Source organism: Pogoniulus pusillus, chromosome 27 (genome assembly GCF_015220805.1).
Source record: "Pogoniulus pusillus isolate bPogPus1 chromosome 27, bPogPus1.pri, whole genome shotgun sequence".
NCBI classification, from domain to species: domain Eukaryota; kingdom Metazoa; phylum Chordata; class Aves; order Piciformes; family Lybiidae; genus Pogoniulus; species Pogoniulus pusillus.
Window position 1 is genome coordinate 2,661,003 of NC_087290.1, and position 70,112 is coordinate 2,731,114.

A 70,112-nucleotide genomic window follows, 5' to 3' on the forward strand; every position below is an offset into this window, starting at 1 on the left:
TTTTTTAGTATTTTGTTTCATTTTGCTTTGTATTTGGGTTTTTTTTTTTTGGGTGGTTATTATTTAGTTGCTCTTTTTTAGTGCTGTTTTGTTTTGCTTTGTATTTGGGGATTTGTTTGGGGTTTCTTTTGGGTGCTTTTTATTTAGTTGCTCTTTTTTAGTGCTGTTTTGTTCTGCTTTGCATTTGGAGATTTATTTGGGTTAATTTTGTGTGTTTTTTATTTAGTTGCTCTTTTTTAGTGTTTTGTTTCATTTTGCTTTGTGTTTGGGTTTTTTTTTGGGTGCTTTTTATTTGGTTGTTCTTTTTGAGTGCTGTTTTGTTCTGCTTTGTATTTGGGGGGTTTGTTTGGGAGTTTTTTGGGGGGTGGTTTTTATTTGGTTGTTCTTTTTCAGTGTTTTGTTCTGCTTTGTAATTGGGGATTTATTTGGGTTAATTTTGGGTGGCTTTTATTTGGTTGCTCTTTTTTAGTGTTTTGTTTCACTTTGCTTTGTATTTGGGTTTTTTTTTTTTGGGTGGTTTTTATTTCGTTGCTCTTTTTTAGTGTTTTGCTTTGCTCTGCTTTGTATTTGGGGGTTTGTTTGGGGTGGTTTTTGGGTGGCTTTTATTTGCTTGCTCTTTTTTAGTGCTGTTTTGTTTCATTTTGCTTTGTATTTGGGGTTTTTTTGGGGGTGGCTTTTATTTGGTTGCTCTTTTTTAGTGTTTTGTTTTGTTTTGCTTTATATTTGGGGATTTGTTTGGGGTTTTTTTGGGTGCTTTTTGTTTGGTTGTTCCTTTTTAGTGCTGTTTTGTTCTGCTTTGCATTTGGGGATTTATTTGGGTTAATTTTGGGTGGCTTTTATTTGGTTGCTCTATTTTAGTGTTTTGCTTTGCTCTGCTTTGTATTTGGGGGTTTGTTTGGGGTGTTTTTGGGGTGGCTTTTATTTGGTTGCTCTTTTTTAGTGTTTTGTTTCACTTTGCTTTGTATTTGGGGTTTTTTTTTTGGTGGTTTTTATTTGGTTGTTCTTTTTCAGTGTTTTGCTTGGTTCTGCTTTGTATTTGGGGGGTTGTTTGGGTTAATTTTGGGTGGATTTTATTTGGTTGCTCTTTTTGAGTGTTTTGTTTCATTTTGCTTTGTATTTGGGGTTTTTTTGGGTGCTTTTTATTTAGTTGCTCTTTTTTAGTGCTGTTTTGTTCTGCTTTGCATTTGGGGATTTATTTGGGTTAATTTTGGGTGTTTTTTATTTGGTTGCTCTCTTTTAGTGTTTTGCTTTGCTCTGCTTTGTATTTGGGGGTTTGTTTGGGGGGTTTTTGGGGTGGCTTTTATTTGGTTGCTCTTTTTCAGTGTTTTGTTTTGTTCTGCTTTGTATTTGGGGATTTATTTGGGTTAATTTTGGGTGGCTTTTATTTGGTTACTCTTTTTTAGTATTTTGTTTCATTTTGCTTTGTATTTGGGGGTTTGTTTGGGGTGTTTTTGGGGTGGCTTTTATTTGGTTGCTCTTTTTTAGTGTTTTGTTTCATTTTGCTTTTTATTTGGGGTTTTTTGGGGGTGTGTTTTATTTGGTTGCTCTTTTTTAGTGTTATACTTTGTTCTGCTTTGTAATTGGGGATTTATTTGGGTTAATTTTGGGTGGCTTTTATTTGGTTGCTCTTTTTTAGTGTTTTGTTTCATTTTGCTTTGTATTTGGGGTTTTTTTGGGTGCTTTTTATTTGGTTGCTCTTTTTTAGTGTTTTGCTTTGCTCTGCTTTGTATTTGGGGGTTTGTTTGGGGTGGTTTTTGGGTGGCTTTTATTTGCTTGCTCTTTTTTAGTGCTGTTTTGTTTCATTTTGCTTTGTATTTGGGGTTTTTTTGGGGTGTTTTTTATTTGGTTGCTCTTTTTTAGTGTTTTGTTTTGTTTTGCTTTATATTTGGGGATTTGTTTGGGTTTTTTTTGGGTGCTTTTTGTTTGGTTGCTCTTTTTTAGTGCTGTTTTGTTCTGCTTTGCATTTGGGGATTTATTTGGTTTAATTTTGGGTGGCTTTTATTTGGTTGCTCTATTTTAGTGTTTTGCTTTGCTCTGCTTTGTATTTGGGGGTTTGTTTGGGTTTTTTTTTGGGTGGCTTTTATTTGGTTGCTCTTTTTGAGTGTTTTGTTTCATTTTGCTTTGTATTTGGGTTTTTTTTTGGGTGGTTTTTATTTAGTTGCTCTTTTTTAGTGCTGTTTTGTTCTGCTTTGCATTTGGGGATTTATTTGGGTTAATTTTGGGTGGCTTTTATTTGGTTGCTCTATTTTAGTGTTTTGCTTTGCTCTGCTTTGTATTTGGGGGTTTGTTTGGGGGGTTTTTGGGGTGGCTTTTATTTGGTTGCTCTTTTTTAGTGTTTTGTTTCATTTTGCTTTGTATTTGGGGATTTGTTTGGGGTTTTTTTGGGTGCTTTTTGTTTGGTTGTTCTTTTTGAGTGCTGTTTTGTTCTGCTTTGTATTTGGGGGTTTGTTTGGGTTAATTTTGGGTGGTTTTGATTTGGTTGCTCTTTTTTAGTGTTTTGCTTTGTTTTGCTTTGTATTTGGTGCTTTCTTTGGGGTTTTTTTTGGTGCTTTTTATATAGTTGCTCTTTTTAAGTGTTTTGTTTTGTTCTGCTTTGTATTTGGGGATTTATTTGGGTTAATTTTGGGTGGCTTTTATTTGGTTGCTCTATTTTAGTGTTTTGCTTTGCTCTGCTTTGTATTTGGGGGTTTGTTTGGGGTGGTTTTTGGGTGGCTTTTATTTGGTTGCTCTTTTTTAGTGTTTTGTTTCACTTTGCTTTGTATTTGGGGTTTTTTTTTTGGGTGGTTTTTATTTGGTTGTTCTTTTTCAGTGTTTTGCTTTGCTCTGCTTTGTATTTGGGGGTTTGTTTGGGTTAATTTTGGGTGGATTTTATTTGGTTGCTCTTTTTGAGTGTTTTGTTTCATTTTGCTTTGTATTTGGGGGTTTGTTTGGGTTTTTTTGGGGTGCTTTTTATTTAGTTGCTCTTTTTTAGTGCTGTTTTGTTCTGCTTTGTATTTGGGGGTTTATTTGGGTTAATTTTGGGTGGCTTTTATTTGGTTGCTCTTTTTTAGTGTTTTGTTTCATTTTGCTTTGTATTTGGGTTTTTTTTGGGGGTGTTTTATTTGATTGCTCTTTTTTAGTGTTTTGTTTTATTCTGCTTTGTATTTGGTGCTTTCTTTGGGGTTTTTTTTTTGGGTGGTTTTTATTTGGTTGCTCTTTTTCAGTGTGATGTTTTGTTCTGCTTTGTATTTGGGGGGTTGTTTGGGTTAATTTTGGGTGGCTTTTGTTTGGTTGTTCCTTTTTAGTGTTTTGCTTTGCTCTGCTTTGTATTTGGGGGGTTATTTGGGTTAATTTTGGGTGGCTTTTATTGGGTTGTTCCTTTTTAGTGCTGTTTTGTTCTGCTTTGCATTTGGTGCTTTGGTTTTTTTTTGGGGTGCTTTTTATTTGGTTGCTGTTTTTTAGTGTTTTGCTTTGCTCTGCTTTGCATTTGGGGGTTTGTTTGGAGGTTTTTTTTGGGTGGTTATTATTTGGTTGCTCTTTTTTAGTGTTTTGCTTTGTCCTGTTTTGTATTTGGTGTTTTGTTTGGCTTTTTTTTGGGTGCTTTTTATTTGGTTGCTCTTTTTTAGTGTTTTGTCTTGCTCTGCCTTGTATTTGGGAGTTTGTTTGGGGTTGGTTTTTTGGGTGGTTTTTTGTCAAGGGCCCCGCAGGGACTTTGTGAACATAATTGTGTTGAGCAAATCTGAAATCTTTGAAAGCTTTTAAGTGCCTGTTACATATCCATCCAAGGTTTGTCTTGGAACATGTGAGGTTGCAGTAGTCATTTTCCAATTAAGAGGAACAGCAGTGAGGATAATGGGTTTATGGAAATGGAAGAGCCAGGCTGGAGGGAGATGGGAAGCCAAAAAGCATTCATCTTAATAGGATCCTTTTCCTTGCTTGCCTTCTTTTTATTTTAGGGTGGGTTATTTTGTTTTCAAGCTTTGTTTTTCCTTTAAACTTTTGAACAATGCAGGCATCCTGGGTGTTGCGGAGGGCAGAAATTCGTGGCCGAGTCGAGAATTTATCAAAAATAGATATTTTTTATTTTTACAAAACCCGCCCCCACAACTATATATACAAAGATTAATTTCGTTTAATAAACAGGTTAAGTTGCATGAGAATTCTACGAGGATACCATTAATAATCTGATTATATATATTTGGAAGTCAGTTTTTGGAAAAGGACTCTGCTATTAATTAATAGCGGTTTCTTACTAAATTAAGCTAAGCCAAATAACTCACTCAGGCTGGCTCGTGCGGTCTGTCTTCCTCCTCCAGCGGCTACAGGAGTCGTTAAGAGTCGTTAAGGGTCGTTAGGCAGACAAAGGTGTGCCTAACACCAAGGCAAGTCCTTTGGTCTCTCTGCAGTCCAGGCACAGGAGAGTGAGCGAACTCGTCCAGGCACAGGCAAAATCCAAAGCGGGAACCCCAAAGGCGGGAAGACCCCCAATATTTATACCCTTCGCTAGACAAAGGGCAGAGTTACCACACTTTAGGCGTGAAAGCGCACGGCCAATCCCAGCCTGGCTCCAGCGCGGGAACTCACGGGGCAGTCGCCGCCCCCTTCTCGGCTGCAGGGCAGGCAAGGGGGGGGGAAACCAGGCGGCTTTTCCCCTTTCCCCCCGAAGTCCGGGCAGGAGAGGAATTTAGGGGTATAGGACTCCAGGACACTGGGCTGGCTCAGGAGCAGTGTGGCCAGTAGGACAAGGGAGGTTCTTCTTCCCCTGTGCTCAGCACTGCTCAGGCCACACCTTGAGTGCTGTGTCCAGTTCTGGGCTCCTCAATTCAAGAAAGATGTTGAGGTGCTGGAAGGTGTCCAGAGAAGGGCAACAAAGCTGGTGAGGGGCCTGGAGCACAAATCCTATGAGGAGAGGCTGAGGGAGCTGGGGGTGTTTAGCCTGGAGAAGAGGAGGCTCAGAGGTGATCTTATTACTGTCTACAACTACCTGCAGGGACATTGTAGCCAGGTGGAGGTTGGCCTCTTCTCCCAGCAACAGAACAAGGGGACACAGTCTCAAGCTGTGCCAGGGCAGGTCTAGGCTGGATGTTGTTAGGAAGTTCCTGGCAGAGAGAGTGATTGGCATTGGAATGGGCTGCCCAGGGAGGTGGTGGAGGCACCGTGGCTGGAGGTCTTCAAGCAAAGACTGGATAAGGCACTTAGTGCCATGGTCTGGTTGGTTGGGCAGGGCTGGGTGCTAGGTTGGACTGGATGATCTTGGAGGTCTCTTCCAACCTGCTTGATTCTATGATTCTATGATTCTTGGCATGGCCCTGGGTCTTCAATGGCACCGTCGGTGGCTTCTGCGCCTGCCAATGGTGAGACCTCACCACAGGCATTGTAGGCAGCTCTGGGCCCCTCAGTTCAAGGATATCAGCTGGGGTTGGGCTCCTTAGGCTGCAGAAGAGGAGGCTCAGGGCAGAGCTCTTTGCTGTCTACAGCTACCTGAAGGGGGGTTGTATCCAGGTGGTTTGGGCTCCTTAGCTTGGAGAAGAGGAGGCTCAGGGCAGAGCTCTTTGCTGTCTACAGCTACCTGAAGGGAGGTTGTATTCAGTTGGGGGTCAGGTTGTAGCCAGGTGGGGTTGATCTCCTTAGCTGGGAGAAGAGGAAGATCAGACCAGACCTCATTGCTGTTCTCAGCTACCTGAAAGGAGGTTGTAGCCAGGTGGGGGTCAGCTTGTAGCCAGCTGGGGTTGGGCTCTTCTGCCAGGCAACTGGCAAAGAATAAGGGGACACAGCCTGGAGCTGTGCCAGGGCAGGTCTAGGCTGGATGTTGATAGGAAGTTGTTGTCAGAGAGAGTGATTGGCATTGGAATGGGCTGCCCAGGGAGGTGGTGGAGTCTCCATGCCTGGAGGCCTTTAAGCAAAGCTCAGATGTGGCACTTGGTGGCATGGGTTAGCTGATGTCATGGTGTTGCTTACAGGCTGGACTTGGTGATCTCAGAGGCCTTTTCCAGCCTTGGTGATTCTGTGGAGAATCTTCCTTTCTTTTTTTCCCCCTCTTTTACTTCAGCTTTCTCTCCATTTATTATTGTTTTAGCTTCTCCTTTCTCCTCAGGGAATGATCCCCACGGTGGAGGCTCCTGCACACACTCATCTGTCACTTTAACTCAGCCTGCAGGGTGGGGAATGGGGAATCCACAGCCTTCTGCTCTGGAAGGCAGAGCAACCCTCCAAAGAGCAAACCCTCCCTTCCTCTGCCTCTGCTGTAGAGGAAAACCTCTGGGAGAGGTCTGGGCTCTGGTCCAGCCCTGCAGCCCAGTCACCTTGGGCCAGGCTCCTCCCTTCTGCATGGTAAGTACCTTTGCCAAGAGGCTTCCCAGGACACAGGGTGGGATCAGTGCCGGGGAATGGCATCATTTTCTGCTCCAGGCATTTCCCTGCTGTGCCTTGCTGGGGCAGTGCTTGGCTGGGAAGCAGCAGGTGGGTGTGGGTAGGAAGGCAGCAGTGAGCTCTGCTCTTCGGGAGGATGCTCTTTGGGCTGCAGGCATCCTCAAAGGGGGAGTTTGGTAACTTGCAGCCAGAAATGGGGATTCTGAAGCCTTAGCCAAATTCCTGGGAGCAACTGGAGCTTGAAGAGAGTCGGGCACTTGCAGGCTGCACATGAGACATCATGCAGAGAGAGCACTGTGCCATCTCCCAGGACACTGGGCTTAACCCACTGCTTCCCTCTGCTCTAAAGTGACCTCTGAAGCATTCCCCACGCCCAGCTCTCTCTCCTGCTGCACCTCGATTGCCTGATTTAGGGGCATGGATTCCTGCAGGGTGCTTAGCTGGGCTCCATCTCTCCAGGAAAGGTCACCTTGAGTCTGGGCATGGATGTGTGTTGTGGCTGCCCTGCCCCTGGCTGTGCTCCTGGCAGTGTTTCTTTAAGTTCCCTCTCCCCTTTCCAGTTGCTGTCTTCCAGGAAACAGTGCTTAGACCTCTAATCTGAAAACAAAAGAGCTCAGACTCCACCAACTCTATTTATCTTTGCCCAGATCAGAAGGGTTGGAGGCTGAGACACCAGAGATGCCTCCCTGGAGGTAGGTGCATTTCAATAGCATATGAAGGGATATATATAAAAGCACTCTGCTTGGCTGGGCTTTTGCATGGCAAGGGCCCCAAAGGTACCACATAATTCCACTCTATTGAGGTTCTAATACTGCACCTGCCAGCCTGGTGTCAGTGTGAGAGTGGAGCATGCCACTGGGGAGAGCATATTGATCCCTGCTGTGTACAGTGTGCAGCATCCTCTGCATCCTTTATGTTCAGTGCATCAGCCCTCGCCCAGCTTCCCCCCACGCCCCCTCCCCACCATCTCCAACAGCAAAAAATCTTTCATCCATGAGCCAAAGCAAAATGGCTTCAGCAGTTGTGATGTCCTCAGGAAATGTGTTGGGCCTCTGCCAGGAGTGCTGAGACCACTTCCACACCCAACAGCTTTCAAGCAGTGAGCAGGATTAAGGACACAGCCCTGGGCTCTGCTGTGACCTTTGGGTATTTACCAGCCTTGGCCTGGCTTCATTATCATGAGCAGGCTCCTGTCTGCTTTTCCAGTGCTTGCCCTGCATGGGAACACTTGGGAGTAGTGCCTGGGACCACGTTTTGCTGCTGGAAGAGTAGGAAATAGCAGTGCAAGTGCTAATCAGCCTTTCTGCCTTTATTTCCCCTCTCAGATTTTATGTGCTGCTTCCCTCTGTGCTCCAGCTCCTCCGTTTCTGCCTCTTGCATCTTTTTATGCCCTCTAAAATCCTGCCGTTGTGTCTCTCTCTCTCTCTGTAAGGCTTTCAACAGCTTTCCCCAAGCTCTTCTCCCGCTAGAGGGTACTCCTGCCCCGTCGGAAGGAGATGCTCAGGGCTGGATGCGCTTCGCAATGCGTCCGTCCCTCTTCCGAGCAGGCTGCTCGCTGGCAGCGCAGCCTGGGTCTGTTCCCTCCTGCTGCCTCCCTGCTCCAGCAGCAGCTGCCCAGCTGCTCCTTGCTGCTTATTCCGGGCCCCAGAAACGCTGCGATGCCATTTTGGCCTCTCTCCTGTTTCTCTGTCAGCAGGGAGAGTTGTTCCGAGCCCAGGGAACAGGAGCCGAGGTCAGAGCCAGCTGCGGGCAGCGTGCGGAGACCACACCGCTGGGCGCTCTGGTCGGAGAGCGCTCCGAAGGCTTGCACCGGAGCCCTGCTGAGCTGCGGGGTGCAGCTGGGGATGCTCTTGGCTTTGGGGCACGTTTTGGAGGTCAGCCAGCAGGGAGGATTCCCCGGGCAGCCTTTCGGAGGCAGGAGACCAGAGCCAGCAGTCCGCTCGGCTGTGTGCCGGCTGTGGACGGACGGGAGGCTCCTCCTAGAGCAGGCTGATTTGGCTTTCGTGCTGCGAGGCTGAGAAAGCAGCTTCGGGTATGGCTGGACCCCTCTTTTCTCCTCCGTGCCTGGCTGCCCCTCTGCACTGTGTTTATGGCAGGCAGGCTGCCCGCGGGCAGGAGCAGGATGCGGCAGGCGCTGTGCTTTATGCGGCTCCAGGGGCTGCTCCTGCGCTGCAGCCTGGCTGCAGCCTCGGCAACGGCACGGCTGGCAGAGGGGGCTTTAGCTCATCAGCTCTCATCCAAGGAGAAGCTGTGGGTTCCTTCCCTCTGGTCCCTCGTAGCCCTGTGTCCCACTCCTCTGCTAGCACCCCCACCACCACCTTCACACCTGCCTGCTCTGTGAAGCCTCTGGGGGGGTTTCCACTGCTGCCTTCTGAGCATGCTCCTGTCTGCTCCGGCTGATTAAATGAGGAGGCAGGAATTACAGTCAGCCATCCATCACTGGAGTCGGTGTTCTTTTGACCCAGTCTAGATGGAAGAGGTAAAAAAACCCCTGCCTTTCCTAGCAGCAAGATAGCCAGCTGCAGGTTTCTGGCAGTGCAGGTCCAGGAGCATGCCAGGAATCATAGAATCAGAGAATCAACCAGGTTGGAGGAGACCTCAAGCACATCCAATCCAATTTATCCCCCAGCCCTAGCCAATCAACTAGACCATGGCACTAAGTGCCTCATCCAGGCTTTTCTTCAACACCTCCAGAAGTGGTTCTCTGTCCCCAAAGAAGCCCTGGTGGGCTCTGGCACCAGCTACACAAAGTGGTACCTTCAGAGCAGCTCACTAGTGGTAGCTGTTTGAAAAGTCTTCCATTCCCAGGAGAATAAGACCTCATCCTTTGCAAAAGAGAGAGCCTGTGGCATGTGTTGGCATTTGGAGCAGTAAATCCCACTCGTGGGCCATGGGAATCCACTGTCCCATCAAGTCTACCTTAGTTCACACCAGAGCAGGTCTGGGGTATCTGCTGCCTCTTCGTGAGCCTCCTAAGTGTGTGCTGCCAAACACAGCTGGGGAGATAATCCAAGGCACTACATGCTCTGCTTGAGCATTTTGATCCTCTCTAGCTGTGTCCATAGGCAGTGGAATCCTGCATGAAGCCTCGTGGTGAGGGGGATGGTTTTGCTCCTGGAAGCATCAGTAGAACTGGCTCCTCTATTTAGATACCTGGCCAGCTGCTGGAGGAGGGGAAGGAATCACATCCATGAAGCTGGAGGGAAAGTCAGACCCCAAAACCAAGCAAAGCCCCAGGGCTGACAGCACTGAGGTAAGAGAAGCCACGGTGGGAGGCTGGACTGGCACTCTTTGCTCTCTGGGGGTGGAAAGGAAGCTGGGGTGACAATTAGGAAAGGGACAAATAGAAACCAGAGCCCTGCAAAGGGGAGTAAGTCATCACTGTGACTAACTGTTCCTCTTGGAAAGCCCAAAGAAAGTAATCTAGCAGCTCAGAATTACAGTAAATTACAGCCCTGGCTTAGCCTGGCTGCTGAGTGCTCTCAGCCTCTATTGATTGCACAAGCAGGCTCTGAATTGCTGCCAGGCAATGAGCTGCCTGGAGCCTGAACCCTTATGTGCTCCCCTGCACTCCACTCTTCTCTTTGTCCCCGCTGCCATCAGTGGCTGTGGATGCTGTCACTCAGGAGAGCGAGTGGGGACTCGACTCCTTTTTACCCTGTGTCACTCCAGAGGCATCTCACAAGGCTGTAGCAGCCCTTTCAAGCTTGCATCAGAGCCTCTTTTCTCTCCTGGTCGTTATCCACTGTGCTCCTGAAGGCAGCAGGTTGTCTTGAAGCTCTGCTGCAAGGAGGAGTCTCTCTTCCCTCCTGCCACCCCCATGCACACCACCCAGGGGCAGCCCTCTGAGCATCTCCTCACCCTGAGCCTCTGGCTCCTTCTCAGCTGAGAGCAGAGCATTCTAGGAGGTACCCTGCACCCCCTCGAGTGGCACTCTGGAGAGCTGCTGGGCAGACAAACCTCTGGCTGGCTGGATAGTTGACTGGATGATTGGTTGGTTGGTTGGTTAGTTGGTTGATTGGTTAATTGATTGGTTGGTTGGTTGCTTGCTTGCTTGGTTGATTGATTGATTAGTTGGTTGATTGGTTGGTTGACTGAGTGATTGATTGGTTGATTGATTGGTTGATTGATTGATTGGTTGATGGTTCGTTGATGGCTGGTTGATTGATGGTTGGTTGATTGGTTGGTTGATTGATTGGTTTGGTGATTGAGTGATTGATGGTTGCTTGATTGGTTGGTTGATTTATTGGTTGTTTGGTTGATTTATTGATTGATTGATTGGTTGAGTGATTGGTTGGTTGATTGATTGGTTTGGTGATTGAGTGATTGATGGTTGCTTGATTGGTTGGTTGATTTATTGGTTGATTGGTTGGTTTATTGGTTGATTGATTGGTTGAGTGATTGGTTGGTTGATTGGTTGATGGTTGGTTGATTGGTTGGTTGATTGATTAGTTGATTGATTAGTTGAGTGATTGAGTGATTGACGGTTGCATGATTGGTTGGTTGGTTGATTTATTGGTTGATTTATTGGTTGATTGGTTGATTTATTGGTTGATTGATGGTTGATTGATTAATTGGCTGATTGGTTGGTTGAGTGGTTGATTGGTTGATGGTTAGTTGATTGATTGGTTGGTTGATTGATGGTTGATTGGTTAATTGATTGATTAGTTGGTTGATTGGTTGGTTGAGTGATTGATTGGTTGGTTGATTTATTGTTTGATTGATTACTTGGTTGAGTGATTGGTTGTTTGACTGATTAGTTGACTGATTGATTGGTTGATTGTCAATTTCTTGGTTGGTTGATTGTTGATTGGTTGGTTGGTTGCTTGATTTATTGCTTGATTGATTTATTGGTTGATCAATTGATTGATTGAATGGTTGAGTGATTGGTTGGTTGATTAATTGGCTGTTGATTAATTGATTGGATGAGTGAGTGATTGGTTGGTTGGTTGATTGGTTGGTTGGTTAGCCCATGGCAATCAGGACCTGCTGCACTCAGTGGTTTTTGAAGCAGGGATTTGCTGCTCCTGAGGATGGAGGCTGCTGTCAAACAACCCCAGCCTGGGGACATGAGTCAGCTCCCTCCTCCTCTGCTGCTGCTGCTGACAGCTCTGTGACAAGCTGCTGCTTCTCCAACAAAAGGGAGTCTGTTGAGCTCCTAATGGAGAGGTTTGAGAGGGAGGATTAGACTTGCTGATCAGGAGGTGTCTGGTGCCCCGTGTTGGGACAGCTTCATCACAACAGTGAGTCAGGCCTGCTCAAGTTGGCAGCCCTGGGAGTGGGCAGGGTGTAAACAGAGAGAGGATTTTCCCTTAGTAAGAGCTGCAGCTCTAGAGTTGAGGCAGCTCCAGTCTGGGAGGTGTTCCCAGCCTCCAGCTGCACTTTGACCAGCTAAAAACCTGCTGCCTTTGCTCACTTCTCCAGCACCTTCCTTCTCTTATTCTCCCTTCACCTGCCTGCATCATGCTGTGGCATGCAGCCCTACCTCTCCCCTGCTTTGTGTGCCTTCACTTCAGCTGTGGTGCCTCTTTTGTGACTGTGGGGGGAGGTGATCTCTGTGCTGCCAACCTGATGATAGAACACACAGAGTGGCACGGAGCAAAAGTAGGAGGGAACCTTGGTGAGAGAGGTGATGAAATGGTGATGGATGGATTCAGGATGTGTTCTCCAGGGCTCAGAGAACCAGCAGTAGGTGGCAGGGCTTGGGTGGAGGTCTGTATGAGCTGCCTTGGAGGTGGGAATAAGGCTGACGTGGTGGCTGGGCAGTGGGGACAGCAAGGAGACATGGGAGAAGGGACAGAGGCATAATGAAGCCAAGCTGCCACTGGATTGAGGTTGGCCAGGAGGGACATCAAAGAGTAAGTCTATGGCTAGGGGAGAGGTGTGAAAGAGCAGTGATCTGGGGGCTTGGGCTAAGTCTCAGAGGATGGACCCCTGTGTGAGCACATCAATGAGGAACTCCTCAGCCCCAGCCTAGAGCACGGTGGGGAAGGGGCAGTGGGAGCTAATGAGGACAGATGTGGCACCTGGAGGGGTGTGAGCTCTGGTTTCCATGAGGTGCTTCATCAGTGGGTGGAAGCTGATTGAGGCTTAGGAAGTTCCATTTAAACATGAGGAGGGTGACAGAGCCCTGGCACAGGCTGCCCAGGGGGGTTGTGGAGTCTCCCTCTCTGGAGGTATTCAAACCCTACCTGGATGTGTTCCTGTGTGACCTGCTCTGGGTGCTCCTGCTGTGGCAGGAGGATTGGACTGGCTGAGTTTTGGAGGTCCCTTCCAGCCCCTGACATTCTATGGGACTATGATACTCAGACACAGGAGAAGAACAAAGAGCCTCCAGGACCTGGAGTCAGCCCAGAAGCTTTATCACCCCCTGCCCCTGTGGTTCCCTCTGGGTGGGCTGACACATGTGGGGTGGCTGCTGCTGCTCACCCCTCAATTACCACAAACCAGCTTCAAAACTGAGCACCTTAAAGAAACCAACCCCAAGCAAGCAGCTGTGTCAGATCCTGCCTGCAGCCTTGTGCTGCTGAGCTGTTTGCCTGCTGAAGAGGGGAATGCTGTGAAGCTGCAGAGGGAAGGAGGTTGAGAAAAGGGAGGGTTTTTTGGTGCAGGTTATTTCTTTTGCTGTCAGTCTCAGCCTTTCCAAACAGGTTCCAGTAGGTGCCAGTCTCACCTTGTGGAGCTGGGGAGAATGGAAAGGCAATTTCTCACAGAAAGAGGAGAAAAACACAGCACAGGGCAGGGTGGGAAGGAGAATGAAAGCCTAGAGGAAAGGCTTCTCTTCTCTGGGATGCTCACTTCATTCCTTTTGCCCTGCTCAGCAAAGTTGGGCTTGGCAGCACAGCCTTGGCTCCCTTCCCCCTGCTTATTAATTAGTGTGTAAAGGAGAGAAGAAGATGTAAGAGGAAGGAGAGGGAAACAGGAGATTGTGTTTTGGTGCCCCAATGGGTGGAAAACTGCAGAGTTTCCAAATATGATAGTCAAGGCTCAACCCTGCCAGGCTGCCTCTTATCAACAGGCTGTATGTGACACCCCATTAGGTGATAATGGAATCCTATGTGGAGGCCACAGGAGACCCAGTTCCATCCAATTAACTCCCAAAGCAGCAAACCTCTGAGAGCATCTTTGTCTTCTCTTTCTCTCTCCACCCCTCCCCTTTTCTTCTCCCCCCTCCCTCTATTTTTATTCCACCCTGAGAAAATGAGAGAGTGAAGCTTCCTATTTTGTTTTGCAGAGGATTAGACCCAGCTAATAGGATTAATATCCTGAGTTGTGTGGCAAATGGAACATGGTTAATAGGGTGATTATTAGGGAATTAGATGGAGGGGCAGAAAAAGAACAGCCCCAACCTGAAAGAGCTGAAAGAGAGGCTCTCATTTCCCAGCCAAATCCCAGCTGCTGGCCTGAGGCACACAATTTTTTACCTCTCAGGCTTGCTCTGCCTCTGGGATTGACTTCAGCATCTGCCTGTGGCAGGAAGAACTTTCAGAGTTTGGAAGTCCTGGAGGCAAAGAGCTGATATCTCCTTCAGGCTTAGCTGCCAGCATCCTGAATGAAGTGTGCCCAACAGGACAAGGGAAGTGATGCTCCACTCTGCTCTGCTCTGGGGAGACCTCCTCTGCAGCACTGTGTCCAGTTCTGCTGCCCCCCAGCACAAGAAGGACATGGAGCTGTAGGAGTGGGTCCAAGGAGGGCATGAAGATGATCAGAAGGCTGCAGAATCTGCCCTGTGGGGACAGGCTGGGGGAACTGGGGCTGCTCAGCCTGGAGAAGGCTCCAGGGAGACCTCAGAGAAGCCTTCCAGTACCTGAAGTGGCTACAAGAGAGCTGAGGAGGGACTTTGGACAAGGGCTGGGAGTGCCTGGATAAGGGACAATGGCTTTGAGCTGGGAGAAGGGAGAGGGAGAGTGGAGATGAGGAAGAAATTCTTTAGAGAGAGGGTGGAGAGACATTGGCACAGGTTGCCCAGGGAGGTTGTGGATGCCCCCTCCTTGTGGGTGTCCAGTGCCAGATTGGATGAGGCCTTGAGCAACTTGGGCTAGGGGGGGAGGTGTTGGGCTAGAGGGTTGGAACCTGGGCTAGAGGGTTGGAACCCTGGGCTAGAGGGATGGAAGTGACTGTGAAGATCATTCAATTCCAACCCTCCCGTGGCAGGGGAGGTTGGAACTGAATGATCTTCAAGGCCACTTCCAACCCAAAGCATTCTATGAGTCTAAGAAGGTAAGAGGAAGGTACCAGATAGTGACCATTCCACCTGGCATGCCAGGGGTGCCTTAGAGCCATGGGCAGGCTGCTGCTCGTGATGAACCTCATCTCTCCCTCTTGTCTCCTTCCTCTCTGACTGGTCTGCTGTGCCAGTGGGCTCCAGCTGCAGACAGGTAGCAGCAGTGGCTGTGTCCTCCAGGCCCTTGGATGCTGGCAGCTCCGTAGCACGTTGCTGGAGAACCTTGGTCTGTGTGAGCTCACAGGGCCAAATGCACCTGGCAAAAACCTTGTAGTGGGAGCATGCCACTGCTAGCAGGTGTCAAATGGGCACCTTCTGCATGGAAAGGGCTGGAGCTCTGCTTCATGGCCAGGAAAGCACACAGCTACGTTCTGCTCAGAGCTGGCACAGTCCTTGGCAAGTGGGAGGACACTTACTTGTTCCTCCACCCCTGTCTGCCTGTGTGGGTCACAATTCCCCTCAGAGAACGTGGGGAGTGTGAGGCCCTCAAGGAAAGACTCTTGGGTGAGAGATTTCAGCAGCAGTTGGTGCCTGGAGGTGGTTTCTGACAGGTCTGGGCCAGGCTCCTCATGCTCTGCAATGCCATCCTCAGCAGCGGGTGCTTGCTGGGCAGGGGCTTGGCACCAAGGCCTTGCTGCCTGAGAGGTCTCATCCCAGCCTCTGCATTTCCAGGTGCCTGGAGGGATTCAGGTGGCTTTGTCTGAGCAACTGTTAGGGGTTTGTTGCTGTGAACTGGATCCCATTACACCATGAGTCACTACTATTTATATCAGCTGCCCATCGCTGCCACTGGCAGCTATTTCTGGCTACCTGCAGAGATTTAGCACTTAACTTTTCCTTCCTTATTCATTTCAGTTGAACCTCCTTTTAATTATTCTCTCCTCCTCCTGCCCCATTTTTCATCTGAGTTTGTTTTTCAGCAGCTGAGCTGCTGAGTTACTTTCACCTGCTGCTTGTTGCTCTGCTGGGAAAGGGATCCCAGGGTAGAGTGTCCTTGCTCATGGCAGGGAGGTTGGAATTAGATGATCCTTGTGGTCCCTTCCAACCCTAACTGATTCTATGATCCTTGTGGTCCCTTCCAACCCTGACTGATTCTATGATCCTTGTGGTCCCTTCCAACCCTGACTGATTCTGTGATCCTTGTGGTCCCTTCCAACCTTGACTGATTCTATGATCCCCAGGGTCTCCTTGCAGCAGACTCAGCTGAGTGCTTTGCCACTTGTGCCACCTAGAAAAGAAAGGCTGCAACAAGAGGCAATGCTCTTTGCATCCAACAGGCATCTCAAACACTGTACAACTGCCTTCTGAAAGTGCATTTTGATACTCGCCTGTGGTACCCTAGGAGTCAATCATGGCAGAGGCCAAGGGGATGAGACTGAACAAGGCCAAGGGCAGGGTTCTACACTCTGGCCACAACAACCCCAAGCAGCACTGGGGCCAGAGTGGCTGAGAGCAGCCAGGCAGAGAGGGAGCTGGGGGTGCTGGTAGAGAGGAGCTGAAGAGGAGGCAGCAGTGCCCAGGTGGGCAGCAGAGCCAATGGCATCCTGGGCTGGCTCAGGAGCAGTGTGGGCAGCAGGACAAGGGAGGTTCTTGTGCCCCTGTGCTCAGCACTGCTCAGGCCACCCCTGGAGTGCTGTGTCCAGTTCTGGGCTGGTCAATTGCAGAGAGCTGTTGAGGTGCTGGAAGGTGTTTGGAGAAGGGCAGCAAGGCTGGGGAGGGGCCTGGAGCACAGCCCTGTGAGGAGAGGCTGAGGGAGCTGGGGGGGTGCAGCCTGCAGCAGAGGAGGCTCAGGGCAGAGCTCATTGCTGCCTGCAGCTGCCTGCAGGGAAGCTGTAGCCAGGTGGGGTTGGGCCCCATAGGCAGGGACACCTCCCACTAGAACAGGTCACTCAAGGACTCATCCAACTTGGTCCTGAACACCTCCAGGGAGGTTGTGGAGCACAGAAGCACCCAATGTGATCAAAGACACACGACCTCCCTGGGCAACCTGTGCCAGTCTCTCACCACCCTCACTGCAAACAACTTCTTCCTACCATCCACTTTCAATCTCCCCTCTGCCACTTCAAACCCATTCCTCCTCATCCTATCCTGACAAGACCTTTTCAATAGTCCCTCCACAGTGCTCCTGTAGCTGCCTTCAGATCCTGCAAGGCCACTCCAAGGTCTCCTCCAAGCCTTCTCTTCTCCAGGCTGCACAGCCCTAACTCTCTCAGCCTGTGCTCAGAGCAGAGCTGCTGCAGCCCTCTCAGCATCTTGGTGGCCTCCTCTGCACTGGCTCCAACACTTCCATGTCCTGCTTGTGCTGGGGGCTCCAGAACTGCCCCCAGGACCCCAGGTGGGATGTGAGGAGAGCAGAGCCAAGGGGCAGAATCCCCTCCCTTGCCCTGTGCTCACACTGCTCTTGCTGCAGCCCAGCACAGGGTTGTGTCTGGGCTGCTCTCACACTGCAGGCTCCTGTTGAGCTTTTCATCACCCCAGATCCTCTTCCTCAGAAGGAGGAGGTCCTTTAGGAAGTTTAGGAACTTCCAAGAGCTGCTTCTCTGTTACACAGTTGTTGTACCCCCTGGCCACAGCTGCAGACCCATTGTGAGTGGCGAGTTACCCATTTTACATCTGGGTTGGCTGAGGGCAGGTGAGGGCAAGACAGGCTTGGCCTGAGGGTCTCAGCCTGTTGGATCCTGCATGCTCCCCCTCTTGCAAAGAGGTCTGCTGGTGTATTGAAGCCAGCTGCTCTGAGGCAGGACCTTCAGGAACAGCAGGGAGTTGTTTTACCTCCGTGGAAGGTCGAAGTCGGTGCAGTTTAGAGATGAGTTTCCTTATGCCAGGCTGGAGGAAGAGTCTTCAGAACACCCCCAAGCTTTCCATTTAATTACCAATTGCAGCTGATTTCACAGAGCAGCTTCTGAGCCTGCAGCCAGGCCTGGTGGCAGTTCTTTCATCTCTCAGGCTTATTGGGAAAAGCTGTATTAAATGTCTTCTAATCCTGCCTCGGATGCACTGCCTTTGATCACCTCCAATTTGCTCCATCTGTGCTCGGGCTCACATCCCCACCTACGTGCTTCCCCCTCCAAAAGGCTTTCAACTCTGCCCAGTGATTCCAAAGGCTCCTGGCTGACAGAGGATCCTGAGAGCTGCTGATGGTCCAGAGGGTCTGGGTGACCCAACCCTAAGTTTAGTACTGCTGGATAGGGTGATGCTGGGTTTGAGCTAGATCAGCATCAGCAGTTCAGGTCAGGGCTGTCACTGCTCAGCTCAGTCTCTGGTCACTGAGGCACTCTCTGCAGTTCAGGGCAGGTTTGCTGAGCCAGAGGCTGCTGCTAGCAGGGAGAAGCTGATGGGGAGAGATCCTGCCAAGGGCTGGGCTGCAGACCGAGGGCACTGCTACATTCTGTGCCCTACGCTGGGGTGCAAGAAGCCAGAGGTGGTGCCTGCAGGAAGGAGGGGATGGGACAGGTGACCCTCAACTGCCCAACATTGCATCCCATGGAAGGCATCTTCAGGATCAAGCTGAGGGACCACCAGGGTCAGGCTTCTTCTTCAGTGGTTGCTGTCCCAGGAGGACTCATCCCTTCTGCCTTCCATCCCGATCTGTGTGTTTCTGAGTCTGGTTCCAGCAGCTGCTGAGTCCAGTCTGAGACTTCCCCAGTGCCTGTCCCCAGCACCACTGGTGCCAGGGCTTGGGTTCCATATTGATTTGTGTCTGTTTGTCTCTGTTCCATGGCATTGTTCCTCCTATGCCTCAACGTCCACTCATTGCCCCTTCTCCTGTCATCGGGCATCACCCAGCAGAGCCTGGCTCCAGCCTCTTGGCATTCACCCTTTCTATATTGATAACCATTGATGAGGTCACCTCTCAGTCTCCTCCAAGCTGCAGAGCCTCAGCTCCCTCGGGCTCTCCTCGAAAGGGAGATGCTCCATTCCCTTAATCATAGAATCATAGAATCAAGCAGGTTGGAAGAGAGCTCCAAACTCATCCAGCCCAACCTAGCACCCAGCCCTGCCCAACCAACCAGACCATGGCACTAAGTGCCCCAGCCAGGCTTGGCTGCAACACCTCCAGCCACACAGACTCCACCACCTCCCTGGGCAGCCCATTCCAGTGCCAATCACTCTCTCTGCCAGGAACTGCCTCCTAACATCCAGCCTAGACCTGCCCTGGCACAGCTCCAGGCTGTGTCCCCTTGCTCTGTCCCTGGCTGCCTGGCAGCAGAGCCCAACTCCACCTGGCTACAGCCTCCCTCCATGTCCCCAAGTGTCATGTCCACTTGTTCTTTGAACTGCTCTGGGGATGATGACTCCACCAGAGACTCTTTTAACATAAAAAGTGTCTGAGGCAAGCTCTGACTGAAGGTCTCTCCATGCAAGTCCATTTGCTGCTTGCTCTCCTCCTACAGAAACTTGTTCTCTCATGAAGCAAACCATGAAAGAGGAACTGACATCCATCACTTGTCAAGGCTCAAGGCAGGGGGGCAGCAGCCACTGAACAAGTGCTTAGATGCTTTTTTCCTGCCCCTAAACTCTCCAGAAGCATCATCCCTGCACACACTTGGTAACATTTCTTCTGCTCCTTTTCTGAGCTCTCAGCAGCCACAGCTCTGCCTTCCAAGGCTTGAATATCTTGGCCTAGATGACCTTTGGAGTTTGCTTCCAACCCAGACCATTCTACCATTCTCTGCCCTGCGTTTGCCTGTGCTTGAGGGACAGCTGTGAGATCCCTGCCCTGAGCCTGAAGGGATGAACTGGGCTCATTTCTCTGGCTCACTCAGAAGAGTGAATCCTAAAGGAGTCTGATCCAAGAGTCAGATGTGAGGCTGCAGCACTGGCACGCTTGCCAGCTCTGATACAAGCGCCATCCGACGTGTCAAAGGCATTTTAGGGTCTCAGCTATGTGACAGCTTGCTAATGACTCTGAGCTTCAGGAAGCTTTGACTGATCCCTCTGGGAGCTGGCAGGAAAAGAAAACCCTAGGAACAACTTATTTTATTTTCATGGGTTTTTTTTTGGGGGGGGGGGAAGGGGGAGAGAGAAACATTTTTGTCAAAATCAAAACATTGACTGGAAACGTGCCTCTGCCTGCAGCATTTCACACTGCAAGCTGTCACAACAAATGCCTCTGTTGGGGTTGGAGTGAGTGCTGCTCACCTCTCTACCTTGCAACCAGCAGGCAGTGTTTGCCATGGCTTTAGTGCTGCTCCTTGGGTAACCACCAGGACTCAGCACCGCTGCTGCCCCAGTGAATGCTTAGCATGGCTCTTCAGGGAGTTGGAAGCTCTTGTTCACAGTGACTGTGATGATCCATAGATTCATAGATCCATAGATTCATTGATGCATAGATTCACTGATGCATGGAGCCATAGATCTGTTGATTCATAGGTTCATAGATCCACCAATTAGCATATTAATAGATCCATAGATCCACTGATTCGTAGGTTCATAGCTCTGTAGATTCATTGGTTCATTGATTCATGGATGCATAGATCCACAGTTCATAGATTCATAGATCCATAGATTCATTGATGCATAGATTCATTGGTTCATAGATCCATAGATTCATAGATCCATAGGTTCATTGGTTCATAGATCCATAGATTCATAGATCCATAGGTTCATAGATCCATAGATTCATAGATCCATAGATTCATTGGTCCATAGATTCATAGATCCACAGATTCATTGGTTGATAGAGCCATAGATTCATTGATGCATAGATTCATAGATTCATTGGTTCATAGATCTATAGATTCATTGATGCATAGATTCATTGGTTCATAGATCCATAGATTCGTAGATCCACAGATTCATTGGTTCATAGATCTATAGATTCACTGATGCATGGAGCCATAGATCTGTTGATTCATAGGTTCATAGATCCACCAATTAGCATATTAATAGGTCCATAGATCCACTGATTCGTAGGTTCATAGCTCTGTAGATTCATTGGTTCATTGATTCATGGATGCATAGATCCACAGTTCATAGATTCATAGATCCATAGATTCGTTGGTTCATTGATCCATAGATTCATTGGTCCATAGATTCATAGATCCACAGATTCATTGGCTGATAGATCCATAGATTCATTGATGCATAGATTCACAGATTCATTGGTTCATAGATCTATAGATTCATTGATGCATAGATTCATTGGTTCATAGATCCATAGATTCATAGATCCACAGATTCATTGGTGGATAGAGCCATAGATTCATTGATGCATAGATTCACAGATTCATTGGTTCACAGATCTATAGATTCATTGATGCATAGATTCATTGGTTCATAGATCCATAGATTCATAGATCCACAAATTCATTGGTTCATAGATCCATAGATTCATAGATTCATTGGTTCATAGATCCATAGATTCATTGGTGCATAGAGCCATAGATCTGTTGATTCATAGGTTCATAGAGCCACCAATTCGTATATTCATAGATCCATTTATTTGTAGGTTCATGGCTTTGTAGATTCACTGGTTCATTGATTTATTGATGCACAGATCCACAGTTCATAGATCCATAGATTTGTAGATCCACAGATGCATTGGTTCATAAATCCATAGATTCATTCGTTCATGGATCCATAGATTCATAGATCCATTGACTCATTGGTTCATAGATCCATAGGTTCATTGACCCATAGATTCATTGGTTCATAGATCCATAGATTCATTGATCCATAGATTCATAGATCCATTGATTTGTTGGTTCATGGATCTGTAGATCCATAGATTCACTGGTTCATTGATGCATAGATTCATTGGTTCATAGATCCATAGATTCATAGACCCATTGATTCATTAGTTCATAGATCCGTAGATTCATTAGTTCATAGATCCATAGATTCATAGATCCACAGATTCATTCATGCACAGATTCGTAGATCCATAGATTAATTCATTCATAGATCCATAAATTTGTTGACACATAGATCCATAGATTCATAGATCCATAGATTCATTCATGCACAGATTCGTAGATCCATAGATTAATTCATTCATAGATCCATAGATTTGTTGACACATAGATCCATAGATTCATAGATCCACAGATTCATTCATGCACAGATTCGTAGATCCATAGATTAATTCATTCATAGATCCATAGATTTGTTGACACATAGATCCATAGATTCATAGATCCATAGATTCATTCATCCACAGATTCATAGATCCATAGATTCATTGGTTCATAGATCCATAGATTAATTCATTCATAGATCCATAGATTCATTCATGCACAGATTCATAGATCCATAGATTCATTGGTTCATAGATCCATAGATTAATTCATTCATAGATCCATAGATTCATTCATGCACAGATTCATAGATCCATAGATTAATTCATTCATAGATCCATAGATTTGTTGACACATAGATCCATAGATTCATCGATCCACAGATTCATTCATGCACAGATTCGTAGATCCATAGATTAATTCATTCATAGATCCATAGATTTGTTGACACATAGATCCATAGATTCATAGATCCATAGATTCATTCATCCACAGATTCATAGAACCATAGATTCATTGGTTCATAGATCCATAGATTAATTCATTCATAGATCCATAGATTCATTCATGCACAGATTCATAGATCCATAGATTAATTAATTCATAGATCCATAGATTCATTCATGCACAGGTTCATCGATCCATAGATTCATTCATGCACAGATTCATAGATCCATAGATTAATTAATTCATAGATCCATAGATTCATTCATGCACAGATTCATAGATCCATCAATTCGTAGATCGATCTATTCATAGAGCCTTAGGTTCATAGACCATAGATCCATCAACTCATAGATCAACCTATCCATAGATCCATAGAGTCATAGATCCATAGATTCATTCATCCACAGATTCATAGATCCATGCATGCAGCAATTCATATATTCATAGATCCATCAATCCTCAGATCCATAGATGCCTAGATCCATTGTTTCATAGATTTACAGATCCAATGATCCCTTGATTCCTAGATCCATAGAACACCTGTCAAGGATCCTGTAGGCCACCCTCCCAAGGGAAGACCAGTTGGAATGAGCTGGCCCAGCACTGTCAGGCTGGGCCTTGATGCTGTCTAGTGGAATGATGTGGATGTTCAGCCAGAGCTACCCACAGAGGGAACTGCAGCGCCTCACATCCTCACCTCTGGCCCTGATGGGTTCTTTTGCTGCAATCTCACTGTGCAGGCATTTGGAGGAGGCACTGACAGTCTTCTGCAGGCCCCTCTGGGTGGTTAGTGGCTGTGCAATTGAAAGCAAAAGCCAAACCCCACCTCTTTGGGAAGTGCAGTGTGTTTGGTAATATTTAAGTGTGTTCTTCATCACTATGAGAGTGGTCAGGGATTGGCACAGGCTGCCCAGGGAGGTGGTGGAGTTCCCATCCCCAGAGGTGTTCAAGAAACCTGTGGATGTGGCACTTGGAGACTTGGTTTAGTGGCCATGGTGGTATTGGGTTGATCATAGAATCCTAGAATCAGGCAGGGTTGGAAGGGAGCACCAGGAGCAGACAGTTCCAAGCCCCCTGCCATGCCCAGGGACACCCTACCCTAGAGCAGGCTGCACACAGCCTCAGCCAGCCTGGCCTCAAACACCTCCAGCCATGGGGCCTCAACCACCTCCCTGGGCAACCCATTCCAGCCTCTCACCACTCTCCTGCTCAACAACTTCCTCCTCACCTCCAGCCTCACTCTCCCCACCTCCAGCTTTGCTCCATTCCCCCCCACTCCTGCCACTCCCTCACAGCCTCAGAAGTCCCTCCCCAGCTCTTTTGGAGCCCCCTTCAGATGCTGGCAGGCCACAAGAAGGTCACCTGGGAGCCTCCTCTGCTGCAGCCTGCACAGCCCCAACTCTTTCAGTCTGTGCTCACAGCAGAGCTGCTGCAGCCTCTCAGCATCCTCCTGGCCCTGCTCTAGATACCTTCCAGTGAAGGTGTCCATATCCCATCCCTCTTGTCTGATGCTGGAGTGGATGACCTTAGAGGCCTTTTCCAACCCAGACAATTCAGTGGTTCTGTGATTCTGGATAGCCCAGCACTGAGCTGAAGCCAGAAGTGCTGGTCAAAATACAAGTTTTGCCTGAAGAATGGAGCCAAGCAGCAGCTCTGGCATCTTGGTGTGACAAATCAATCCTCTGGTTCCACCTTCAGCTTATCTCCTTGAGAGCTTTCCCTTCTCTTCTGCCTGCCAGCACTGCAAGGGCTGGGATGAGATGCAAGAGTCAAAGAGGGCTGCAGGATGCACTGCTAACCACAGCCACCACTGGTTTGATTTGTTTCCAGTCAGGCAGAGAGGCTGTTGAGAAAATACTGATGGATACTGGAGTGTGCTCTGAGATACTGGACCTTGCCACTGGTTTGCTAGCTGAGTCTGGGTGAGTTGTGGCTCTGCCTCAGTTTCCCTTTCTGTCATGCTCTGCTGTTGGCTCTGTCTAAAGTAGGTTCCAGTCTGTATGGTTTGGGAGCACAACTCCAGCACACACAGCATGGTTTAAAAAGCCCCAAGCCAGACCATGTCACTGGGGAGATATTGGTTGGCAGAGTGACTCTGTAGACATGGCCCTTTCCTCTGAAAGCAAACAGCAAGCATCTGAGTCACATTTGCTGTGCTGGAGCTAAAAAACAGAGGTGATTTTCTCTGTTTTTTTTCCCACTGTTATCCCTTCAGCATCAGCTCTGCTCTGGGAGAGCACAGGAGTCCCCTCTGCCCTCTAATGAGCTATCAGAGAATCAGTCAGGTTGGAAGAGAGCTCCAAGCTCAGCCAGCCCAACCTAGCACCCAGCCCTGCCCAACCAACCAGACCATGGCACTAAGTGCCCCAGCCAGGCTTGGCTGCAACACCTCCAGCCACACAGACTCCACCACCTCCCTGGGCAGCCCATTCCAATGGCAAGTTCACTTTCCTCCAAGTGAAGTCTGTCTCCATGTCCCCTTTGACTTTGTGCCTGTGCCTTGAGCTGCAGCTATGCCAAAGCTATGCAGGAAGAGGCTGTGGAAGTGTCCAACATGAGCAGCATTTGGCCTGGGGAGCCTTTTTGCTGCTAGAGATGATGACTGAGCCAAAGAGAAGATTGCTGCATGGCCCCAGATGAGTTTTGTGGCCATTTGGATGTGTGAACTGAGCAAGTTTGCTGCTGACCTGAGAAAATGGAGGTGGTGTCCCACAACACAGTGGTTGAAAACTCCACCCTTGTGTGGCAGCTCTGATTCTCCTCTGATGAGTCAACTTCATTTGCTAGAGACAACGGAGCAGCTGGCTGGGCACAGTTTCTCACCTCAACTAGAAGTGGTCAGGAGGGAAATAAATGCCTGGTGAGGGTCAGATTGCAGTGTGAGAGCAGCCAGGAACTCAGAGATCTTAATGCAAGCTGCACCAACACCCATGGAAGGAGCTGTTGTGCCAGCTCCTCATCACTGCAGGACCAAGAGGTCAGTGCTCACCTCCAGAGAGGAATGCTGGCAAGGTGTCAGTGTTCTTATCCTGGAGCACTGTGTCCAGTTCTGGTGCCCCCAGCACAAAAAGGACATGGGACTGTTGGAGAGGGTCTAGAGAAGGCCATGAAGGTGATCAGCAGGCTGGAGAACCTCCCCTGTGGGGACAGGATGAGAGAGCTGGTGAAGAGAAGGCTCCAGGGAGACCTTTGAGCAGCATTCCACTACCTGAGGGGTTTACAGGAGAGTACAAAAAGGACATGGGACTGTTGGAGAGGATCTAGAGAAGGCCATGAAGATGATCAGCAGGCTGGAGAACCTCCCCTGTGGGGACAGGATGAGAGAGCTGGTGAAGAGAAGGCTCCAGGGAGACCTTTGAGCAGCATTCCACTACCTGAGGGGTTTACAGGAGAGTACAAAAAGGACATGGGACTGTTGGAGAGGGTCTAGAGAAGGCCATGAAGGTGATCAGCAGGCTGGAGAACCTCCCCTGTGGGGACAGGATGAGAGAGCTGGTGAAGAGAAGGCTCCAGGGAGACCTTTGAGCAGCATTCCACTACCTGAGGGGTTTACAGGAGAGTACAAAAAGGACATGGGACTGTTGGAGAGGATCTAGAGAAGGCCATGAAGATGATCACTGGGATGGAGAACCTCTCCTGTGGGGACAGGATGAGAGAGCTGGTGAAGACAAGGCTCCAGGGAGACCTTGAGCAGCTTTTCAGTACCTGAGTGGGTTACAGGAGATCTGGGGAGGGACTTTTGACAAGGGTTTGGAGAGACAGGACAAGGGACAATGGCTTTGAGCTGGGAGAGGGGAGATTGAGAGTGGAGATCAGGAAGAAATTCTTGACAGTGAGAGTGGGGAGACAGTGAAATAAATTGCCCAGGGAGGTTGTGGCTGGCCCCTCCCTGGAGGTGTTCAAGGCCAAGCTGGATGAGACCTTGAGCAACCTGGGCTGGTGGGAGGTATCACAGCATCACAGTATCACCAAGGTTGGAAGAGACCTCACAGATCATCAAGTCCAACCCTTTACCACAGTGCTCAAGGCCAGACCATGACACCAAGTGCCACATCCAACCTTGCCTTGAACTGCCCCAGGGATGACGACTCCACCACCTCCCCAGGCAGCCCATTCCAGTGCCCAGGGTGTCCCTGCCCATAGCAGGGGGGTTGAAACTGGATGACCTTTCAGGTCCTTTCCAAACCCAACCCATTCCAGGATGCTGCGATTCCACTTCCCACACCTTCAGGCTTGCGGAGTGAGGTCGACAGCCTAGGCATGGCTCTGCTTGGCTCTGAACATATTTGAAGGTGTCTCTGGCCTCTGAGCTTCGAAGTGTTTCCATTTCTCTTCTGTGGTTACCTAAGAGGAACTTGCCTGCTCAACCTGGATGTGTCACAGCGATGTTCTGGGACTCCCCCCAAGGAAAGCTTTCGCGTCTTGGCGACATCGCTCTTTGTCAGAGAGAATTGAATCAGAGCTCTTCAGGTTTGTTGAGTTTGGGGCCTTGGTTGTCTTTTTTTTTTGGGGTTGGTTTTGGGTGGCTTTTGTGTGTGTGTCTCTGTGTGTCACAAGTGGTTTATCTCAGGCAGTGGCATTTTGATGAAATAGAAACTGCTGAGGAAGTCTGCTGTTTGTGGCAGTTGTGTTTGGAAGGGAGCTGCTGTCTACAGCTACCTGAGGGGAGGTTGTGGCCAGGAGGAGGTTGCTCTCTTCTCTCAGGTGGCCAGCACCAGAACAAGAGGACACAGCCTCAGGCTGTGCCAGGGGAGATTTAGGCTGGAGGTGAGGAGAAAGTTCTTCCCTGAGAGAGTCATTGGACACTGGAATGGGCTGCCCGGGGAGGTGGTGGAGTCGCCGTCCCTGGAGCTGTTCAAGGCAGGACTGGACGTGGCACTTGGTGCCATGGTCTGGCCTTGAGCTCTGTGCTAAAGGGTTGGACTTGATGATCTGTGAGGTCTCTTCCAACCCTGATGATACTGGGATACTGTGATACTGTGAGAGGAACTGCCTTGGAAGTGCTGGAGCTCCCAGGTGTGACATGTGCTGAATGGGAAGGAGGTTTTGATTTCTTTGTTTTCCTCCTGCCAAAGTGATGTTTCCCCCCCCAACCGTCCACCCCCATGTTCAAGAGGAACATGGAGATGCTTGAGAGAGCTCAGTGCAGAGCCACAAAGATGCTGAAGGGAACAGCTCTGCTAGGAGGAGAGCCTGAGGGAGCTGGGGCTGTGCTGCTGGGAGAGGAGCAGCCTGAGAGGTGACCTCAGCAATGGTTACAAAGATGTGCAGGGAGAGTGCCAGGAGGCTGGAGCCAGGCTCTGCTGGGTGATGCCCACTGACAGCACAAGGGGCAATGGTAGAAGTTTGGCATTGGAATGGGCTGCCCAGGGAGGTGATAGGAGAGCCCTGCAGAGGGACCTGGCCAGGCTGCATGGGTGGGCAGAGGCCAATGGGATGAGACTGAACAAGGCCAAGTGCAGGGTTCTGCCAATGGCATGCTGGGCTGGCTCAGGAGCAGCAGGACAAGGGAGGTTCTTGTGCCCATGTGCTCAGCACTGCTCAGGCCACCCCTGCAGTGCTGTGTCCAGTTCTGGGCTGGTCAATTGAAGAGAGATGTTGAGGTGCTGGAAGGTGTTTGGAGAAGGGCAGCAAGGCTGGGGAGGGGCCTGGAGCACAGCCCTGTGAGGAGAGGCTGAGGGAGCTGGGGGGGTGCAGCCTGCAGCAGAGGAGGCTCAGGGCAGAGCTGATTGCTGCCTGCAGCTGCCTGCAGGGAGGCTGTAGCCAGGTGGGGTTGGGCTCTGCTGCCAGGCAGCCAGCACCAGAAGAAGGGGACACAGCCTGGAGCTGTGCCAGGGCAGGTCTAGGCTGGATGTTAGGAGGCAGTTGTTGGCAGAGATTGATTTGCATTGGAATGAGCTGCCCAGGGAGGTGGTGGAGTCTGTGTGGCTGGAGGTGTTGAAGCCAAGCCTGGCTGGGGCACTTAGTGCCATGGTCTGGTTGGTTGGTTGGGGCTGGGTGCTAGGTTGGGCTGGCTGAGCTTGGAGCTCTCTTCCAACCTGCTTGATTCTGTGATTCTATGAAGAAGATGCCTGAAAAAGCCAAAGGGAATGGAAGCTTTTCCCTGACCCAAGCAGTTCATCAGGCTTTCATGTCACAGCTTCCTTGGCTTTTCGGACAACAGGTGCTCTAAAACCTATTGGCCGTTGAGCTGCGCTCTCCCTGCTCCGAGCTGCATCTCTAGGTTGAGCCAGCAATGTATGAACTGTGCAGGTGGTGATAAATTACCTGGTTTCATAGCTGAAAGAAAACTGTTTTAATCCATTAACTACAGAGAACACAATACCCCAAGCCTCCTGATCTCAAGGAACCACGCAAGGATCCTTCGCCGCATGAATTATTCAGCGGCGGCGGCGGCGAGGATGAAGTACCCATTACGTTTACAAATCTTCCACCATGAGTGCAAGGCTGAGCAGGACCAGATCAGGCAGCATTTATTGCAAAGCCTTGCTGAGCATTACTGAAGCTGTTAATTTCCTCTAGTAATTAACACAGGATCTGTGGCCGGGGCTTGGAAAAGGCCACCCAAGCCTCCGCCGCGCGTTGAGCAATCAGCGGCGTCATTACACGGCGCAGGTGACTCGGAGCACCAGGAGCCTTTGTGTAAGATTAGTCCTCGGTGTGGAGGCTGATTAAAGAGCCTTTGTGTAAGATTAGTCCTCAGTGTGGAGGCTGATTAAAGAGGGATTGTTCCTTCAGGCTGCTCAGGATTGATGTTTTCTATTACAGAAGGCATTGCTAAGGAGTTGTCGAGACGGAGCTGTTCTGGTCGCGCGGAACTTCCCGCGCAGCTCTGCCTAAGCTCCCCGGGTGGGTGACAAATGGTGGCCCTGACTTGGATGGGTGTAGCATGACCCCAGGGGAGGGGAGTTTAGTATTTTTCTTCCCCTCAAAGGGCTGGAGAGAGCCATTTGTCAAGTCACCCAAGTGAGGTGCCAGAGATCATACGTCAAAGGCTGTTCTGTCTGGAGTGGGCGCAGGAGCAGTTAATAATGTGGCACTTTCTCCGACCTCTTCATTTCTGCTAAATTTCCCTGCCCTTCTCCTTGCTTGTGAGCTGCACTTTTCTTCCAGCTTCTGGTGGTGTGACTGCCTCTAAGTGCTGCTTGCTGGGAAACCTGCCAGCACTACTGGAAAGCAGCAACAGAACCATCTAACGGTGCCTGAATGACCTTCTCTCTGCCACCTACCAAAGCAGAGCTGACAACAGCCGGGACCTAGGAGGCAAAGCAATCCCTTCATCTCCCGTTCCTCTCTCAACAGCCACTGCTTTGTTCTTGATCATCTCTCTTGCTCCTCTGTATCCTCAGCTCCTTTCCAACCTGAGGAAACAACCACTTCAAGGGACCTGCTTAAATAAAACCTGCTGGAGGCTGACTCTTGTCCCACCCTCAGCCTTCCGTTCCCACCTGCGTGCAGAGGTTGTGCTGTGATCCATGCAAGACCCATTCTCAGGGTGGAAGCCAGAGGCATGAGGGATGTAGAGCATGGAAAGAGCAATGTCCTACACGGGTCTCATGCTTGTGACACTGGCAGGCCACAAGAAGGTCCCCTGGGAGCCTCCTCTGCTCCAGCCTGCACAGCCCCAACTCTTTCAGGCTGTGCTCACAGCAGAGCTGCTGCAGCCTCTCAGCATCCTCCTGGCCCTGCTCTGGACACTCTCCAGCATCTCCACAGCTCTCTTGTCCCAGGGGCTCCAGAGCTGGATGCAGGACTCCAGGTGGGGTCTCAGCAGAGCAGAGCAGAGCAGAGGGGGAGAATCCCCTCCCTGGCCCTGCTGGCCACACTTCTGCTGCTGCAGCCCAGGCTCTGCTTGGCTTTCTGGGCTGCAAGTGCACACTGCTGGCTCCTGCTGAGCTTCTCCTCCAGCAGCACCCCCAAGTCCCTCTGCTCAGGGCTGCTCTCCAGCCACTCACTGCCCAGACTAGAGTTGTGCTTGGCATTGCCTCCACCCAGCTGCAGGACCTTGCCCTTGGTCTTGTTGAACCTCCTGAGCTTGGCTTGTGCTCACCTCTGCAGCCTGCCCAGGTCCCTCTGGATGGATCCTGCCCTGCAGCCTGGCTGCTGCACCCCACAGCTTGGTGTGGGCAGCAAACCTGCTGAGGCTGCACTCAATGCCTCTGTCCATGGCACCCACAAAGACGTTGAACAAGCCTTGCTCCAGGACTGATCCCTGAGGGACTCTGCTTGTCCCTGCCCTCCACAGTACATGGAGCCATTGGCAGCCACTCTTTGGGTGCAGCCATCAAGCCACTTCTTTATCCATCAGTACTCCACCCATCAAACCCCAATGTGATAGTTCTGCAAAACTCTCCCCCTCCTGCAGGAATCTCTTTGATGGGATGGGACTCTCCCTGTTGGAAAGGAAAAAAAAATCACACTTCAGTTCTTTCCCAGCTGCTTTAGGCTTTGAAAAAGGTTTCCTTCACTTCTTTTGTCGACTTCAAATCTCTTAAACCAGTTCTACAAAGCGGTTTAGCAGCATTCCCTCTGTCCTAGCATCCTGTACAGGAGACTATTTAGGTCTTTATTTTTCTTGCTGGCTAGACCCCTCTGCAGGATTTTACATCACAGGGCTTGCTGTCAAGCTGCATCATGTCTCCTCAAAGAGAGGATTAGAAGACCTAGGAGACATCTCTGTCATTGAGGCAAGGGATGTCTCTTACTCCAGATTTTTACAGCACCAAGTACAAGAGGACTGTGATCAAGGCCAGGGCACACAGATGCTGATATAAAACTCCCCCTACCCCCCTTTTTTTTTTAATGTCTGTGTGTTTTTCATCTACTCTTGGAATCACACTGGATGTTGGGATTTCATTTGGCTATCCCAGGAAACATTTCTTCTCCTAAACAGAATGCAAACAGCCCAGGAGGGTCTGGGGATTTGAACCAATTGTGCTGGATTGGAGGGGAAGCAGGAGATAATCCCCCAGCTTGTACAAAGCACCTTTCATCTCGTTGTATTAGTTCTGCAGACAGCAATCACCTCGCTTCAGGCTGAATTGGATGTGGCAGCATCCCCCTGTGCTTTGCTACCTACTCCAGCAAGGAGTGCAGCAGCTTTTTAATTACCGTAATCTGCCGTGCGTGATGCTGCTGGGGGGGAAGCGCCCTGGGAGAGGAGGCAGCAGCAGGCACAGATTCAGTGGCTCTGTGATTCTTACAATGAGAAGTTCAGATGCTGCCCACCCCCCCAGCCAGCACTGACTTCAGGAGCAACAAAGCTGGTGAAGCGCCTGGAACACAAACCCTATGAGGAGGGAGTTGGGGGGGGTGCAGCCTGCAGCAGAGGAGGCTCAGGGCAGAGCTCATTGCTGTCTACAACTACCTGAAGGGAGGCTGTAGCCAGGTGGGGTTGGGCTATTCTCCTGGGCAACCCGCAATAGAACAAGGGGACACAGGCTCAAGTGGTGCTGGGGTAGGTCTAGGCTGGATGTTGTTAGGAAGTTGTTGCCAGAGAGAGTGATTGGCATTGGAATGGGCTGCCCAGGGAGGCGGTGGAGGCACCGTGCCTGGAGGTGTTCAGGAAAAGCCTGGATGAGGCACTCGGTGCCATGGTCTGGTTGACTGGATGGGGCTGGGTGCTAGGTTGGACTGGCTGAGCTTGGAGCTCTCTTCCAACCTGCTTGATTCTATGATTCTAATTCTCACCTCCCTTTCTCAAAGGGTTTGCTTTGCTTTTGGGCTCTCTCCGGGGACATCATCTGCTTTCTGGAGCGTCAGCTGCTTCAGAGCTTCCCCTTGCTAATGCTGAGGGACAGGGGAGGCTTCGCTGCCAGGGCTGATCTAAATATCTAATCATGTCTTTGTAATCAGTATTAACAGTGCTGAGATTACCAAGTCAGCTCCTCTCCTAGCAGAGGGCCAGGGCTAACAGGAGGTGATCAGAGGCGCCTTGGTTGAGTCCCTCCTTTCCAGCCGAGCGCGGATCACGGATGCCAAAGCCAGGCGGCACGTGCAAGCTTCCTTGGGAAACTCCTGCTCCAACATCTTTGTCAACAGCAGGAGCCTAATTGTACACACCAGCCCAGAGAGCCCAGAAACTCATCTGTTTGCAAAGCTTGTGTCTGCTGCTAATTTGCTTTCATTAAAAGGGAGGGGGGGAAGAATAAAGCACCTAATGAGGAGAGCAGCGTATTGTGTTCTGAGCTCTGGCAGGCACCTCTCTGACTGCACAGGTAGGCTCAGGGATGCTGCCTGTCTCCTAATGGCTTTGATGAGTCTCCAAATCAGATCAAGACGGGCAGGAGTGCACAAAGATGCCTTCTGTGTTTGTCCTGCCTTCCCCACTTCAGGCTCAGCAGGCAGGTGTGGGTACTGCAGTGTAGGGAGGGCTACAGGAGCCTTGCTCCTGAGCATGAATTTCCTGCAGGGTTTCCAGTTCCTCCTCCAGATCCATATCTTTGGTCCCCAGCTTAGAATAACAGAATCAAGCAGGTTGGAAGAGAGCTCCAAGCTCAGCCAGCCTCAACATCTCTCTTGCATGGAGGAGCACAGAGCTGGACACAGCACTCCAGGGGTGGCCTGAGCAGTGCTGAGCACAGGGGCACAAGAACCTCCCTTGTCCTGCTGCCCACACTGCTCCTCAGCCAGCCCAGGATGCCATTGGCTCTGCTGCCCACCTGGGCACTGCTGCCTCCTCTGCAGCTCCTCTCTGCCCCCACCCCCAGCTCCCTCTCTGCCTGGCTGCTCTCAGCCACTCTGGCCCCAGCCTGCAGTGCTGCTTGGGGTTGTTGTGGCCAAAGTGCAGAACCCTGCACTTGGCCTTCTTCAATCTCATCCCCTTGGCCTCTGCCCACCCATGCAGCCTGTGCAGGTCCCTCTGCAGGGGTCTCCTACCCTCCAACAGCTCCACAGCTGCTCCTAGCTTGGTGTCATCTGCAAACTCACTGCTGCTGGACTCAATGCCCTGCTCCAGATCATCAATAAAGATGTTGACCAGGACTGGGCCCAGCACTGATCCCTGGGGCACACCACTAGTGCCAGCTGCCATCTGGATGTGGCACCATTCACCACCACTCTCTGGGCCCTGCCCTCCAGCCAGTTCTTCATCCCCTAATACCCATTTGTTGCTCACCTCTTTGGGGTGGGCTGAGGTGAGTGAGTAGGTGGATGAGTGATCTCCTTGCAGTCCACTGCTGCTATCCCCTTCCTACTGGGCCCCTGAGTGTCTATAAATGCTGACAGCCAAACCTTGGTGCAGCTGCTGGCTGGGTGGAGCAGACTGGGCACTTGCTGCATCCTCATCACAGTGCTGAGCACCCCTGCAGTAATGGCAGGGGACAGAGAACCTGCAGGCTGTTCTCTGCTGTGTCTGTGCCTGCAGCTGGAGCCAGCAGGGACATGCAGTTCCTTGGCCATCACAAAGGAGAACCTTGCTCAGAGTTATCTGTGAGGCCTGTTACTGAGCAGACCAAGTGCTGGGAGCTCCAGAAGGCTCCTTGGAAGTCTCTCAAGCCACTTTCTTCATCCAAGGCTGCTGCCTCTGTTATTTCACTGCAGAAGTGTGCCATGGCCAAGGCTCTCCCTGCATTCACCTCCTCCCTGGTCATGGTCAGCAGCTGGGGCTCTGGCTGCATCTTAAGGGGATGCTATGGGAATGAAAGGGACAACAAAGGACTAGTTCTATGGGCCAGGGAAGGAGCTTGAGCTCCAAGCATTTGGCATTTGGAAACCTTTCCTCACTGCCTGCTCCTTTACCCACGAAGCAGACAGGAATCAGCTGCAGAGCTCTGGCCAGCAGTGCTGCTCACCTCTCTGCACACCCCTCTGGGCAGAGCCCTCCCTGGGGTCAGCACTGGGCACAGCCAGGATCTAGGGCTGCAAGGCAGGGCTGCAGCAGGCTCCTCCTTGGTGTCAGTGGTCCTGCCTCTGCCCCAGGAGTTGCCCAGCAGCTGCCAAGTGGCCAAAGCAGGGCTGCAGTTTCTCCCCTTGTCTCCTCTGAGAGGTCCTTAGCAGCCATCGCAGGAGCTGCTGCTTTTAAATGCTGCTTTGGGCTGCAGAAGGAGCTGTGCTGGGCTGAGCACAGGCTGCAGCTCTGTCCCCTTCCCTCACTCTCCCTGCATCTCTCCCCACGCTGAGAATCTTCTCCTCTTGTCAGTGCTCTGCTCCAGTGTTGGGGGAGCAGGGAGGAGGAGCAGGCTCCTGTGGTCAGAGAACTCACAGATTAGACTGTGAAAATACCAAACCACCCTAAAAATATCCTTACTGGGGCGTTCCTGTCCTTCCACATCTGCCTCTACATCACTGGAATGCCACAGGCTGCCTGCCTCTTCTCTTCTCTTCTCTTCTCTTCTCTTCTCTTCTCTTCTCTTCTCTTCTCTTCTCTTCTCTTCTCTTCTCTTCTCTTCTCTTCTCTTCTCTTCTCTTCTCTTCTCTTCTCTTCTCTTCTCTTCTCTTCTCTTCTCTTCTCTTCTCTTCTCTTCTCTTCTCTTCTCTTCTCTTCTCTTCCTTTTCTCTTGTCTTTTCTTCTCTTTGTTTTCTCTTGTCTTTTCTCCTCTTTCTTTTCTCTTGTCTTTTCTCTTTTCTCTTTTCTTTCTTTCTTTCTTTCTTTCTTTCTTTCTTTCTTTCTTTCTTTCTTTCTTTCTTTCTTTCTTTCTTTCTTTCTTTCTTTCTTTCTTTCTTTCTTTCTTTCTTTCTTTCTTTCTTTCTTTCTTTCTTTCTTTCTTTCTTTCTTTTCTCCTTCCTTCCTTCCTTCCTTCCTTCCTTCCTTCCTTCCTTCCTTCCTTCCTTCCTTCCTTCCTTCCTTCCTTCCTTCCTTCCTTCCTTCCTTCCTTCCCTCTCTCCCTCCCTCCCTTCCTTCTCTCCTTCCTTCCTTCCTTCCTTCCTTCCTTCCTTCCTTCCTTCCTTCCTTCCTTCCTTCCTTCCTTCCTTCCTTCCTTCCTTCCTTCCCTTCCCCCTCCCTCCTTCCCTCCCTCCCTTCTCCCTTCCCTCCCTCCCCCTCCCTCCCTCCCTTCTCTCCTTCCTTCCTTCCTTCCTTCCTTCCTTCCTTCCTTCCTTCCTTCCTTCCTTCCTTCCTTCCTTCCTTCCTTCCTTCCTTCCTTCCTTCCTTCCTTCCTTCCTCCCTCCCTCCCTCCCTCCCTCCCTCCTTCTTTTCCTCCCTCCCTCCCTCCTTTCCTCCCCTCCTTCCCCTCCCCCCCTCTGCCAAACCTCCCCTGGCTTTAGCTGAGCTGCTTGTAGCTGTTGTTAAGGAATAACCATCCTGGTCCTGGGCCCTGGGGGAAATTCCCTCCCCTTTGGAAGTAACCGGAGAGGATTTCTGGGCAGAGCTGAGCCCACTCTGCCTCCTGGGAGCAGAGACACCGTTGGAAGGGTTGGCTCTGGCCACCTGGGGCTGGTGCTGCTTTGGAGCACCTCTGGTGCCAGCTGTCTGCCTGCTGCCTCCTCGGTGCCCAGCTCTGCTCTCCTTATTTAAGGAGCTGCCTCAGCCAGGCTGCGCTGCCTGCTCAGACTCCAAACCCCTGCCAATAATGCCGAGTTAAAGCAGGGGATTATGATGGTGTATAACAAATAACAAAGCTTTAAACCATCTTAAGAACACTGTACTCAGGGAAAAAAAAAGGGATTGTTGGGGTGGTGAAGCCTGCAGGTAAGAAGCAAAGGGTTTGTTTCATCTACCTGGGCACTGGCAATGAGAAACTCTGCTGGGTGATGCAGGTTCCTCTTGCCCTAATGCATGGAGGTTGTGAGCTCTTCCTTCAGCCCTGTTCAGGAGCAAAACCATGGAAAGCAGCTAGCAAAGGCAAAGGGCACTGTGGCAATTTGTCCTTCCTCCTTTTCAGCTCATCCTTCTCTCCCTTAGTTCATGCCCCACGCAGGGGACAGCTGAGCTCTCCTAGGCTGCATCACTCTCACAGCACAGTTCACCAGTGCAGGGTCCTGGCCATGGGCAGGAACAACCTCCTGCAGCAGGAGAGCTGAGGGGGACCTGCTGGGAAGCAGCTGCAAGGAGAAGCTGGGAGTGCTGGGGGAAAACAAGTTGCCATGAGGTAGCAATGTGCCCTGGGGGGCAAGGAGGCAAATGGTGTCCTGGGAGCATGAAGAAGTGTGTGGGCAGCAGGGCAAGGGAGGCTCTTCTCCTCCTCTACTCTGTCTCAGTGAGGCTACATCTGGAGTGCTGAATCCACTTCTAGCATCCCCAGTTGCAGAGAGCCAGGGAAGTGCTGGAGAGAGTCCAGGGGAGGCTGCAGAGTTGCTGAGGGGCCTGGAGCAGCTCTGTGAGGAGCAAAGGCTGAGAGCCCTGGGGCTGAGAGCCTGCAGAAGAGCAGCCCCAGAGGGCAGCTGAGCAATGCTCAGCAAGAGCTGAAGGAGCTGTGGGGGGCAGGAGCCTGGAGCCAGACTCTGCTCAGTGGTGCCCAGGGACAGGCCAAGGGGCAGCAAGGGGCACAAAGTGTCAGGCAGGAGGTTGGCTGTGCAGAGGAGGAGCAAGTTGTTTGCTGTGAGGGTGCTGGAGGCCTGGAGCAGGCTGCCCAGAGAGGCTGTGGAGTGTCCTTGTGTGGAGAGCTTCCAACCCCCCTGGCACTGTGCTGCTGGGCAAGCTGCTGTGGGAGCCCTGCTTTAGGAGTGGGGCTGGGCTGGATGATCCTCAGGTGACCTTTCCAAGGGCATCCTGCTGGAGTTCTGGGGTTCTGTGGGCTGCCCATCCTGCCTCAGCTGGGGTGGTTGTGGTGAGCTGCCTCTGCACAAGACCTCAGTGCTCCTCTCAAAGCCCAGGAGCTGTTCTCTTTCATCTGCCTTCATGCTGGGGGAGGCTGGGGTGGTTTAAATCTCGATGTAAAACAAGGCTGTCATATGGGAGAGAGAAGCAAGGGTGTCAGAACGTGTTAGTGCTGCTTCGAGATCCTGCCTACCTCGCAGGTCCTCCCTTCCCCCTACACCTGCACTGCCCTGCTTTGTGCAGGGGGAGCTGGCCAAGCCTCGCTTGCTTTCTGTCAGGCAGAGCTGCTTCCCCCCCCCCTCGTGTTTCTGCACGGTTGCCACACGTGGCCAGAGAATATAGGGAGCAGCAACCTTGCTTTTAAACATGAGAAAACAATCTGCAAAGCAAAGCAAAGCAAAGCAAGCTCTGAGGCATCTAAGAGAGGTATTTATTTAAGCCAGTGTGTGGCTTAAGCTGTGGAATGGGCTGGCTTGGAAGGGACCTCCAAAGCTCATCCAGTCCAACCCCCTCTGCAGTCAGCAGGGGCATCCTCAACCAGATCATAGAATTAGAATCAAGCAGGTTGGAAGAGAGCTCCAAGCTCAGCCAGCCCAACCTAGCACCCAGCCCTGCCCAACCAACCAGACCATGGCACTCAGTGCCCCAGCCAGGCTTGGCTTCAACACCTCCAGCCACACAGACTCCACCACCTCCCTGGGCAGCCCATTCCAATGCCAATCACTCTCTCTGACAGGAACTTCCTAACAACATCCAGCCTAGACCTGCCCTGGCACAGCTCCAGGCTGTGTCCCCTTCTTCTGCTGCTGGCTGCCTGGCAGCAGAGCCCAACCCCACCTGGCTACAGCCTCCCTGCAGGCAGCTGCAGACAGCAATGAGCTCTGCCCTGAGCCTCCTCTGCTGCAGGCTGCACCCCCCCAGCTCCCTCAGCCTCTCCTCACAGGGCTGTGCTCCAGGCCCCTCCCCAGCCTTGCTGCCCTTCTCCAAACACCTTCCAGCACCTCAACATCTCTCTGCAATGGAGCAGCCCAGAACTGGACACAGCACTCCAGGGGTGTCCTGAGCAGTGCTGAGCACAGGGGCACCAAGTGCCTCACCCAGGCTTGGCTTCAACACCTCCAGGAATAGTGACTCCAGCACCTCCCTAAATCAGGCTGCCCTGACCTGCTTCATCTTGAATACCTCCAGGGATGAGGCCTCAAGCACCTCCCTGGGCAACCTGTTGCAGTGTTCCAGCACCCTCCTGGTGCAGAACTTGTGTTCCTTTTTCTCCAAGCTGGATCTGTCTCACTTGCCAAAGTGGAGAAGGAGGCAGCAGAAGTGGAGGTGATTCTCTAGGGGTTTAGGACCAACCAGGCTCTACAGAAGTCCAGGGACTTGGGACATGCCTTAGTTATGCCTCAGGAGCTCAGACACACTCAGCTCAAGGCATCTCTTAGAGTTCCTCAGGCTCCATGGCCACAAAGATGGAGATGCAGGTTGAACTGCAGGCAGCACAGGGGCTGGTTGCTACTGAAGGACCTTTTGCAGGCTGAAGGCAGCCCTGCTGGGAGCAGCCAGTGCTGGGGTGCCCACTCTGCCACCAGCTATCCCCTGCTGCAGACCTCCCTTTGCTCTCCTGCTCTGCTTTTTCTTTGATGGACTCTGCCTTGTGCTTGCAGGCTTGAAAGAAAAGGGAACTTTCTTCTCCTTCCTCCCCTCCTTTGCCTCTCTTAGTACTAAGTTCAACTCCTGCACATTGCTCCCTTCCTATTTTTAGGTGTGGACACTGAGGACTAGGTCAGCTCCTCCATCAGCCTTTGCCTGTGCCTGCTGGTTCTGCTGGGCTGCAGCATCCTTCGTGGGACCCACCCACGGGTCCCCTGCCACTGTGACACTTATCCCAGAGGCACCCAAATATGGATGGAAGTGGTCCAGCTGCCTGTGTGGATTAGCCAGAAGAAAACCTGATCTGCCATCCTTGTAGATCTTCTGACACACAATGTTCACAAAGGGCAGGGTGTCAAAATGCTTTGACTTGGAGGCAGGAGAAGGAAAGGGGGGGGGGGGGGGGCGGAGGGGGAAACCAGGCAAGAAAATGGGTCACAGGGCTGCAGTGGAGAGGGGGAAATGCACCAGAGGTGCTGCCAGCTTCTCTGCTGCTCTGCTGGGTTTTAGCTTGGTTTGGGGAAGTGGGGAAGTTCTTATGTACCCCCAAAGGGCAGCTGGCTGATGTCATCCTGCTTCTTGAAGTCTGCACAATTCCACTGAGTGTGGGAAGAGTTCCCTGTGCTCTGCACAGAGTGACTCAAAGAGAGGTGCCCAAGTGTATTACAGGATGTTAGGGGTTGGAAGGGACCTCTGGAGGTCTTCCAGTCCTGCCCCTGACCCTGCCAGAGCAGGACCAGAGGATCTAGTGCAGGGCATACAGGAACACATCCAGACAGGGCTGGGAAGGCTCCAGAGAAGGAGACTCCACAACCTCTCTGGGCAGCTCTGGGACCCTGACAGTCAAGAAGCTCTTCCTCATCTTGAGGTGCAACCTCCTGTGCTGCAGTTTCCATCCCTTGCCCCTTGTCCTGTCCCAGGGCACAGGTGAGCAGAGGCTGTCCCTGTCCCTTCCTTTGTGGCGTGGCCACGAAGATGGAGATGCAGGATGAGCTGCAGCCAACACAGGGCACACTGAGGATCCATCTCCTCCTCCCCCTCAGCTTGTCTCACTCTGTGTAGTGCTGGCAAGCTTCTCAGAAGCTTCCAAGTAGGAAGGTGCCAGTGGACCTTGCCCAGACTGGCAGCTGCAGTGGTCATTGTGTTGCTGTTGTGTCCTTGGTGCTGGTCTCTGGAAGGCTGTGGAGGGTAAGAAAGACTCCCTCAGCTATTCCTCCAGCTGCTGTGCTCTCAGCCTTCCCTCCTGTTTAGGCTTCTCTTTTTCCTCCCCCCCCCCCCCCCAAAGCTGTCCTTTCTCTTGCAGAGCAGCCCTTCAGCTGGCAGATCTCTCCAGGCACTTTGAGGATTGTCTTCACTCCGTGTTCCACCCAGGGAGCTTTTGGCCATTGTTAGCTGGATTCAGAGTTCATCTCACTTTCATCATCATCCAAACCAGGGAGCTAAATGCAGGAGTGCAGCTCCTCTGTTAATATCCTCTGCTCTCTGTGGCAGGAGCAAGTTGCCAGGTGCTGTGCTTTGTGCCTGGGGAGGGAACCTATTGTTCCACTGAGCTCGAAGCAAAAGCACAGAGAGAAGTCAGATTACTTGGGAGAGCTGAAAAAAATCAGCTTGGGTTTCCTAAGCCTCACTCCAGCCTTTGATCCATCAGCCTGTGCTGTCTGTGGGTCTGAAACTGCTCTCTTCCATGAGGGCTGAGCCTGCCCCCCTGCAATAAAACTGTGAAGCTCTTGATGTCTGACTCCAAACTTTCTCTGCCTCAGGCCTCTCCTGAGGGCACCTCCAATTCTAGCAGCCCAGAGCCACTGGGGGTTCATCTTTTGGTGCTCATTTTATACATGGCAGAGGAATCCTCTTGACTCTCTGCTGGCTGATTCATGCTCCAAGGGCAAATGTCCTCATTACTGTTGGACTTCAGGGGAGTGTCTAAATCACAGATTTATTTGCTGATTTCATCACCAGTCATAGAATCATAGAATCAGGCAGGTTGGAAGAGAGCTCCAAGCTCACCCAGCCCAACCCTGTTCAATCATAGAATCATAGAATCAAGCAGGTTGGAAGAGAGCTCCAAGCTCAGCCAGCCCAGCCTAGCACCCAGCCCCAACCAACCAACCAGACCATGGCACTAAGTGTCCCAGCCAGGCTTGGCCTCAACACCTCCAGCCACACAGACTCCACCACCTCCCTGGGCAGCCTCTTCCAATGCCAATCACTCTCTCTGACAACAACTTCCTCCTAACAGCCAGCCTGGACCTGCCCTGGCACAGCTCCAGGCTGTGTCCCCTTCTTCTGTTGCTGCTTGCCTGGCAGAAGTCCTCTTCCCTGCCTCTAGTGCTTGTATCTCATTGGGTTTGGGACTGTACTCCCATCAGTGCTGTTCAGAATCTTCATCAGTGATACAAACAGCCAGGCTGAGGCACCTCCAGCAAGTCATAGAACCACAGAATCATGGAATCAGTCAGGGTTGGAAGGGAGCACAAGGAGCAGCCAGTGCCAACCCCCTGCCATGCCCAGGGACACCCTACCCTAGAGCAGGCTGCACACAGCCTCAGCCAGCCTGGCCTCAAACACCTCCAGCCATGGGGCCTCAACCACCTCCCTGGGCAACCCATTCCAGCCTCTCACCACTCTCCTGCTCAACAACTTCCTCCTCACCTCCAGCCTCACTCTCCCCACCTCCACCTTTGCTCCATTCCCCCCACTCCTGACACTCCCTCACAGTCTCAAAAGTCCCTCCCCAGCTTTTTTGGAGCCCCCTTCAGATCCTGGCAGGCCACAAGAAGGTCACCTGGGAGCCTCCTCTGCTCCAGCCTGCACAGCCCCAACTCTTTCAGGCTGTGCTCACAGCAGAGCTGCTGCAGCCTCTCAGCATCCTCCTGGCCCTGCTCTGGACACTCTCCAGCATCTCCACAGCTCTCTTGTCCCAGGGGCTCCAGAGCTGGATGCAGGACTCCAGGTGGGGTCTCAGCAGAGCAGAGCAGAGCAGAGGGGGAGAATCCCCTCCCTGGCCCTGCTGGCCACACTGCTGCTGCTGCAGCCCAGGCTCTGCTTGGCTTTCTGGGCTGCAAGTGCACACTGCTGGCTCCTGCTGAGCTTCTCCTCCAGCAGCACCCCCAGGTCTGCAGATGCTATCAAGCTGAATGATGCTGGAACACTCAGAGGAACAGCATAAGCCTCAGCAGTCCCAGCCCTGGATTCACTCTGAGGGCACCACTTTGCTTTTAATGCCCCAGAATGGTGCTGGAATTTATACATACACATATTAAGGTTAATAATTAATGACATGGCTTTAATTAGAGATTGCTGTTGCAGCCACACAGACTTCTAGCACATTGCATCTAATTCAAGCTGTAATTGGAACATGGCAGATCCTTGTTGCATTTGTCACTGCTCCTACTCCTGGCTCCTCAGGTCACTGGAGCTGCAAAAGAGACCTGATTCAAAGGCAGTGCAGCAGCCTCCCAGCAGGAAATGCTCCTTGCTCTTGTTGTTCTGTCTTCTGGTGTGGTGCTTTGAAATGCAGGGAGTGTTCAGGTGGTGTCTCTGCTGGTGGCTGGGTGTCTGAAGTGGCACAGATGGAGAAGCTCACTAGGTGCTTCCCAAGGCCATGGTTGTACTTGCTTCTCCCCCACAGAGACCTGAGTGGGCTGTGCTCTACTGACTACCAGACTGCTGGGTAATCATAGATGCACAGGGTGCTTTGGGTTGGAAGGAACCTTCAGGAGCATTTCATTCCAACCCTCTGCCATAGGCAGGGACACCTCCCCCTAGCCCAGGTTGGTCAAATCCTCACCCAACCTGGCACTGAGCACCCACTGGGAGGGAGCATCCACAACCTCCCTGTTTGGGTTGGAAGGAACCTTCAGGAGCATTTAATTCCAACCCTCTGCCATAGGCAGGGACATCTCCCCCTAGCCCAGGTTGGTCAAGGCCTCACCCAACCTGGCACTGAACACCCACAGGGTGGGAACTTCCACAGCCTCCCTGTTTGGATTGGAAGGTACCTTCCAGAGTATCTAATTCCAGCCTCGTGTTATGGGCAGGGACATCTGCCCCTAGCCCAGGTTGGTCAAGGCCTCACCCAACCTGGCACTGAACACACACAGGGAGGGAGCATCCACAACCTCCCTGTTTGGGTTGGAAGAACCCTTCAGGAGCATCTAATTCCAACCCTCTGCCATAGGCAGGGACACCTCCCCCTAGCCCAAGTGGGTCAAATCCTCACCCAACCTGGCACTGAACACCCACAGGGTGGGAACTTCCACAGCCTCCCTGTTTGGATTGGAAGGTACCTTCCAGAGTATCTAATTCCAGCCTCGTGTTATGAGCAGGGACATCTCCCCCTAGCCCAGGTTGGTCAAGGCCTCACCCAACCTGGCACTGAACACACACAGGGAGGGAGCATCCACAACCTCCCTGTTTGGGTTGGAAGAACCCTTCAGGAGCATCTAATTCCACACCCCCTGCCATAGGCAGGGACACCTCCCCCTAGCCCAAGTGGGTCAAATCCTCACCCAACCTGGCACTGAACACCCACAGGGTGGGAACTTCCACAGCCTCCCTGTTTGGATTGGACGGTACCTTCCAGAGTATCTAATTCCAGCCTCGTGTTATGAGCAGGGACATCTCCCCCTAGCCCAGGTTGGTCAAGGCCTCACCCAACCTGGCACTGAACACACACAGGGAGGGAGCATCCACAACCTCCCTGTTTGGGTTGGAAGGAACCTTCAGGAGCATCTAATTCCAACCCCCTGCTATGGGCAGGGACACCTCCCCCTAGCCCAGGTTGGTCAAATCCTCACCCAACCTGGCACTGAACACCCACTGGGAGGGAGCATCCACAACCTCCCTGTTTGGGTTGGAAGGAACCTTCAGGAGCATCTAATTCCAACCCCCTGCTATGGGCAGGGACATCTCCCCCTAGCCCAGGTTGGTCAAATCCTCACCCAACCTGGCACTGAACACCCACAGGGAGGGAGCATCCACAACCTCCCTGGGCAACCTCTGCCAGTCTCTCCCCACCCTCACTCTCAAGAATTTCTTCCTCATCTCCACTCTCACTCTCCCCTCTCCCAGCTCAGAGCCATTGGCCCTCATCCTGTCACTCCAGGCACTTGCCAAAAGTCTTTTCCAGGACAGGAGTGTTGAATGTGCTCCTAGAAGGCACTGTGATAGCAAACCCAACCCTCTGCTGCAGCTGGGAGTGCTGCTGAATGAGTCTGACCTCAGCCATCTGACTTCAGTGTGAGAGATGCTTGGAGCTTACTCGTTCCTGTAAAGCTGGTGGGAAGGTTTCCCCTGCTCATTAGCTCCACTGCTCCTTCTGTGTCCTCTCCTCTTACATCAGTTACTGGAGGCAAGCCCAGACCAGGAGCAGAGCCTCATTGCTGGGAAACCTCTGCTCACATCCAGTCCCAGCAGTCTGGGCAGCAATTATGCTGGCTGGAGGAGATGGAACAGACTTGTGTGGTCCACACAACTGCTGAGGCCACCTCTAAATAATAGGTAGGCAGAGCATGAGAGCTCTGCTAGGGAATGAAGCTGGAGGCCTCCTTTGGCTTGGGGAGGCTTTAGATGCTGTCAGCATAAACGTAGCTGGAGCAGGAGCAGCTCAACAGAGAGAGGAGCAAGAGGAGATAAAGGCCTAAAAAGAGCACAAGGAATTGGTTCTGGAGCTGGCATTGCACCCACTGCCTCTGGACAGCCTGGTCTGGTTGAGGATGTCCCTGCTGACTGCAGAGGGGGTTGGGCTATATGAGTTTTGGAGGTCCTTTCCAACCCAGCCCATTCCATGGCAGCACAGGACAGGATGCAGCTGAGAAGTGAGATGAGCTCCCAGATTTCCAGCAGCAAGCCAGGCATGCCCCTTGTGACCTCAGAGCAGTGTACCCCAGGGCTGTTTGGTGGAGAGCAAAGCCAGGCAGCCACAGTGGAGCTCAACTAATGGGATGAGACTGAACAAGGCCAAGGGCAGGGTTCTGCACTTTGGCCACAACAATCCCAAGCAGTGCTACAGGCTGGGGCCAGAGTGGCTGAGAGCAGCCAGGCAGAGAGGGAGCTGGGGGTGCTGGGAGAGAGGAGCTGCAGAGGAGGCAGCAGTGCCCAGGTGGGCAGCAGAGCCAATGGCATCCTGGGCTGGCTCAGGAGCAGTGTGGGCAGCAGGACAAGGGAGGTTCTTGTGCCCCTGTGCTCAGCACTGCTCAGGCCACCCCTGGAGTGCTGGGTCCAGTTCTGGGCTGCTCCATTGCAGAGAGCTGTTGAGGTGCTGGAAGGTGTTTGGAGAAGGGCAGCAAGGCTGGGGAGGGGCCTGGAGCACAGCCCTGTGAGGAGAGGCTGAGGGAGCTGGGGGGGTGCAGCCTGCAGCAGAGGAGGCTCAGAGCAGAGCTGATTGCTGCCTGCAGCTGCCTGCAGGGAGGCTGTAGCCAGGTGGGGTTGGGCTCTGCTGCCAGGCAGCCAGGGACAGAAGAAGGGGACACAGCCTGGAGCTGTGCCAGGGCAGGTTGTGGGTGGATGTTGTTAGGAAGTTGCTGTCAGAGAGAGTGATTGGCATTGGAATGGGCTGCCCAGGGAGGTGGTGGAGTCTGTGTGGCTGGAGGTGTTGAAGCCAAGCCTGGCTGGGGCACTTAGTGCCATGGTCTGGTTGGTTGGGGCTGGGTGCTAGGTTGGGCTGGCTGAGCTTGGAGCTCTCTTCCAATCTGCTTGATTCTGTGATTCTCTGAACTCCAGCTGGCAGGGCCTTGCCTGCTGCCTTGGGTCAGCTTGCCAAGGGCACCACAAAGTCAGAGATGGCAAAGCCCAGAGCGTGGTGCCTGTCTGACTGCACTCAGTGCCCAAACAAGACTGTGCTCCTGCTGCAAGTACAGCTGGGTGTGCAAAACCAAGGGGCCAAAGCTGCACAGGTGTGCAAAGCCAAGGTGCCAAAGCTGCACAGCTGTGCAAAGCCAAGGTGCCAAAGCTGCACAGGTGTGCAAAGCCAAGGTGCCAAAGCTGCACAGGTGTGCAAAGCCAAGGTGCCAAAGCTGCACAGCTGTGCAAAGCCAAGGGGTCAGAGCTGCACAGGTGTGCAAAGCCGAGGTGCCAAAGCTGCACAGGTGTGCAAAGCCAAGGTGCCAAAGCTGCACAGCTGTGCAATGCCAAGGTGCCAAAGCTGCACAGCTGTGCAAAACCAAGGGGCCAGAGCAGCAGCACAACCCCTGGCACACGTTCAAACAACCTCCCCCAACACCTCAGGATTTGGGCTGATGAGAAGAGCAATGCAAAGCAATTTTAGGAAGAGCCACAGAGGAGGGGGATGGAAAGGGGAACAAAGAAGTAAATTTAAGAAGAAAAAAAGCAATTAGAGGCTTACAAGGAATAATAAGCATCAATTAGCAGCAAGTATCTCTGCCCACAATGAAAGCACTTGGAGTACATGCACGGTGGAATAGAGAAAGAGAAAAGACATCTCCGTCAGTGAATTACAGCAGGGATCCCAGGATGAAAGGGAGAGAAGGCAGTGGAGATATTAAACAATTACCTAGCAGCAGCCTCTTAGAAATGAAAAAGGTGGAGGCTGCCCTGAGCTGAGGAGCATTCCAAAGAAGCCAGATAAGCTGTGGATGCCAGCTGATAAGGATGCGGGGCTGATGCAGGGCTGCTGGATACGGAGGTGGCCACCAGGATGCTGAGAGGGCTGCAGCAGCTCTGCTATGAGGACAGGCTGAGAGAGTTGGGGGTCTGCAGCTGTGGCCAGGGGGTACAACAACTGTGCAACAGAGAAGCAGCTCTTGGAAGTTCCTAAACTTCCTAAAGGACCTCCTCCTTCAGAGGAAGAGGATTTGGGGGTCTGGGGTGATGAAAAGCTCAACAGGAGCCTGCAGTGTGAGTGCAGCCCAGACACAACCCTGTGCTGGGCTGCAGCAAGAGCAGTGTGGGCAGCAGGGCAAGGGAGGGGATTCTGCCCCTTGGCTCTGCTCTCCTCACACCCCACCTGCAGTCCTGGGGGCAGTTCTGGAGCCCCCAGCACAAGCAGGACATGGAAGTGTTGGAGCCAGTGCAGAGGAGGCCACCAAGATGCTGAGAGGGCTGCAGCAGCTCTGCTGTGAGCACAGGCTGAGAGAGTTGGGGCTCTGCAGCCTGGAGAAGAGAAGGCTTGGAGGAGACCTTGGAGTGGCCTTGCAGGATCTGAAGGGGGTTACAGGAAGGCTGGGGAGGGACTACTGACAGGGTCTGGTAAAGACAGGATGAGGAGGGATGGGTTTGAAGTGGCAGAGGGGAGATTGAAAGTGGATGTTAGGAAGAAGTTGTTTGCAGTGAGGGTGGTGAGAGACTGGCACAGGCTGAGGGTGGTAAGACACTGGCACAGGTTTCCCAGGGAGGTGTTCAGGACCAGGTTGGATGAGTCCTTGAGCAACCTGCTCTAGTGGGAGGTGTCCCTGCCTATGGCAGGAGGTTGGAAGTGGCTGAGCTTTGAGGTCCCTTCCAACCTAAACCATTCTCTGTTTCCATGATGCACCTCTGGTGCCTGGCACAGCACCAAGGTGGGGGGCACAGGGAATGGGTAGCAAAAGGCCTGCCCTGTGCTGGCCTTGTGTGGCTGCCCATCAGGGTGTGGGCAGTGGTGGCTAGGGGCTGGGTTTGTCCACTTGCCTCTTGCTGCTGGTGGCCCTTGGTGAGCTGTTGTGCTTCCCATTGCCCTCGCCAGGCTTTTACGCTGGGTTGTGCCCTGCTGGGGAGTTCAGTGCTGGACAGCTGTGCTGAGGAGTCCAGACCTGGTGTCTAGCATGGAAGGAGAGCAGTGACAGGATTCAGTTGGCTTCAGTTCTTCTTGGCTGTGGCCATGCTCCTAGAACAGGCCACTAATTGGATCACACCAGTTGCTCTGTGAAGCGTAGCTAAGCCTTTCTCGTCTCCTTTCTCTCCTGCTCTGAAATAAGGGTGACTGGGGGTGGGTCCAGGGGTGCAGAAGACTTTTGTGTCTGGGATGTTGATTATTTCTTTAGCTTCTGCTTAGAAAAGTCTTGGCCAGAGTCTTCTGAAGAGCAGCAATGGGCAGAGATCAAATACATCTTCCACTTTGATCCACTCTTCTTCTTAGCCATGGTCTGCAGGAGCAGGGAAGTGATTCTATCCCTGTGCTCAGCACTGCTCAGGCCACAGCTTGAGTGCTGTGTCCAGTTCAGGGCTCCTCAATTGCAGAGAGATGTTGAGGTGCTGGAAGGTGTCCAGGACCAGGTGATTGAGTCCAGCATCAGGAATTCTGCAGATGACACCAAGCTAGGAGCAGTTGTGGAGCTGGTGGAGAGTAGCAGAGCCCTGCAGAGGGACCTGGCCAGGCTGCCTGGGTAGGCAGAGGCCAAGGGGATGAGACTGAACAAGGCCAAGGGCAGGGTTCTGCACTTTGGCCACAACAACCCCGACCAGCACTCCAGGCTGGGGCCAGAGTGGCTGAGAGCAGCCAGGCAGAGAGGGAGCTGGGGGTGCTGGGAGAGAGGAGCTGCAGAGGAGGCAGCAGTGCCCAGGTGGGCAGCAGAGCCAATGGCATCCTGGCCTGGCTCAGGAGCAGTGTGGGCAGCAGGACAAGGGAGGTTCTTGTGCCCCTGTGCTCAGCACTGCTCAGGACACCCCTGCAGTGCTGTGTCCAGTTCTGGGCTGGTCAATTGCAGAGAGCTGTTGAGGTGCTGGAAGGTGTTTGGAGCAGGGCAGCAAGGCTGGGGAGGGGCCTGGAGCACAGCCCTGTGAGGAGAGGCTGAGGGAGCTGGGGGTGTGCAGCCTGCAGCAGAGGAGGCTCAGGGCAGAGCTCATTGCTGCCTGCAGCTGCCTGCAGGGAGGCTGTAGCCAGGTGGGGTTGGGCTCTGCTGCCAGGCAGCCAGGGACAGAAGAAGGGGACACAGCCTGGAGCTGTGCCAGGGCAGGTCTAGGCTGGATGTTGTTAGGAAGTTGCTGTCAGAGAGAGTGATTGGCATTGGAATGGGCTGCCCAGGGAGGTGGTGGAGTCTGTGTGGCTGGAGGTGTTGCAGCCAAGCCTGGCTGGGGCACTTAGTGCCATGGTCTGGTTTATTGGTTGGGGCTGGGTGCTAGGTTGGGCTGGCTGAGCTTGGAGCTCTCTTCCATCCTGCTTGATTCCATGATTCTGTGATTCTGTGATTCTCTGATTCTCCCTCTCCAGCACACTGCCATCATCCCTGTGACCTCAATGCGAGTCTGATCCTGCTAACAGTAAATGGAGCTGAAAAATATTGGCATTACTGCTCAGTAGAGGCTATTTCAGGAGTGGGAACAAGTAAAAGAGCAGCACTTCTTAGCTCAGTTGGTAAATGAGCAATGTAAGCCTCTGTTCCCTCCTTCCCAAGGTCCCCAGCAAGGCAGAACCAGGCAAAGCAAGCAATTAACCACCTTGATTCCTTCTGATTTTTCCTCTAACTACCTGGAGGTTTTTAAAAGACCTGTGGTGAGGTGACTCACTTTGATGTGACCAGGGAGCAGCTCACTTGAAACCAGCAGCCTTGCCCAGAGGAGGCTTCTGATGAAGTGTTTGCTCTCTCCCTTCTGCAAACAGCCTCCGCAGCAGCGCTGGCGGCCGGCGCCGAGTGGGTGTGAAAGTGGCTCTCATTAGGAGCTGAGCAAATGCCAAGTCAGACAGCCTGGAAATGATTTCTTTCCTTCCCTTCCAGCCTTCTGAAAGGCTGTGCCAGGGCAGGATGGGTTCTTCTGTAAAGTGGAGAGGGTCTCACCCTGTCGAGCCAGCAATGTGCCCCTGGGCTAATGGCCTCCTGGGATGTGTAGAGAAGAGTTTGACCAGAAGGTCAAGGAAAGTTCTCCTCTCTCTTTTACTCTGCCTAGAGAGGGCACATCAGGACTCTTGAGTCCAGTTCTGGGCTCCCCGGGTTGGAGAGACAGGGAACTGCTGCAGATTCCAAAGCTGCTGAGGGCCCTGGAGCAGCTCTGGGAGGAGCAAAGGCTGAGAGCCCTGGGGCTGAGAGCTTGCAGAAGAGCAGCCCCAGAGGGCATCTGAGCAATGCTTAGCAGGAACTAAAGGGTGAGGGACAAGAGGCTGGGGCCAGACTCTTACCAATGGTGCCCAGGGGCAGGACAAAGGGTTGGGCTCTGCTGCCAGGCAGCCAGCACCAGAAGAAGGGGACACAGCCTGGAGCTGTGCCAGGGCAGGTCTGGGCTGGATGTTAGGAGGAAGTTGTCAGAGAGAGTGACTGGCATTGGAATGGGCTGCCCAGGGAGGTGGTGGAGTCTGTGTGGCTGGAGGTGTTGAAGCCAAGCCTGGCTGGGGCACTTAGTGCCATGGTCTGGTTGGTTGGTTGGGGCTAGGTGCTAGGTTGGGCTGGCTGAGCTTGGTGCTCTCTTCCAACCTGGCTGATTCTGTGATTCTAAGGGGCACAAAGTGGACTCCAGGAGTTTTCATGTGAAGAGGAGGAGCAAGTTGTTTGCTGTGAGGGTGCTGGAGGCCTGGAGCAGGCTGCCCAGAGAGGCTGTGGAGTGTCCTTGTGTGGAGAGCTTCCAACTCCCCTGGGCACTGTGCTGCTGGGCAAGCTGCTGTGGGTGCCCTCTTTAGTGGTGGGGTAGGACTGGGTGATCTCCAGAGGTCCCTTCCAACCCCACCCATGCTGGGATTCCATAGTCCTGCAGAGGTGAGAATGCCTTAAATAAACATGAACTGCTCTTTTGGCTGCATGTAGAAAGGATTGACTCAAACCTCACCCAGCTACCAGTGCCTCTGGGTGAGACCCTGGGGTGGGTTCAGAGCCAAGCAAGGCTCTCAGAGAGAGAGCAGCAGCAGACACCAGTGTGCTGCCAAGATCTGCTTGGAAGTCAGTCAGTAGTTGACATCTGGATGAACTTTCCCAAGCCTCCAGGCTTGGCAATGTGCTGAGGTTGCAGAAGGGTCTGGCAGGATTAGAGTGGGAGCAGCTCTCTGGAGGGAGAGAGCAAAGAAGGGGAAAAGAAAGCTTCAGTGAACTCCTGCAGAGTTGGGGGTTTAATTAAACAGGAATGGAAGGGAAAAAAAACCAACCAGAAGAAGAGTGGAGAGGGAAGGAGATAAAAGCCAAAGACAAGAAAAACCTGCTTCAGGCTGGGCAAACCTCTCATGGAAATAAGTATTTTAAGTGGAAAATTAAATTTTAGCCATCAAGAGAAGAGAAGCATCAAAGCAGGCAGCATAAAAATGCAGATGCTGAGTCAGTCCTGGAAAGAGCTCTGAGGAGAAAGCTGCCTTTTCCCCCACCTCCCTCCTTCCCCTTTTCCCCACCTAGACCTTTTCCTGTAAATAATAGATGAAATAGGAGCCAAGAGCACCAAAATGCAGGAGTTTGGGAGTGCTGAGTGAGCTGAGTTGCTCCTTGCAACTGAATGGCATTTCTGGGGGAATCCATCCCAGCTCAGGAGCTGGCAAGTTGCAGAGCACCTGGTGGCCAGCTCAAGGGTTTGCTGAGCTCTCTGTGCAAATGATGATGAGGAGAGGGACAGGGACAGCAGGAATCAGAGGCTCACAGGATGTTAGGGGTTGGAAGGGATTCAAGGAGATCATCCAGTCCAACCCACCTTCCAGAGCAGGACCTGGGGGTACTGATAGATAGTAGCTGAAGATGAGCCAGCAGTGTGCCCAGGTGGCCAAGAGAGCCAATGGCATCCTGGCCTGCATCAGGAGCAGTGTGGCCAGTAGGACAAGGGAGGTTATTCTGCCCCTGTACTCAGCACTGCTCAGGCCACACCTTGAGTGCTGTGTCCAGTTCTGGGCTCCTCAATTCAAGAAGGATGTTGAGGTGCTGGAAGGTGTCCAGAGAAGGGCAACAAAGCTGGGGAGGGGCCTGGAGCACAAATCCTATGAGGAGAGGTTGAGGGAGCTGGGGGTGTTTAGCCTGGAGAAGAGGAGGCTCAGAGGTGATCTTATTACTGTCTACAACTACCTGAAGGGGCATTGTAGCCAGGTGGGGGGTGGCCTCTTCTGCCAGGTAACCAGCAATAGAACAAGGGGACACAGTCTCAAGTTGTGTCTAGGCTGGATGTTAGGAGGAAGTTCTTCCCAGAGAGAGTGATTGGCATTGGAATGGGCTGCCCAGGGAGGTGGTGGAGGCACCGTGCCTGGGGGTCTTCAAGAAAAGCCTGGCTGAGGCACTTAGTGCCATGGTCTGGTTGATTGGTTAGGGCTGGGTGCTAGGTTGGACTGGATGATCTTGGAGGTCTCTTCCAACCTGGTTGATTCTATGATTCTATGACAATCCTATCTAACACAGATCGCACAGGAACACATCCAGACAGGCCTTGAAAGGCTCCAGAGAAGGAGACTCCACAACCTTTCTGGGCAGCCTGTGCCAGTGCTCTGTGAATGAAGTCCTTGTGTCTTTTGGTTCACAAAGCCTCTGTGCTGGGTGTGTTAAAGCATCATCTGCTGGGGGGTGAGGTGGAGTGGGAGTGATCTGTGAAATGATAGAATCAGGCAGGGTTGGAAGGGAGCACAAGGAGCAGCCAGTGCCAACTCCCCTGCCATGCCCAGGGACACCCTACCCTAGAGCAGGCTGCACACAGCCTCAGCCAGCCTGGCCTCAAACACCTCCAGCCATGGGGCCTCAACCACCTCCCTGGGCAACCCATTCCGATGCCAAACACTCTTGCTGGGAAGAACTTCTTCCTAACATCCAGTCTGAACCTGCCCTGGCACAGCTTGAGACTGTGCCATAGAAACATAGAATCAAGCAGGCTGGAAGAGAGCTCCAAGCTCAGCCAGCCCAACCTAGCACCCAGAACCAACCAACCAACCGGACCATGGCACTAAGTGCCCCAGCCAGGCTTGGCTGCAACACCTCCAGCCACAGCCACTCCACCACCTCCCTGGGCAGCCCATTCCAGTGCCAATCACTCTCTCTGACAACAACTTCCTCCTCACATCCAGCCTAGACCTGCCCTGGCACAACTTGAGGCTGTGTCCCCTTCTTCTGTTGCTGGCTGCCTGGCAGCAGAGCCCAACCCCACCTGGCTACAGCCTCCCTGCAGGCAGCTGCAGGCAGCAATGAGCTCTGCCCTGAGCCTCCTCTGCTGCAGGCTGCACCCCCCCAGCTCCCTCAGCCTCTCCTCACAGGGCTGTGCTCCAGGCCCCTCCCCAGCCTTGCTGCCCTTCTCCAAACACCTTCCAGCACCTCAGCATCTCTCTGCAATGGAGCAGCCCAGAACTGGACCCAGCACTCAAGCTGTGGCCTGACCTGTGTCCCCTCCTTCTGTCACTGGTTGCCTGGCAGCAGAGCCCAACCCCACCTGCTGCAACCTCCTCTCAGGTAGCTATGGAGCTGACTCAAGGCTGACTTCTTCACAGCACTGTCCCCCAGTGCTTTCCAGCCAAGGGCATGCTGGCTCCAGGCAGAGGAGATGAGGCAGGCTTTGGTCACAGCTGTGTGGTGTTCCCTTGGAGAATTGTCCTGTGAGGCACCATGGAGACAGAGAGAGTGCAGGCTGCTGCCCTTCAACCCCTAGCCTCTGATGGCAGAGAACCAAAGCTGCTGTTAAGACAGGGAAACAGCTCAGCCTGCCTCTAGTTTTCATCTTCCTCCTGGATGTCTCCAGCAGCAATCCTGAGAGCTGTCAGCCCTTCAGGAAGCATCCAATGGGAGAGAGAAGCCAATCCTCTGAGCAGCCCAGCTGGCAGCAGCAGCAGCATTAGTAACCAGCCCTGTTTGGCCACAAAGCAGGTGGAAGAAGTCTCAGAGATTCACAGCTGGCTGAGCTAGTAGGAGTGTCACAAACCCCCCCCCCCCTCCTCCCCCCAATCTGGCCCTTTTCACACCCCTTCTCCTGCCATCTCTGTCCTGTCTCCAGCTGTCACAACCAAGGTGCTGCAGACTGACCTCCTGCCCTCCAGCACTGAGGAGGATGTTGTGTGACCACATCCTGCTCTGAAGCCATCTAGCACAAGGGCAGTAATAGCTTCCTGGCTGTGCCTGGGTTTGGTGGCATCTTTGGCTTGCTCAGTGGCTGCCTGGGAGATTCTGGAGAGCAGCCCTGAGGAACAGGCCCTGGGGGTCTGGGCTGATGCAAAGCTCAACAGGAGCCTGCAGTGTGAGTGCAGCCCAGACACAACCCTGTGCTGGGCTGCAGCAAGAGCAGTGTGGGCACAGGGCAAGGGTGGGGATTCTGCCCCTTGGCTCTGCTCTCCTCACACCCCACCTGCAGCCCTGGGGGCAGTTCTGGAGCCCCCAGCACAAGCAGGACATGGAAGTGTTGGAGCCAGTGCAGAGGAGGCCACCAAGATGCTGAGAGGGCTGCAGCAGCTCTGCTCTGAACACAGGCTGAGAGAGTTGGGGCTGTGCAGCCTGGAGAAGAGAAGGCTTGGAGGAGACCTTGGAGTGGCCTTGCAGGATCTGAAGGGGGCTCCAGGAGGGCTGGGGAGGGACTATTGACAAGGTCTGGGAATGAGAGGAGGAAGAGGAATGGGTTTGAAGTGGCAGAGGGGGGATTGAAAGTGGATGTTCCCAGGATCATAGGATCACAGGATGTCAGGGGTTGGAAGGGATCCAAGGACAGTCCAACTCCCCTGCCAGAGCAGGACCACACAATCCAGCTCAGGGCACACAGGAACACATCCAGACAGGCCTGGAAATGCTCCACAGAAGGAGACTCCACAACCTCTCTGGGCACCCTGTGCCAGGGCTCTGGGACCCTTCCAGTCAAGAAGTTCCCCCTTGTGCTGAGCTGGAGCCTCCTGTGCTGCAGCTTCCATCCATTGCTGCTTGTCCTAGCCCAGGAGCAGTGAGCAGAGCCTGTCCCCCACTCCTGATCCCCAGCCCTCAGATATTGATAAACATTGATTCAATCCCCTCTCAGTCTTCTCTTCTCCAGACTGAGCAGCCCCAGGGCCCTCAGCCTCTCCTCATACATGTTAGGAAGAAATTCTTCACAGTGAGGGTGGTGAGAGGCAGGCACAGGTTGAGGGTAGTGAGAGGCTGGCACAGGTTGCCCAGGGAGGTTGTGGAGACTTCTTTGGTGTGAGGGTGCTGGAGGCTTGGAGCAGGCTGCCCAGAGAGGCTGTGGAGTGTCCTTGTGTGGGGAACTTTTAAAGCCACCCAGGCATTGGAGCCTGGGCAAGCTGCTGTGAGTGCCCTGCTGTAGCAGGGCAGTTGGACTGGGTGATCCCAAGAGGTCCCTTCCAACCTCACCATGCTGGGATTCTGTGGAGAGTTCTTGGTGTCCTTTAGCTCCTGTGCAAGGCAGCAAGACACTTGTCAGTGGTGCCCGGGGACAGGACCAGAGGCAATGGGCACAAAGTGGAAGCCAAGAGGTTGCATGTGAAGAGGCCCCTGCACTGGTGGGTAAGGAGGCAAGTGGTGTCCTGGGGGCACAGGAGGAAGACTGTGGCCAGCAAGGCAAGAGAGGCTCTTCTTCTTCTCTACTCTGTCTCAATGAGGCTACATCTGGAGTGCTGAATCCAGTTCTAGCATCTCCAACTGAAAAGAAACAGGGAGAGAGTCCAGGGGAGGCTGCAGAGCTGCTGAGGGGCCTGGAGCAGCTCTGGGAGGAGCAAAGGCTGAGAGCCCTGGGGCTGAGAGCCTGCAGAAGAGCAGCCCCAGAGGGCAGCTGAGCAATGCTCAGCAAGAGCTGAAGGAGCTGTGGGGGGCAAGAGCCTGGGGCCAGACTCTGCTCAGTGTTGCCCAGGGACAGGAGAAGGGGCAGCAAGGGGCACAAAGTGTCAGGCAGGAGGTTGGCTGTGCAGAGCAGGAGCAAGTTGTTTGTTGTGAGGGTGCTGGAGGCCTGGAGCAGGCTGCCCAGAGAGGCTGTGGAGTGTCCTTGTGTGGAGAGCTTCCAAAGCCACCCAGGCATCAAGCCCCTGGGCGAGCTGCTGTGGGTGCCCTGCTGTAGCAGAGCAGCTGGACTGGATGATCTCCAGAGGTCCCTTCCAATCCCCACTGTGCTGGGATTCTGGGATTTAGGAGCTGGGTTTTGATGTCCTCCAATGGCAGCTGCAAGGACCATTAGGGCAACTTAAACCAATTTCCCTTCTGGTCTCTGGCAGGGGCAGAGGACTGTAGCACTAATGACATGATGATTGGAATGCATTGCCAGTCACGGAGCAGCAAGTGCCTGTTTCTTGCTGCAGAGCAGTTTCAAATGTCCTTCCCTTCCTAGCAGCCTTCCACAAAGACATGCAGGGGCTGTTAATAGGCACATTAAGGCTGAGGGTCACAGCATCACACTCAGTGCTGGCCTTGGAGTGAAACTTCTTGCAGCTCATGTCATAAGATGGGATTTATGATGAGCTCCCCCACGGCCAAAAGATGGAGGCAAACTTCTCCACCTTCTGGGCTGGGAGCATCTCTTGGACCTCCTCACATATACCTGCTGAAAGAAATGCCTCTGCTTTAAGAGAAATTCACAGATCCTCTATTTTTTTCCCACTGGGAAAAGGAGTGGAGCTCAACAACCTCTGTAAGAGTAGATGAGATCAGGCTCTGCAGCATCCCTTTAGGTAGCACATGGCTGCTGGGACTCTCTTCTGACAAGGCAAGGGAAGCAGAAGCAGCCCCTGGTTGGGTGATAGCTTCAGAGCCCCATCCCTGGGGATAATCAAGATGAGGTTCAACAGGGCTCTGGGCAAGCTGATCTAGGTGAGGATGTCCCTGCTGAGTGCACAGGGGGTTGGACTGGCTGAGCTTTGGAGGTCACTTCCAACCCAGAGTGTTCTATGAGTCTGTTCCTTCCCCACTGAAGGAGGTGATGGGGATAGGGAATTTGCAAAGTGACCCTCTTGCTTGACAGGGTAATGAAAGCAAACATGAACCCTGAAGTGATTCTCTCATGCTGGAGTGGCCTGGAAGTGGTGCTGGGTACCAGCCATGCTCCAGGACTGATGGGAGCCAGAGCAGCCAACATCTTATCCCACACCACTTCTTGGCCAGGGCCCATGGTGCACAACCACAGAATCACAGAATCAGGCAGGGTAGGAAGGGAGCACAAGGAGCAGGCAGTTCCAACCCCCTGCCATGCCCAGGGACACCCTACCCTAGAGCAGGCTGCACACAGCCTCAGCCAGCCTGGCCTCAAACACCTCCAGCCATGGGGCCTCAACCCCCTCCCTGGGCAACCCATTCCAGCCTCTCACCACTCTCCTGCTCAACAACTTCCTCCTCACCTCCAGCCTCACTCTCCCCACCTCCACCTTTGCTCCATTCCCCCCACTCCTGACACTCCCTCACACCCTCAAAAGTCCCTCCCCAGCTTTTTTGTAGCCCCCTTCAGATCCTGGCAGGCCACAAGAAGGTCACCTGGGAGCCTCCTCTGCTCCAGCCTGCACAGCCCCAACTCTTTCAGTCTGTGCTCACAGCAGAGCTGCTGCAGCCTCTGAGCATCCTCCTGGCCCTGCTCTGGATACCTTCCAGTGAAGGTGTCCATATCCAATCCCTCCTGTCCACCCCATTCCTCCACATCCACATCCCTCTTGTATCAGAGGCCCCAGCACTGGATGCAGTGCTCCAGGTGGGGTCTCACCAGTGTGGACAGTGTGGAACAGAGGGGCAGGATCCCCTCCCTGGCCCTGCTGCCCACACTTCTCTTGCTGCAGCCCAGGCTCTGGTTTGCTCTCTGGGCTGCAAGTGCACACTGCTGGCTCCTGTTGAGCTTCTCCTCCAGCAGCCATGACAAGAAAGCAGTGCTCCCCACTCCCCTGGCTCTGCCTTTTAATATGAACCATCTATTTGTTTGTCTTTAAAAGGGAAGAAAAAAACCAAACCCAGCCTCAGAATATTCTATTTTCTCCATTTTCCTTTTGGGAGACAAATGTGAGGGGGGAAGCCAATCCATCAGGCTGTGACATGAGCTGTGGTGCAGAAGGAGGCCATCTGGGACGTTTGTTATCTCAGGGTGTCCTGCTTGTGTCCAAGTGCCATGAGTTAGGAGCACAGCCCTGGGATATGGGCAGGTGAATCCACTGCTGGAGACTCAGTGGATGGCATTTTCTTCCCCCTCTGTCTGGGCAGGAAAGAAATCTGCCTTTAATCTTTTCTTTGCAAGCAGGAATTCATCTCCTAATGAAAACAGTGACAGTGTTTGGCCTGGCCTGGCAGGTGGTTACTCATCCAGGTGAGACAGGTCTGCCTTCTGCCTTCCTTCCTTCAGCAAAGGGCAGGACTGAGTCCCTCCTGTGGAGAAAGGCTTGGGGGTGCTGCTGGAGGAGAAGCTGGACATGAGCAGGCAGGGGGAGCTTGCAGCCCAGAAGGGCAGCCACATCCAAAGGTGCATTGGCAGCAGATGCAGAGAGGGGATTCTGCCACTTAGCTCTGGTCAGAGCTCACCTGGAGTGCTGAGTCCAGCTCTGGAGCCCTCAATATAGGAAGGACATGGAACTGACAGAGCCAGTCCAGAGGAGGAGGAAAATGATGAGGGGATTGGAGCAGCTCTGCTATGGGGACAGGCAGAGGGAGCTGGGGGTGTTCAGGCTGGAGAAGAGAAGGCTCTGGGGAGGCTTAATAGCAGCCTGCCAGTACCTGAAGGGGGCTACTAGAAGGATGGAGAGAGACTGTTTGCAAAGGCCTGCAGTGACAGGATGAGGGGAAATGACTTCAAACTAGAGCAGAGCAGATTGAGATTGGATGTTAGGAACAAGTTCAGCACCAGGAGGCTGCTGCAGCACTGCAACAGGTTGCCCAGGATGGTGGTTGAGGCCCCACCCCTGGAGATAATAAAGGCTGGACAAGGCTCTGGGCAACCTGATCTAGTGGAGGATGTTCCTGCTGACTGCAGAGAGGGTTGGACTGGATGAGCTTTGGGGGTCTCTTCCAATCCAGACCATTCAATGATTCTGTGATTAAACCACAGCAGAGCAGTCAAAGCAGTCTGTGCTTCCTCAGCAGGCAGCATCCTGAGGATGAGAGAATCACAGAATCATAGAACCATAGAATCAGCCAGGCTGGAAGAGAGCTCCAAGCTCACCCAGCCCAACCTAGCACCCAGCCCCAACCAACCAACCAGACCATGGCACTCAGTGCCCCAGCCAGGCTTGGCTTCAACACCTCCAGCCACACAGACTCCACCACCTCCCTGGGCAGCCCATTCCAGTGCCAATCACTCTCTCTGCCAGGAACTTCCTAACAACATCCAGCCTGGACCTGCCCTGGCACAGCTCCAGGCTGTGTCCCCTTCTTCTGTCCCTGGCTACCTGGCAGCAGAGCCCAACCCCACCTGGCTACAGCCTCCCTGCAGGCAGCTGCAGACAGATTCTGTGGTTCCATGATTCTGTGATTCTATGTTTCTACAATCTCAGACCAATGCCAAGACAATGCCACAGGGGAACTGACTTTGCCTTGTGCAAAGACACTGTTGGACAAGTCTGAGACCAAAAGCTTAATTCCCCATGGCTGAGCAATTAGCAGAGAGCTTGGCTGCAGCAGCAGTGTCAGCCTCAGCCTTGATCTGCTTTGATAAAACCCTTTAACATTAGAAAGCCCTAACCCAGAGGAGCAATAAAGTGAGAGTTAGCTGCTGCTTGGTTAATGAAGTGAGCTTCAGTGAGCAGAAATGTGCCAGGTCAGAGGCCCTGAGGGAGGAGCCAGGGGGTTCCCTCTGCAGGAGCAGGTGGCAGAGCCCAAGACTTGAGGTTTTGATGACTGAGTGAGTATCAGGCTGGGGGGGGAAGGGAGGTAGCCACAAACACAGGCATGAAGCCTGGCAGCTGAGGAGGGGAAAAAAAAGCAGCTGATGGACTCCTGAGAGAACAGGATTCTGCCTGGGAGGACAGAACATGTTAGAGGAGGGGGAAAGGTGAGTGAACACTGCCCTTCCTCTTCCCTTCCTTGCCTCCCCCAGCACCACGCTGGCTGGGTGGACAATTAGACCCTATTAGACCCTTCCCACCACACTGCCTGGGTGGACAATTAGACCCTTTCCTGGTCAGGTCTTACCCACTCTAATATCAAGTGAAGCACTGCTACTTGTCCTCTCCCAAGCCTATGCTCATGGCCACATATAGAGAGTAGGGCCCAGAGCTGGCCAGACCTGCCAGAGCTACTGCTGTGCTCCTCTGCTTCACTGTGGGTGCTGGCAGAGAGGAGCTGCAGAGGAGGCAGCAGTGCCCAGGTGGGCAGCAGAGCCAATGGCATCCTGGGCTGGCTCAGGAGCAGTGTGGGCAGCAGGACAAGGGAGGTTCTTGTGCCCCTGTGCTCAGCACTGCTCAGGACACCCCTGGAGTGCCGTGTCCAGTTCAGGGCTGGTCAATGGCAGAGAGCTGTTGAGGTGCTGGAAGGTGTTTGGAGAAGGGCAGCAAGGCTGGGGAGGGGCCTGGAGCACAGCCCTGTGAGGAGAGGCTGAGGGAGCTGGGGGGGTGCAGCCTGCAGCAGAGGAGGCTCAGGGCAGAGCTGATTGCTGCCTGCAGCTGCCTGCAGGGAGGCTGTAGCCAGGTGGGGTTGGGCTCTGCTGCCAGGCAGCCAGGGCCAGAAGAAGGGGACACAGCCTGGAGCTGTGCCAGGGCAGGTCTAGGCTGGATGTTGTTAGGAAGTTGTTGTCAGAGAGAGTGATTGGCACTGGAATGGGCTGCCCAGGGAGGTGGTGGAGTTGCCATCCCTGGAGGTGTTGCAGCCAAGCCTGGCTGGGGCACTGAGTGCCATGGTCTGGTTGGTTGGTTGGGGCTGGGTGCTAGGTTGGACTGGCTGAGCTTGGAGCTCTCTTCCAGCCTGCTTGATTCTGTGATTCTCTGATTCTGTGTCTGAGGGCAAAGAAAGGCAGTGACAGGACTAGGGGGAAGCTGGAGATGGGGAGAGTGAGGCTGGAGGTGAGAAGGAAGTTGTTGAGCAGGAGAGTGGTGAGAGGCTGGAATGGGTTGCCCAGGGAGGTGGTTGAGACCCCATGGCTGGAGGTGTTTGAGGCCAGGCTGGCTGAGGCTGTGTGCAGCCTGCTCTAGGGTAGGGTGTCCCTGGGCATGGCAGGGAGGTTGGAACTGGCTGCTCCTTGTTGGAACCTCTAGATCCTTGATGCTGGAACTAGAGGACCCTGACTGATTCCATGATTCTCTGATTGTGCACTGTGAAATTCAGCACTGCCTGCACAGTCTCTGATTCTTAGCAGCTCTTCACCACTGAGGCAAGATGAGTCAGAGACCAATTCTATGATTCTATAAAGCTGCCCTGGTTGTCTCAGGGGCTGTGAGAGTGAGGTCAGAGGTGCCTCACTGCTGCTGTTTGACATGGGCTTGCTGCTGTTTGACATGGGCTTGAGGCTCTTCCAGTCAGGAGCTTGTTGAGCAGGAGCAGGCTGCCCTGGTGCTGTGCCCAGCTGGCAGTTCTCCAGAAGCAGGAGAGCAGGGAAGCCATTGAGCTGGGTCACACCTCCTTGCAACACCATGAAATATCACCCTGGCAGCTGCATCTTTTTCACAGGGGTGTCCAGCCCTGATTTAAAGGCTGCAGGGAAGAGCAGAAGTAGCTGCTGCCAACAGTAAATGTGCCCAGTTAACATCTGTCACTGTTGCTTGCAGTCAGTGTGCCCAGCTTCCACCCACTGGTCCCTGCCCTCTTCTTGCCTTCTCAGCCTGGGCAACAGAAACCTGTCACCCACCCACCAGAGCTTGGCTCCCTTGGTGGGCTTCTCCCAGAGCCAGTCACTCTGCTTCCTCCAGGGAGTGCTGTTCCAAGTGCTTCTGCCTGCTCTGCAGTCACCATGGAGCTGGGTCAAGCTTTTCCTCCAGCTTGCTTTTTTTCACAGCATCACAGCATCACCAAGGTTGGCAGAGACCTCACAGCTCATCAAGTCCAACCCTTTAGCACAGAGCTCAAGGCCAGACCATGGCACCAAGTGCCACGTCCAGTCCTGCCTTGAACAGCTCCAGGGACGGCGACTCCACCACCTCCCCGGGCAGCCCATTCCAGTGCCCAATGACTCTCTCAGTGAAGAACTTTCTCCTCACCTCCAGCCTAAATCTCCCCTGGCACAGCCTGAGGCTGTGTCCTCTTGTTCTGGTGCTGGCCACCTGAGAGAAGAGAGCAACCTCCTCCTGGCCACAACCTCCCCTCAGGTAGTTGTAGACAGCAATAAGGTCTGCCCTGAGCCTCCTCTTCTCCAGGCTAACCAATCCCAGCTCCCTCAGCCTCTCCTCGTAGGGCTGTGCTCAAGGCCTCTCCCCAGCCTCGTTGCCCTTCTCTGGACACGCTCAAGCATCTCAATGTCCCTCCTAAACTGGGGGGCCCAGAACTGAACACAGCACTCAAGGTGTGGTCTAACCAGTGCAGAGTCCAGGGGCAGAATGACCTCCCTGCTCCTGCTGGCCACACCATTCCTGATGCAGGCCAGGATGCCACTGGCTCTCTTGGCCACCTGGGCACACTGCTAGCTTTTTACACAGTGGCTCCTTAATTTGCTGCCCCAGTTGCCAGGTCACACCAGAGGCCTTCCAAGCAGGTCATTTAGTAGCCATGGGATGGCCTAACAGGATCAGGTGTGCTCAGTCTGCACCTGGGGAGGAATAACCACAGGCAGGTTAGCAGCTGGCCTGCTGGAAAGCAGCTCTGCAGGGAAGGACTTGGGAATGCTGCTGGGCAACAAACTCACCATGAGCCAGCAATGTTCCCTCATGGCTAAGAAGGCCAATGGCATTAGCAAGAATGTGGCCAGCAGGCCAAGAGAGGTTCTCCTCCTGCTCTGCTCAGCCCTGATGAGGCTGCACCTCTGGTATTGAGACCAGTTCCAGGCTCCTCAGCTCAAGAGGGACAGGGAACTACTGAAGACAGACCATGAGGATGATTAGGATAGGCCATGAGGATGATGAGGATAGCCCATGAGGATGATGATAGCCCGTGAGGATGATTAGGATAGGCCATAAGGACGATGAGGATAGCCCATGAGGATAATGAGCATAGCCCATGAGGATGATTAGGGTAGCCCATGAGGATGATGAGGACAGTCCATGAGGATGATGAGGATAGCCCATGAAGATGATGAGGATAGGCCATGAGGATGATGAGGGTAACCCATGAGGATGATTAGAGGACTGCAGCATCTTTCTTACAAGTAGAGAGTGGATCTCTTTAGCCTGGAAAGGAGAAGACTGCGGGGGGAAGTTCAGGCTGGATGTCAGGAGGAGGTTGTTGTCAGAGAGAGTGATTGGCATTGGAATGGGCTGCCAGGGAGGTGGTGGAGTCTGTGTGGCTGGAGGTGTTGCAGCCAAGCCTGGCTGGGGCACTTAGTGCCATGGTCTGGTTGGTTGGGCAGGGCTGGGTGCTAGGTTGGGCTGGCTGAGCTTGGAGCTCTCTTCCAGCCTGCTTGATGCTATGATTGGCCAGGGCTGGGTGCTAGGTTGTCCTGGCTTAGCTTGGAGCTCTCTTCTAACCTGGCTGATTCCATGAGTCTATGATTGGCCAGAGCTGGGTGCTAGGTTGGGCTGGCTGAGCTTGGAGCTCTCTTCCAACCTGCCTGATTCTGTGATTCTCTGATTCTCCAGCCCTTAGCAAGTTCTAAATTGGGCTAATCACTTAGTTAATGAACACCCATTAAGGGTTAGATGATTTCTTCCTTTGCTGATCTGTCATCCTTTCTTCTTTAGTAGCTGCACCCAGGAATAATCCCACAGGATCGCTTTGGGTGTTTTAATTGTCTCTGAAGTGGTTTCTTTTTCACAGCTCGGGTTGAAACCTGGGTGAAGCGTTGGGCGTGTTGGTCCCGAGCAGCTGCTTAGCAGCGATGCAGAGTTATCTTCTCTTCCTTTTGACTGTTTAACTGCTGGTAATAGTTCAAGCTGAGCTTTCTGCTGCCTGTGACTGGAGCCTTTCATCTTGTTATGAGCGATGAGAAACCACCAGGAGAAAGCTCTGCCACTAATACCCAAGGAACGTGGCTAACCAGCTGCCATTCATCCTCATGCAGAGCAGACATCCAGCCTTAAATCCCATCCTCCTTCATGGAGCGATGCAGTTAAAGCAAACACGGAGTGGCCGCAGGGCAAAGATGTTTTGGCTTCATTGTGGGGTTGGTTGCTTTTACTTTTGATCCGGCAAGGGACAAATCTTTGGTTTGATGATTTGGAGTCCTAGAGAAAGGGATGCTGCAGGCGAGCCCGGAGGAGGGGATGGGGTTGTGCAGGCGTCCGGGTTCCGAGGGGCTTTTGTGACAGCGTGGGGAGGGGACGCAGCTGCGTGTGCGCCCCGGGAGCACCTGAAGGGTTGTCCCCTGGCTGGGCTGGGGATGCTGCTCCGCCGGGTCCCTGCAAGGAGGCTGGCTGGGAGGCAGAAGCGATGGTTTCGTGCGGCTCCTGACAGTCACCGCCAGGCAGGGGTGTTTCGAGCCTTGATGCTTTGATGAAGGGAGCTGCCAGTCAGCGTTTTGCTCGGAACAGCTTTGACTGCTGTTCCTAGTGCAAACAGGGCCCCTGCGCCCTGCAGGAGGGTAATAACTAACCAGAGCAACAAGGGATCCCTCTGAGCAGCCCTCGCTGCAGAAAGGGCTTTCTCTTTGCTGGAGAAAGAAAATCAATCTGTGACAATCCCAGCTGAAGCATGGAAGGGAGGATCTAAATTTAGCTGCCTTCTGCCTGGGGCTCCTGAGGTTTGTGACTGCTGGGGCAGATGCCTGCAGCGCTGTGCGGCTCAGAAGGCGAAGCTGCAGCCAAGCGGCAGGGGGGGGGGGCAGCAGGTTTGCTCTGTTGTGTCTGCAGGTATCGTTCTGAAGTCGAGGGGGGAGCTTGGGGAGTCACACAGTGCAGTTTGTGGTTGTATGGAGGGGGGGAAGCTGTTCCACATGCAGGACAAGAGCAAGAGGCTGTGCGCCCCCCCCCCCCTAGAGAAGGGGAGGCTGAGGGAGCTGGGATTGGTTAGCCTGGAGAAGAGGAGGCTCAGGGGAGACCTCATTGCTGTCTGCAACTACCTGAGGGGAGGTTGTGGCCAGGAGGAGGTTGCTCTCTTCTCTCAGGTGGCCAGCACCAGAACGAGAGGACACAGCCTCAGGCTGTGCCAGGGGAGATTTAGGCTGGAGGTGAGGAGAAAGTTCTTCCCTGAGAGAGTCATTGGACACTGGAATGGGCTGCCCGGGGAGGTGGTGGAGTCGCCGTCCCTGGAGCTGTTCAAGGCAGGACTGGACGTGGCACTTGGTGCCATGGTCTAGCCTTGAGCTGTGTGGTAAAGGGTTGGACTTGATGATCTATGAGGTCTCTGCCAACCTTGGTGATGCTGTGATGCTGTGATGCTGTGAGAAGGGTCTGGATGAACAGAGCTCCGCAGCCGGGCGGCTGCAGTCGGGTGAGATGAAGTCGTTTGCCTGCAGTTGCAGGGGAGGTGGAGAGGCCAGGGGCAGAGCTGGCTTCTCAGGGGCTCTGAGTTGGAAGCCAGATGCTTTCAGTAGCTCCAGACAAAGCAGATGAGCTCTCAGTGACCTCTTGTTTTGGCCAGCAAAAGGATCAGGAGGTTTGCATCTCTCCTGAAAGCTGCTGCACTGCAGCTGCTGCTCCACTTGGAAGTGTTGGAGCTTTCTAAGGGGGAAACATCCACAGCCACAGCTCGTTTAGAGACTGCTCCTTGCCTCTTCTCAGCAGACAGTTTGTGGGTGCCACATTTAGGCCTGGAAGCAAACTGAAACCTATCATATGGGTGAGGGCATAGGAAGTTTCATTTCAACACAAGGAGGAATTTTATCCCTGTGAGGGTGACAGGAGCCTGGCACAGGCTGCCCAGGGGGGCTGTGGAGTCTCCCTCTCTGGAGATATTCAAACCCTGCCTGGATGTGTTCCTGTGTGATCTGCCCTAGGTGATCCTGCTCTGGCAAGGGGGTAGGACTGGATGACCTTTGAGGTCGCTTCCAGCCCCTGGCATTTGTGATTCTGGGATATATCTGCTTGAGGATATGGTTTAGGGTGAACCTCATAGAGTAGGATTATCACAGAATCATAGAATCACAGAATCAACCACGTTGGAAGAGTTCTCCAAGCTCATCCAGCCCATTCTGGATCAAAGATCACATTGGGTGATTCTGTGCTCCACAACCTCCCTGGAGGTGTTCAGGACCAGGTTAGATGAGGCCTTGAGAAACTTATTCTAGTGGGAGGTGTCCCTGCCTATGGCAGGAGGTTGGAACTGGCTGAGCTTTGAGCTCCCTTACAATCTAATCCATCCTATGACTCTCTACCCCTCTCTGCCTGGCTGCTCTCAGCCACTCTGGCCCCAGCCTGTAGTGCTGCATGGGGTTGTTGTGGCCAAAGTGTAGAACTCTGCCCTTGGACTCATTAAAACTACACTGTGACCTAGAAAGGTTTGCCCAGATGATCCTTGAGGTCCCTTCCAACCTAATCCATTCTATGACTCTCCACCTCCAGGTCCCTCTCTGCCTGGCTGCTCTCAGCCACTCTGTCCCCAGCCTGTAGTGCTGCATGGGGTTGTTGTGGCCAAAGTGTAGAACCCTGCACTTGGACTCATTAAAACTACACTGTGACCTAGAAAGGTTTGCCCAAGTGATCCTTGAGGTCCCTTCCAATCTAAACCATTCTATGACTCTCTACCCCCAGCTCCCTCTCTGCCTGGCTGCTCTCAGCCTCTCTGGCCCCAGCCTGTAGCACTGCATGGGGTTATTGTGGCCAAAGTGTAGAACCCTGCACTTGGACTCATTAAAACTACACTGTGACCTAGAAAGTTTGGCCCAGATGATCCTTGAGGTCCCTTCCAAGCTGGCATTCCACAATTCCCATCTCCACAGAACCACACAGCCTCCTTGACAGGGGATTCAGCTGAAGCTGGGGGATTAACTGAGTGTTACAATGCCTCTTCCACAAAGTTAATATGTTAGTAAAGTGTGAGTCTAGACACGTACTGCAAGACTGATTTAGGGTCTTAAAGAGGATTCTGCCTTTCATTCTGCCTTTTATTAAGAGCTTTGTAGTACATCTTTAAAGAGCCACTAAAGCCACACTGAAAACAGAAAGGAGAAAAGAAGAGAAGCAGAAAGGTTCTTAAATGGATTTCTTCCCCCATTTTCTCCCTCGCCTCTACCAGAAGTTTAAGGCTATTTGCATAAAAACATCATGTTAATTTTTCACCACCCCCCCCCCCTCTAAAAATAAGACTCCTCTGCCTTCTTTCTTTCTTCTCCTGAAAGCTGTGGGCCAGTGGGTGAGGCTAATGTCAGGTGTGGAGGAGCAGAACGCCTCAGATTTGGAAGCCCATCTGAATTTCACCTAACTGCAGCCTGGCTGAGGCAGGAGCAAGCATGGTGAACACTGCTGGTGGCATCTGGGGCAGGGCCACAGGGCCTCAGGAGGAGTTGGAGTAGCTTTAAAGAGCCTGGGAGAGTGATGGAGTAGGGAAGTCTGTAGATTGCTGGAGGGTGTGGGGGTTTACTGGGGGCTGGTTCGCATATAGGGTCATAGAATCAGGTTCCCAGGTTGGAAGAGAGCTCCAAGCTCAGCCAGCCCAACCTAGCACCCAGCCCTGGTCAGTCATAGAATCAGAGAATCAAGCAGGTTGGAAGAGAGCTCCAAGCTCAGCCAGCACAACCTAGCACCCAGCCCCAACCAACCAACCAGACCATGGCACTAAGTGCCCCAGCCAGGCTTGGCTTCAACACCTCCAGCCACACAGACTCCACCACCTCCCTGGGCAGCCCATTCCAATGCCAATCACTCTCTCTGCCAACAACGTCCTAACAACATCCAGCCTAGACCTGCCCTGGCACAGCTCCAGGCTGTGTCCCCTCCTTCTGTTGCTGCCTGGCTGGCAGCAGAGCCCAACCCAATCTGGCTACCGCCTCCCTGCAGGCAGCTGCAGACAGCAATGAGCTCTGCCCTGAGCCTCCTTGGTTCTGCAAAACCTAGCAGGATGTAGTAGTTTGCATGGGCAGATCCTGCTTACTTCCTGATGGATTTCACCTCCAGTCCTGGAAAGAAGAATAATAAATGTGAGAAACTACTCTTGGGGATGCTTGAGGTCTCCTTCTGCAGGGAACTAACCCCAGATTGCTGCAAGAACATCTGCTGTTCACTTTTGCTTTGGTTCTTCCTCTCATTCTCTAACTCCTCAGGTCCTTTCCACTCGCAGGCACCCAGACCTCAGTAAGGAAGGCTCCCTGGCTTCAGGTGAGGAGGGAGCAGCAGGAACAGATGGGTTCTACAGCACTAGAAGCTGGTTTCCATGCCAATACTGCCTGATGACAAAGCATCAGGAGGCAAACCCTGCTGACTCAGGGTGTAGGAGCTGGAAGCTTCCTGAAGCTCTGCTGATTCTCTAACAGGTGGAAGCCAAAATGGAGCTTTCTGATCAGAAGGGATTTTGTTTATTCCTTTTCTTTTTAAGTACAGCCTAAGCCACTGAGCAAAGCAGAGAGCAGTTGCTAACAGTGCCTGGTGGAATGCAAATACCCTGCTGTTATCAGGCACCTTCCAGCCAGCTCAGCTGCCCTCCCAGAGCAGGAAGAAGGCTCCACGATTTGCATATAGATAAGGTCAGGTTGTGCTCCTCTGCAGGCATCCAGAGGGGTTTGTTATCCTGTGTGCTCTTAGCAAAGCTGCTCACCCCAACAGCTCACTTGGACCAGCTCCTGACAGCCCAGAGTGTCTTTTGTTGGCGGGGAAGTCTCAGGTGTGACAATCAGAGAATCAAGCAGGTTGGAAGAGAGCTCCAAGCTCAGCCAGCCCAACCTAGCACCCAGCCCCAACCAACCAACCAGACCATGGCACTAAGTGCCCCAGCCAGGCTTGGCTTCAACACCTCCAGCCACACAGACTCCACCACCTCCCTGGCAGCCCATTCCAATGCCAATCACTCTCTCTGCCAACAACTTCCTCCTAACATCCAGCCTAGACCTGCCCTGGCACAGCTCCAGGCTGTGTCCCCTTCTTCTGTTGCTGGCTGCCTGGCAGCAGAGCCCAGCCCTGTGCCTCTCCAGTTTGGCTCTCAGGAGAAATGGGGGATGAGGACCTGGTTCAGCTCTGGACCTCAACCATGCCTAACTGTTAGAGTTAGTAAGTTGTGATTTGCAGAGAGGGAAAAAAGAGAGAGCAAGCAGCCAGGCAGAGAGGGAGATGGGGGTACTGAACATGAGCCAGCAGTGTGCCCAGGTGGCCAAGAAGGCAAATGGCATCCTGGGCTGGCTCAGGAGCAGTGTGGGCAGCAGGACAAGAGAGGTTCTTGTGCCCCTGTGCTCAGCACTGCTCAGGCCACCCCTGGAGTGCTGGGTCCAGTTCTGGGCTGGTCAATTGCAGAGAGCTGTTGAGGTGCTGGAAGGTGTTTGGAGAAGGGCAGCAAGGCTGGGGAGGGGCCTGGAGCACAGCCCTGTGAGGAGAGGCTGAGGGAGCTGGGGGTGTGCAGCCTGCAGCAGAGGAGGCTCAGGGCAGAGCTCATTGCTGCCTGCAGCTGCCTGCAGGGAGGCTGTAGCCAGGTGGGGTTGGGCTCTGCTGCCAGGCAGCCAGCAACAGAACAAGAGTTAGATGGGTCCTATAGTGACCTGTTTTAGTGGAAGGTGTCCCTGCCTGTAGTTGGGGGTAGGACCTAGATGACCTTTAAGGTCATTTCCAACCTAACCCATTCTATGATTCTAAGAGGAAACAGCCTCAAGCTGTGCCAGGGCAGGTTCAGGCTGGCTGTTAGGAGGAAGTTCTTCCCAGCAAGAGTGATTGGCATTGGAATGAGCTGCCCAGGGAGGTGGTGGAGTCCTCATCCCTGGAGGTGTTTAAGAGGAGGCTGCAAAAGGCAGTTAGTGCCAAGGGTTAGTTAGTTACTTAGAAGGGGTTAGGTGACAGGTTTGACTCGATGATCTGGAAGGCCTTTTCCAAGCTGGTTGATTCTGTGACTGTGTGACAATGAGGTGCAGGGGGGAAGGAAAAGCAGCAGGGTTGGAAGAGTGGAAGCAGGACCGAGACCCATCTTTTGATGAGGAGAATTTGGTCCTTGCTGTCACTGGGGGGAACTCATTTTACTGAACTCCAGCTAGAGGCCACACAACCACAGAGTCTGAACCAAATGTCTTCTTCCTTGCTTCCTGCCTCCCCAGCTCTGCTGACTTTGACCTTCCTCTGACTGCCCCTCAGCCGTCAGACCTCGTGTGCGGAGCAGGGTAGAACGCTCAGCAGTGAACCCCTGATGTCATTTGTCCCTCTGAAGGGGGTCCAGGTGCCAGCTGGATCAGGTGGGAATGAGTCTGATAAAAGCTTGTTAACTTTTGAGTGGTTTCCTACCTCACTTTCTGCTGGGAGCAATCCCTGAGCTGCACCAAAACTCTCTGCCCTGGCACTTCACAGCCTTCAGCGCTCCGAAATGCAGTAGGAGTGTGAGTCCCTCCCCCCTCTCCCCCAATTATTTGTAATGAAAGGTAGCTGGAAGCCAAACCTCCCAAGTCCCCCAGATTTGTTTTGATTTTTCCTCCCCCCCCCAGAATGCCTCCAATCAACAGAGTTCTCTTAAAACATGGAATTTTGATCACAATCAAGCTGGCTTGTTTGGATGGAGCAGGTGGTGTAAGGGAATTTAGCTAACACAACAGAAGCACTCACAGCCACAGCAGGATCAGAGCCTAGAATGCCTAGAATGAGAGGAAATGCGTTCAGCTCCTCCTGCTGCTGGCTCCTCAAGCTTTTGAACAGCCTTCCTGGCCTTCTAATTCCCACCCTTCAAATGCTCTACCTGCAGCACGCTGCCTCCCAGTAGAGCATCTGAGTATCCAGCACCAGGGAGTGAAATAAAGCTGTGCCTGCAAAGTGCCTGCTCTTGTGAATAAAATATGGGCTTCCATTTGAGCAAGGCAGCTCAGCACAAAGTGCTAAGTGTGGTAAACAGTTTGCAGCAAGGCATTTCAGCTGCTGAAAACT